At 43.2% G+C, this 71,392-nt stretch overlaps 3 protein-coding genes and 1 pseudogene across 4 annotated transcripts; 2 read left to right on the top strand and 2 right to left on the bottom strand.

Annotated features, from left to right (window-relative positions):
- LOC134483624 (serine/threonine-protein phosphatase PP1-beta catalytic subunit-like) overlaps window positions 1-3,056 on the bottom strand; it is a 4,093-nt pseudogene extending 1,037 nt beyond the window's left edge.
- Window positions 3,057-21,495: 18,439 nt separating this feature from the next.
- LOC134478840 (disks large homolog 5-like) lies at window positions 21,496-26,391 on the top strand. The gene is made up of 5 exons (XM_039098103.2): window positions 21,496-21,739; window positions 22,777-22,936; window positions 24,234-24,377; window positions 25,011-25,173; window positions 25,890-26,391. The coding sequence occupies exons 1-5, from the start codon at window positions 21,619-21,621 to the stop codon at window positions 25,917-25,919; spliced, it is 618 nt and encodes a 205-aa protein (XP_038954031.2). The 5' UTR covers window positions 21,496-21,618; the 3' UTR covers window positions 25,920-26,391.
- Window positions 26,392-39,636: 13,245 nt separating this feature from the next.
- On the top strand, window positions 39,637-41,149 carry LOC120098507 (igE-binding protein-like). Its single transcript, XM_039098096.2, has one exon. It carries the CDS (start codon window positions 39,637-39,639, stop codon window positions 41,116-41,118), a length of 1,482 nt encoding a protein of 493 aa, XP_038954024.2. The 3' UTR covers window positions 41,119-41,149.
- A 10,123-nt stretch (window positions 41,150-51,272) lies between these two features.
- Window positions 51,273-55,956, bottom strand: LOC134483307 (disks large homolog 5-like). Of its 2 annotated transcripts, XM_063278595.1 has the most exons (6): window positions 55,772-55,956; window positions 54,608-54,767; window positions 53,302-53,445; window positions 52,501-52,667; window positions 51,673-51,778; window positions 51,273-51,549 (listed from the first exon to the last, which is right to left on the bottom strand). In XM_063278595.1, the coding sequence occupies exons 1-5, from the start codon at window positions 55,896-55,898 to the stop codon at window positions 51,714-51,716; spliced, it is 663 nt and encodes a 220-aa protein (XP_063134665.1). In that variant the 5' UTR covers window positions 55,899-55,956; the 3' UTR covers window positions 51,273-51,549; window positions 51,673-51,713. The 2 variants fall into 2 exon arrangements, with proteins under 2 accessions (XP_063134665.1, XP_063134666.1); XM_063278596.1 differs by having other exon boundaries at window positions 51,273-51,778; window positions 55,772-55,950.
- Window positions 55,957-71,392: the final 15,436 nt, after the last annotated feature.

Raw genomic sequence — 71,392 nt, 5'->3', positions numbered from 1 at the left:
TGCACAACAGAGCATCAATAAATTAAAGGTCAGAGTGCAAAATCCAAATCAGTGGCAATTTGTAAAAAGTGAAATCGTCATTATCAGCTGCAAAGTTTGCCCAGTCAAACTGTTTGATTAAAATCACTGGATCAAATAGTTTGTATATTTTTAAAACCTATCGGCCTCTAAAGTTCCTTTTTATTATGAGGTGTCAGTTTTCTTAGTAAGATCCAACAGTTACTTAAGTAGATGAGTGAAGGAAAGAAATAGTCGGTGAACGTCTTTAAAGCTCTTCCCATTTTCACTCTTTAAAATGGTTAGGGAAGAACAGGAAAAGTAGATGCCATTATTCTAGCAAAAACAACTAAACAAAACAAGCCCAAAATAAAGAAACAACCAAGCAACACTAAAGCCACTTCACACAGATGGATCTTCATGCTCTCATCTGGGTAACTAACGCAGCTAGTTTAACTGGGATGCTTTTCAACTTTAAAAACTGTGATATGAGAAGATAGAACGTTAATGGATACTTTTGTATTTGAATTTTACTTTGTTGAATATTGTAACAGAGTATACTTATTACAATACAGTGTAGCACGTCTTTCTATAAAAAAAAAAATTAGGATTCTTTACCTGTCTCCTTAAGTTAAAGGTGTGACATCATAAAGGGTGTCCAATGGCTGGATGTTTTATACTGCACACATATATTATGAAGTATGTCCTTAACAAATCTGATGGTTTCTCTTCCGGAATTCCTGTCTTCAGCTTTTCTTCGGTGGTTTAGCTGTTCGAGGTAGAGTGACAGGACGTCCAGAATCCAGCCCACCATCCTGGTACTTAGCTTTCTTTTCAGATGGTTTCAATATCTCGAATGAACACATCAAAGTTTCATACCACCAGCATTGTCAAAGTCGCCACAGTAATTTGGGGCAGAAAATAAAGTTACCAATTGTCTTTTAGCAAAAAATTTATATCCGTCTTCTACCACCTGATGGGCTCGACAAAATAAAGTCTAAATCATGACGATTCAGAAATTTACTGAGTACATCAGCTCCAAAAGTAAAAGAAACACCACGATCATTTTCTCCCCAGCCTTGTACATCCTTATCTGGGTCGGAGCACAGTAAATCACACAGCAAACCTGTATCAGGTACGCCAGAGGGTCTCATAATTCTCCGAATCTGTTCCACAGACTGTGGGTCTGGTGACTCATGGTTTCCTGGTAGAAGAAAGAAGTTCTCCCGGTATTTGATTTTGTAAGCCAATGGCAAACAGATGGTTTCCAAAGACTGCTTTCCTCCGTCCACATAATCTTCTACGAAAAGATCGTTGTCTTCTGGTGGAAAACCTCCATACTCAAATAATCTCAGTAAGTCTGAATACTGTCCATGAATATCTCCACAAATCTTCAGTGATGCTTCCAATTCCAAGAATAGCCTGGCTAAGAAAGATTTCACGAGACGTGATACACAGTCCTGGGACTTCTGCTTCAGTCATCTGCACAATTTTTCCGGGATGACATCCTTGTACCTTCAGCAGGTGGGTGGTGAAGTTGTCCACGTTCAGCTCCCCTTCAGCCATCTTCTGGGCACCAGACTCTCCTCCCTGCAGCAGGAGCAAGGGCAGCTCCAAGGCCTTTGCAGCAGAGGTGGCAGAATGACATTCTCACCTAGGAGTCCCTATGCCTTTCTACCCCAGTTCCAACTCACCCCAGGCGCGGGCCCTCCCCTCCAACCACTCCCTGCTGAGCAGTGAGAGCATGTGCACAGGCCAGCTGCCAGCCGCCAGTCTCACCCACTAGAAATAAAAGGGGAAGCCCTTGGTCCTGCCAAGACTGAACCCCCAGTGAACTGGATTGTTGCTGGGAGGGTGGTAATGGGAAGAGGATGGGGAGGGGAACACTGATAGAGAAGGGGAGGGGGAGGGGATGTTTGCCTGGAAACCTGGAAAGGTAATAACAATTGAAATTTAAATAACAAATACCCAATTAATAATGATGGAGAAAAAACATAGAAAAAAATGGCACACATTTAAAACAGAAGAATATGGACCCTAATTTTAAACCACATCTCTGTCAATTAACTGTATCTTTAAGGAAGCTCAGAAAATCAGGCCAAACAATTATTTTCTCGGTTTAAGTATCTTTAATGTCGCATAAATAATAATGTCCATTTCTTGCTATTGTGGAGGGAATTAAATAGATAATATGTAATCATGGAAATTTTGAAGTACCATCCATTTTTCTGTTCATTAAATCAATCTTCCTCATTTCATTGATCAAGAATGTATGTTTTCTTTTCATAGTTACATGTATAATAAAATCAGTATAAAAACCTTCAGAATTGTATAAGCTTTCACTTTTAACAAATTAAATTAGCTATTCTTTGTATTTCTGCTGAACATTTAAATGTTCTTCATATGTCCAAATGCTAGTTAATTAGGTACCTATAAACTTTAAACTCTTTGCCTGAGAGCATGAGTACTATTTAATTATATAGGAACTACACCCAAGGCTGTCTTTGTATTAGAAGCAATTATAATTTTTAAGAAAAATAACTTTTGCTTAAAAGTTTGTGTGTGTGTGTGTGTGTGTGTGTGTTGCAGCACATGACCAAACAACTTTCTTTTTTTTTTTTTCACCTTTTAATTTTTAATTTATTATTTTCTCTTTTTCATTAAATCAGTTATCATTTATAAATACTATTTTTGCCTTGAACATTAATTTTTATAGCATATATTTTATACTATATGTTTGCAGATACATGTAAGGAGTTTAAACTTGATTGCAAATTGCAGTATACAGGTTCAGTTAGGTTATTAGTTAATTCTTATATGGTTAATATAAAAATTTTCAATTATTTTTCATAAACTCATATGCACTTTTCAGTTTAACTCTTACAGTATTAGAATTGATATGTAATTAATAAGTAAGATGAATAAAGTGGTTGTATTAATTACATATATATATATATTTTTTTTTTTTTAGGTTCAATTTTTTTTTCTTTTTTTTTTTTTTTTTTTTTATTAACTTGAGTATTTCTTATATACATTTCGAGTGTTATTCCCTTTCCCGGTTTCCGGGCAAACATCCCCCTCCCCCCTCCCCTTCCTTATGGGTGTTCCCCTCCCAACCCTCCCCCCATTGCCGCCCTCCCCCCATAGACTAGTTCACTGTGGGTTCAGTCTTAGCAGGACCCAGGGCTTCCCCTTCCACTGGTGCTCTTACTAGGATATTCATTGCTACCTATGGGGTCAGAGTCCAGGGTCAGTCCATGTATAGTCTTTAGGTAGTGGCTTAGTCCCTGGAAGCTCTGGTTGCTTGGCATTGTTGTACTTTTGGGGTCTCGAGCCCCTTCAAGCTCTTCCAGTTCTTTCTCTGATTCCTTCAATAGGGGACCTATTCTCAGTTCAGTGGTTTGCTGCTGGCATTCGCCTCTATATTTGCTGTATTCTGGCTGTGTCTCTCAGGAGCGATCTACATCCGGCTCCTGTCGGTCTGCACTTCTTTGCTTCATCCATCTTGTCTAATTGGGTGGCTGTATATGTATGGGCCACATGTGGGGCAGGCTCTGAATGGGTGTTCCTTCAGTCTCTGTTTTAATCTTTGCCTCTCCCTTCCCTGCCAAGGGTATTCTTTTTCCTCATTTAAAGAAGGAGTGAAGCATTCACATTTTGATCATCCGTCTTGAGTTTCGTTTGTTCTAGGGATCTAGGGTAATTCAAGCATTTGGGCTAATAGCCACTTATCAATGAGTGCATACCATGTATGTCTTTCTGTGATTGGGTTAGCTCACTCAGGATGATATTTTCCAGTTCCAACCATTTGCCTACGAATTTCATAAACTCGTTGTTTTTGATAGCTGAGTAATATTCCATTGTGTAGATGTACCACATTTTCTGTATCCATTCCTCTGTTGAAGGGCATCTGGGTTCTTTCCAGCTTCTGGCTATTATAAATAAGGCTGCGATGAACATAGTGGAGCACGTGTCTCTTTTATATGTTGAGGCATCTTTTGGGTATATGCCCAAGAGAGGTATAGCTGGATCATCAGGCAGTTCAATGTCCAATTTTCTGAGGAACCTCCAGACTGATTTCCAGAATGGTTTTACCAGTCTGCAATCCCACCAACAATGGAGGAGTGTTCCTCTTTCTCCACATCCTCGCCAGCATCTGCTGTCACCTGAGTTTTTGATCTTAGCCAATCGCACTGGTGTGAGGTGAAATCTCAGGGTTGTTTTGATTTGCATTTCCCTTATGACTAAAGATGTTGAACATTTCTTTAGGTGTTTCTCAGCCATTCGGCATTCCTCAGCTGTGAATTCTTTGTTTAGCTCTGAACCCCATTTTTTAATAGGGTTATTTGTTTCCCTGCGGTCTAACTTCTTGAGTTCTTTGTATATTTTGGAAATAAGGCCTCTATCTGTTGTAGGATTGGTAAAGATCTTTTCCCAATCTGTTGGTTGCCGTTTTGTCCTAACCACAGTGTCCTTTGCCTTACAGAAGCTTTGCAGTTTTATGAGATCCCATTTGTCGATTCTTGATCTTAGAGCATAAGCCATTGGTGTTTTGTTCAGGAAATTTTTTCCAGTGCCCATGTGTTCCAGATGCTTCCCTAGTTTTTCTTCTATTAGTTTGAGTGTGTCTGGTTTGATGTGGAGGTCCTTGATCCACTTGGACTTAAGCTTTGTACAGGGTGATAAGGATGGATCGATCTGCATTCTTCTACATGTTGCCCTCCAGTTGAACCAGCACCATTTGCTGAAAATGCTATCTTTTTTCCATTGGATGGTTTTGGCTCCTTTGTCAAAAATCAAGTGACCATAGGTGTGTGGGTTCATTTCTGGGTCTTCAATTCTATTCCATTGGTCTATCTGTCTGTCTCTGTACCAATACCATGCAGTTTTTATCACTATTGCTCTGTAATACTGCTTGAGTTCAGGGATAGTGATTCCCCCTGAAGTCCTTTTATTGTTGAGGATAGCTTTAGCTATCCTGGGTTTTTTGTTATTCCAGATGAATTTGCAAATTGTTCTGTCTAACTCTTTGAAGAATTGGATTGGTATTTTGATGGGGATTGCATTGAATCTGTAGATTGCTTTTGGTAAAATGGCCATTTTTACCATATTAATCCTGCCAATCCATGAGCATGGGAGATCTTTCCATCTTCTGAGGTCTTCTTCAATTTCTTTCCTCAGTGTCTTGAAGTTCTTATTGTACAGATCTTTTACTTGCTTGGTTAAAGTCACACCGAGGTACTTTATATTATTTGGGTCTATTATGAAGGGTGTCGTTTCCCTAATTTCTTTCTCGGCTTGTTTCTCTTTTGTATAGAGGAAGGCAACTGATTTCTTTGAGTTAATTTTATACCCAGCCACTTTGCTGAAGTTGTTTATCAGCTTTAGTAGTTCTCTGGTGGAACTTTTGGGATCACTTAAATATACTATCATGTCATCTGCAAATAGTGATATTTTGACTTCTTCCTTTCCGATCTGTATCCCTTTGATCTCCTTTTGTTGTCTGATTGCTCTGGCTAGAACTTCAAGAACTATATTGAATAAGTAGGGAGAGAGTGGGCAGCCTTGTCTAGTCCCTGATTTTAGTGGGATTGCTTCAAGTTTCTCTCCATTTAGTTTAATGTTAGCAACTGGTTTGCTGTATATGGCTTTTACTATGTTTAGGTATGGGCCTTGAATTCCTATTCTTTCCAGGACTTTTATCATGAAGGGGTGTTGAATTTTGTCAAATGCTTTCTCAGCATCTAATGAAATGATCATGTGGTTCTGTTCTTTCAGTTTGTTTATATAATGGATCACGTTGATGGTTTTCCATATATTAAACCATCCCTGCATGCCTGGGATGAAGCCTACTTGATCATGGTGGATGATTGTTTTGATGTGCTCTTGAATTCGGTTTGCCAGAATTTTATTGAGTATTTTTGCGTCGATATTCATAAGGGAAATTGGTCTGAAGTTCTCTTTCTTTGTTGTGTCTTTGTGTGGTTTAGGTATAAGAGTAATTGTGGCTTCATAGAAGGAATTCGGTAGGGCTCCATCTGTTTCAATTTTGTGGAATAGTTTGGATAATATTGGTATGAGGTCTTCTATGAAGGTTTGATAGAATTCTGCACTAAACCCGTCTGGACCTGGGCTCTTTTTGGTTGTGAGACCTTTAATGACTGCTTCTATTTCTTTAGGAGTTATGGGGTTGTTTAACTGGTTTATCTGTTCCTGATTTAACTTCGATACCTGGTATCTGTCTAGGAAATTGTCCATTTCCTGAAGATTTTCAAATTTTGTTGAATATAGGTTTTTATAGTAAGATCTGATGATTTTTTGAATTTCCTCCGAATCTGTAGTTATGTCTCCCTTTTCATTTCTGATTTTGTTAATTTGGACACACTCTCTGTGTCCTCTCGTTAGTCTGGCTAAGGGTTTATCTATCTTGTTGATTTTCTCAAAGAACCAACTTTTGGTTCTGTTGATTCTTTCTATGGTCCTTTTTGTTTCTACTTGGTTGATTTCAGCTCTGAGTTTGATTATTTCCTGCCTTCTACTCCTCCTGGGTGTATTTGCTTCTTTTTGTTCTAGAGCTTTTAGGTGTGCTGTCAAGCTGCTGACATATGCTCTTTCCTGTTTCTTTCTGCAGGCACTCAGCGCTATGAGTTTTCCTCTTAGCACAGCTTTCATTGTGTCCCATAAGTTTGAGTATGTTGTATCTTCATTTTCATTAAATTCTAAAAAGTTTTTAATTTCTTTCTTTATTTCTTCCTTGACCAGGTTATCATTGAGTAGAGCATTGTTCAATTTCCACGTATATGTGGGCATTCTTCCCTTATTGTTATTGAAGACCAGTTTTAGGCCGTGGTGGTCCGATAGCACGCATGGGATTATTTCTATCTTTCTGTACCTGTTGAGGCCCGTTTTTTGACCAATTATATGGTCAATTTTGGAGAAAGTACCATGAGGAGCTGAGAAGAAGGTATATCCTTTTGCTTTAGGATAGAATGTTCTATAAATATCCGTTAAGTCCATTTGGCTCATGACTTCTCTTAGTCTGTCTACATCACTGTTTAATTTCTGTTTCCATGATCTGTCCATTGATGAGAGTGGGGTGTTGAAATCTCCCACTATTATTGTGTGAGGTGCAATGTGTGTTTTGAGCTTTAGTAAGGTTTCTTTTACATAAGTAGGTGCCCTTGTATTTGGGGCATAGATATTTAGGATTGAGAGTTCATCTTGGTTGATTTTTCCTTTGATGAATATGAAGTGTCCTTCCTTATCTTTTTTGATGACTTTTAGTTGGAAATTGATTTTATTTGATATTAGAATGGCTACTCCAGCTTGCTTCTTCTGACCATTTGCTTGGAAAGTTGTTTTCCAGCCTTTCACTCTGAGGTAGTGTCTGTCTTTGTCTCTGAGGTGTGTTTCCTGTAGGCAGCAGAATGCAGGGTCCTCGTTGCGTATCCAGTTTGTTAATCTATGTCTTTTTATTGGGGAGTTGAGGCCATTGATATTGAGAGATATTAAGGAATAGTGATTATTGCTTCCCGTTATATTCATATTTGATGTGAGGTTATGTTTGTGTGCTTTCATTCTCTTTGTTTTGTTGCCAAGACGATTAGTTTCTTGCTTCTTCTAGGGTATAGCTTGCCTCCTTATGTTGGGCTTTACCATTTATTATCCTTTGTAGTGCTGGATTTGTAGAAAGATATTGTGTAAATTTGGTTTTGTCATGGAATATCTTGGTTTCTCCATCAATGTTAATTGAGAGTTTTGCTGGATACAGTAATCTGGGCTGGCATTTGTGTTCTCTTAGGGTCTGTATAACATCAGTCCAGGATCTTCTGGCCTTCATAGTTTCTGGCGAGAAGTCTGGTGTGATTCTGATAGGTCTCCCTTTATATGTTACTTGACCTTTTTCCCTTACTGCTTTTAATATTCTTTCTTTATTTTGTGCGTTTGGTGTTTTGACAATTATGTGACGGGAGGTGTTTCTTTTCTGGTCCAATCTATTTGGAGTTCTGTAGGCTTCCTGTATGTCTATGGGTATCTCTTTTTTTAGGTTAGGGAAGTTTCTTCTATGATTTTGTTGAAGATATTTACTGGTCCTTTGAGCTGGGAGTCTTCACTCTCTTCTATACCTATTATCCTTAGGTTTGATCTTCTCATTGAGTCCTGGATTTCCTGTATGTTTTGGACCAGTAGCTTTTTCCGCTTTACATTATCTTTGACAGTTGAGTCAATGATTTCTATGGAATCTTCTGCTCCTGAGATTCTCTCTTCCATCTCTTGTATTCTGTTGGTGAAGCTTGTATCTACAGCTCCTTGTCTCTTCTTTTGGTTTTCTATATCCAGGGTTGTTTCCATGTGTTCTTTCTTGATTGCTTCTATTTCCATTTTTAATTCCTTCAACTGTTTGATTGTGTTTTCCTGGAATTCTTTCAGGGATTTTTGCGATTCCTCTCTGTAGGCTTTTACTTGTTTATTAATGTTTTCCTGTGCTTCCCTAAGTGTGTTCAGGTCTTTCCTGAAGTCCTCCAGCATCATGATCAAATATGATTTTGAAACTAGATCTTGCTTTTCTGGTGTGTTTGGATATTCCATGTTTGTTTTGGTGGGAGAATTGGGCTCCGATGATGGCATGTAGTCTTGGTTTCTGTTGCTTGGGTTCCTGCGCTTGCCTCTCGCCATCAGATTATCTCTAGTGTTACTTTGTTCTGCTATTTCTGACAGTGGCTAGACTGTCCTATAAGCCTGTGTGTCAGGAGTGCTGTAGACCTGTTTTCCTCTCTTTCAGTCAGTTATGGGGACAGAGTGTTCTGCTTTCGGGCGTGTAGTTTTTCCTCTCTACAGGTCTTCAGCTGTTCCTGTGGGCCTGTGTCTTGAGTTCACCAGGCAGCTTTCTTGCAGCAGAAAATTTGGTCTTACCTGTGGTCCCGAGGCTCAGGTTTGCTCGTGGGGTGCTGTCCAGGGGCTCTCTGCAGTGGCAGCAACCAGGAAGACCTGTGCCGCCCCTTCCGGGAGCTTCAGTGCACCAGGGTTCCAGATGGTCTTTGGCTTTTTCCTCTGGCGTCCGAGATGTGTGTGCAGGGAGCAGTCTCTTCTGGTTTCCCAGGCCTGTCTGCCTCTCTGAAGGTTTAGCTCTCCCTCCCACGGGATTTGGGTGCAGAGAACTGTTTATCCGGTCTGTTTCCTTCAGGGTCCGGCGGTGTCTCCGGCAGGGGTCCTGCCGCTCCTGGGCCCTCCCCCACGGGAGCCCAGAGGCCTTATACAGTTTCCTCTTGGGCCAGGGATGTGGGCAGGGGTGAGCAGTGTTGGTGGTCTCTTCCGCTCTGCAGCCTCAGGAGTGCCCACCTGACCAGGCGGTTGGGTCTCTCTCTCACCGGGTCTGGGAGCAGAGAGCTGCTGCGGGCCGGGATCCGCGGGTGTGGGACTTCCGGTAAACACAGAACGTGCCCGGTTCTAGAGAAATTCTGCTTCCGTGTGTCCCAAGCTCACCAGGCAGCTTTCTTGCAGCAGAAAATTTGGTCTTACCTGTGGTCCCGAGGCTCAAGTTCACTCGTGGGGTGCTGCCCAGGGGCTCTCTGCAGCGGCAGCAACCAGGAAGCGACCAAACAACTTTCATGAGGCATTTCTCTCCTTCTGTCATGTGGGTCCCAGGATTTAGCCCAGATGCTTAACTTTGGCAATAAATAATATTACCCACTAAACAAACAAACAAACAAACAAGCCACAAATCCACTTTGAAAGTATTCAGAATTTCACAGAATAATAGCATTGACCTTACCATATCCGCCCTTTGGGGATGGGGAAACTAATGTTCTGAAATCCATGACTTTCAGGACTTGTGATATTCATGGAAATTCACTTCCCTTGCAGATGCTCCAGTTGTGGTGTTCCATTGCTAGAAAGGTGAGCTTAAGCCTGCAGGACCCCCCGCCCCCCACGCCGGGAAAGAAAGCTCAACATACATTGCCCAGAACTTACTCCACATTCCCCAGAACCACTGTCTTTGTCCATCTTTACTTTTAGATAAAAGGCCAGATTCCTTCACCCTAGTCTCTCCACTATCTCCATTCCCCCTCCCAAAACGCTTGGGAATACAGGAAAACATGTCTTCTGATGTATCCAACAGACCCAGACTGAGAGAAACTGGGGCACTGGTTGTCACTACAACACTGGTGACATCACAGAGGATGCCAAGAACTCTCTAGGAGACAATAGAGTGTCATAGAAGGGACAGCTGATGTCATGGGGAGCAGACTTTGCCTCCCTGCTAATGATCTCCCTGTATTGAGCATAAGCAGAGGTGCCCTTTCCAGGAGACTTTCCTGGGACAGAGTCACTGAGTACTTCCTGCTTCCAAAGCCAAATTTTCCTCAAGGCTTGATTATAAAAACCTTAGTGATTCTTATGCATCTAAATCAATGTTTCCTTCTGAATCTTGCCAAAAATGTCTCATCCTAACTCGAATTATCCTCCTTCAAATATATTAGCCATTAATAATTCCTGAGATATAACACTGGTTTCAATATGCAGTCAAAAGCTTCTGCTGCTTCATTTTTGTACAGGTGCTTGAAATCACATCAAGAAATAGCCTGCATGGCAGGTTGCAACATGCGTGTGTGTGAGGCGAACACTCATGGAGCCTTGTGCTTAGCATCGACAGTTGCACAAAATTCCTTAGGAGGAAGACTTGAAATCATTATGGTGCTAGGAACAGTGTGGAGACCAGTTGGCAGAGGAAAGTGAAATATTGGAACCACCAGTGAAGGGAACCTCATGCTGCTCGTGGTGTTCTCCTCTCTGCACCAGTGTCACCAAAGGAGCATTGCTCACAGGCCTCTGTAAGGTATACCATGAGCTTTTATCAGAAAAGTAAAATAGTCAACAGATAGAGGGGGTGCAGGTAAAGGGGTAGGATGAGGCTATAAACATCACTAAGTGGATAGAGTAAGGTCCCAGAATTTAAACTCTGCGTCATAGGTCACCCACCAAACACAAAAGCATCTACCATAGTAAAAAATGAATACTTTATTGAATGCACACACTAATACTTATTGATCACATCCACAGACCAGATACTGGGGGCAGATCCATGGCCCTAAATATCTTGCTCTCAACTTATATAGCTAAAAATAGGAAAGAAAGAAAAAAGAAAACGTCAAAACAAAAAGCTCAAGCTTCTCATATGAGGACTGCAGGAAGTGTGATCTGGTGGTCAGTTCTGATTAGACCATTTTAGATAGAACAGTGCACAGTGACCCTTAATGTGATGGGTCTTATATAAAGCTTTTTGCAATATTGGAATTTTAACAAGCCTCATCCAGAACATACTGCAGAAGAAAGGATGTGATCACCGTGTCCTTGCTCTGTATCAGGTTATTTTTCTGTGTCCCTGATTGTCAGATATATTACAGCAACAATCTGAAATACCTGGTAGACATGGGAAAACATGGCTAAAACTATAGTTGTGGGTTACACACCTCAACTGTCAAAGGCTAATGCTGTCCTCACAGTCCTTAGAGGCCACTCTTGTAAGACTATCTATTGGAAAATGAAAACAGGTTTTATCTGAGCTCAAAGTGATCCTGGCCAGCCAGGTAGAGGGCAAAAGGGGATACTTGAGACCCTGCACAGAAACCCACATTTCCTTCAAAGCATCATCTATAAATTCTTGATTATTTACCAATCTCTCCCTACCAGTCTTTCAGTCTGGAATGGTAGAAAAGAACTGAAAATGATCTTCCTATTCTGAAGACCTTGATCTCTCTTTCCTTAGGTCCACATTAGGAATGCACGCAAATGGGTATCACCATCTGAACATCTTAGTATCATCTACTCAGTATATCTAGCATTTACTGTGCCTATGACAATCTCAAGCTTCCCTGAGTGTTGTTGCCCCAGCAAGAAGAATGAAGTACTGAGGTCAAACCCCAGTGATCCTTTCAAGGGGTTAGAAGAAAGCCATCAGAGATACTCCACTTCTTTGTCCTTAGATTAAATAAAGCTGACACAATGTGAACCTGGTGGGCTATTTAACCATAAATCTTTCTCCCAACCCCACCTTTCTGAGTTAGGTCCATGGCAGAATTCATTTCCCACCATTGTAGATATTTCTTGGTATATTTCCACAAGAGCCAGGTTTCTTTGGTTTTTTCCTTTTAATAGAATTATGTGTAGTCAATCAACATCTGCCCTCTGTAAGAAATGAGTAGTGTCTATAGTAACTGACCACACTGTATTTGTGTATACAAGTACATTAGTGAAAAACCAGAATTACTGAGGAGTTGGAAACCAGTGCAGTGTCCTTGCATTTCTGTGCCTTGGCCTGTCTCACAGGCAGCTGGGTACATACTTGAGTTCCTCTTCAGGGACAGAGTAATGTTGAATGGGCACTGAGCAGGCAGAGAAAAACAGCTGAGGCCCCTCCTTTCAGTTATCAAACATATCATGGATGCCAAGAAAAAAACTAACGAAAGAAAAAAAAAACCTGACACTGAACTGTGTGGTACTGGTCACATACCCTGTTATGTTCTGTATGTTATGAGGTTTGTTAATCTTAACAAGTTCCCCAACTATGAGCTTCACATAGAACCCATTAGATTCCAGGAAAATAGGAACAATTATGTGCAAAACGTCCTGAGTCAGGGCCCATAGACAGCAGCATTTCCAGCCCTTTTGTGTGAGCCCACGTGGAATTTGCAATGAGCTGGCCCTAGCAATGTCCAGTACAGTTGTGAGCTGTTGCTCTGCTTGAACTGTATTGGTGTGTGCATTCAATAAACTATACCTATTTAAATGAATTCATTGTTCGTGTGGTTTGAGTCCAGAACCCTTGACACCAAATCTTCCCTTCAGCAGCATTTAGGAGAAGAAGCTAAGGTCAGGAGAGGTGACATCTTGCCATAAGTTATGTGACAAGACGGATGGTGAATGATCCCCTTGTGATAAGAATCAAGGTTTCCTCTGTGGTATTTAGGTCTATGTCGGCCCTGTGCAACAGCTTCAAGAACCCATTTCTGATTTTCCTTGGGATTCCTGTGATGATGCACTGAGACATGATTGGAAACAACCAAAATGGTAGTCAGAGTATTTGCTTTATATAATGTAGGGAGCACTGCAAACTCATGTTTCAGGATATTTGATTACATTGTAAGCCCCAAGAATTTTTTATTTACTTAAAAAAATGAACCTCTGGTGGTGTGGGTCAGCACTGACACAGACATTTAACTCTAGAGCTTGCTGGTTTTTATTGACAGAGAAACTGCATAGAATTGCTATAGGGACCTGTGTCTTAGGTCTGTTTCCCTAGTGTATCCTCTACATCTCTCATGATGGTGATCCTGTTTCTGGCTAACTATATGTCTGTTTACTGGGCAATTGAGTTTAGTGACATGCAAATATTATTTAAACCTATGTATTAAATTTTGTCATTTTGTTAATGATTGTGGTTTTCCTTGGCCTCTTTTGATTGACTGTCATAGTTTTCTTAAATTATTTCCTGTGTCCTCTAGTATTTTATGCTTCCCTTCAAACTAAAGTATTCCTTTTAGGATTCTCCAGAGCTGGCTTACTGGTTATACATATTTTGTTAAATTTATTTTTAGTGTACATTAGTCACACAGTAGCTGGGCAGCTGCCTGCCCTCCATGATATCAGATCTACTTTCCAAACAATAATGCTCAACTCTTACTGACTGTGTAGCATCTTGGCTGCTCATGTTCCCCTTAGACAGCCCTCAGGACCAGGCTCTCCTCTCCCTTAACCATGGCTGCTGTCCTCTTCCTCTCTCCTCTCCATCATATCTTTTCTTCCTTTACTCTTTGGCAGTTTCTTCTTCCTTCTTCCCTCCTCTTGATCCTCTCTAGCAAACCCCTCAAAAGCTCACCTCCCCCATCTGTCTGCTGTGCAACTGTTGGCTTCTTTATAATCACAATTAACTGGGAGCAGGTTCAGATTTTGCGGTAAACCAGTATTTTGATGGTGTTTGCATTGAATCTGTAGATCGCTTTTGGTAAAATGGCCAATTTTACTATGTTAATCCAGCCAATCCATGAGCATGGGAGATCTTTCCATCTTCTGAGATCTTCCTCAATTTCTTTCTTCAAAGGCTTGAAGTTCTTATCATACAGATATTTTACTTGCTGGGTGAAAGTCACGCCGAGGTATTTTAATTATTTGGGACTATTATGAAGGGTGTTGTTTCCCTAATTTCTTTCTCGGCTTGTTTCTCTTTTATGTAGAGGAAGGGTACTGATTTATTTGAGTTAATTATACACTCAGCCACTTTGCTGAAACTGTTTATCATGTTTAGTAGTTCTCTGGTGGATATTAAAATAACAGGAAGCAATAATGACTATTCCTTAATATCTGTCAACATCAGTGGTCTCAACTCTCCAATATAAAGACATAGATTAACAAACTGGATATGCATGGAGGACCCTGCATTCTGATGCCTACAGGAAACATACTTCAGAGACAAAGACAGACACTACCTCAGTGTGAAAGACTGGAAAACAACTTTCCAAGCAAATGGTCTGAAGAAGCAAGCTGGAGTAGCCATTCTAATATTGAATAAAATCAATTTTCAACTAAAAGTCATCAAAAAAGATAAGGAAGGACACTTCATATTCATCAAAGGAAAAATCCACCAAGATGAACTCTCAATCCTAAATATCTATGCTCCAAATACAAGGGCACCTACAAACATAAAAGAAACCTTACTAAAGCTCAAAGCACACATTGTACCTCACACAATAATAGTAGGAGATTTCAACGCCCCACTCTCATCAATGGACAGATCATGGAAACAAATTAAACAGAGACATAGACAGACTAAGAGAAATCATGAACCAAATGGTCTTAACAGATATTTATAGAACATTCTATCCTAAAACAAAAGGACATACCTTCTTCTCACCACCTCATGGTACTTTCTCCAAAATTGACCATATAATTGGTCATAGAACAGGCCTCAACAGGTACAGAAAGATAGAAATAATCCCATGTGTCCTAACAGACTACCACGGGCTAAAGCTGGTCTTCAATAACAATAAGGGAAGAATGCCCACATATACATGTAAGTTGAACAATGATAGAACTCAATGATAACCTGGTCAAGTAAGAAATAAAGAAAGAAATTAAAAACTTCTTAGAATTTAATGAAAAAGAAGGTACAACATACCCAAACTTATGGGACACAATGAAAGCTGTGCTAAGAGGAAAACTCAGAGCTCTGAGTGCCTGCAGAAAGAAACAGGAGAGAGCATATGTCACCAGCTTGACAGCACACCTAGAAGCTCTAGAACAATGAGAAGCAAATACATCCAGGAGGAGTAGAAGGCAGGACATAATCAAACTCAGAGCTGAAAGCAACCACGTAGAAACAAAAAGGACCATAGAAAGAATCAACAGAACCAAAAGTTGGTTCTTTCAGAAAGTGAACAAGATAGACAAACCCTTAGACAGACTAACGAGAGGACACAGAGAGTGTGTCCAAATTAACAAAATCAGAAATGAAAAGGGAGACATAACTACAGATTCAGAGAAAATTCGAAAAATCATCAGATCCTACTACAAAAGCCTATATTCAAGAAAACTTGAAAATCTGCAGGAAATGAAGAATTTCCTAGACAGATACCAGGTACTGAAGTTAAATCAGGAACAGATAAACCATTTAAACAACCCCATAACTCCTAATGAAATAGAAGCAGTCATTAAAGGTCTCCCAACCAAAAAGAGCCCAGGTCCAGACGGGTTGAGTGCAGGATTATATCAGATCTAGAAGACCTCATACCAATACTATCCAAACTATTCCACAAAATTGTAACAGATGGAGCGCTACTGAATTCCTTCTATGAAGCCACAATTACTCTTATACGTAACGACAAAAAGACCCAACAAAGAAAGAGAACTTCAGACCAATTTCCCTTATGAATATCGACGCAAAAATACGCAATAAAATTCTAGCAAACCAAATCCAAGAGCACATCAAAACAATCATCCACCATGATCAAGTAGGCTTCATCCCAGGCATGCAGCGATGGTTTAATATAATGAAAACCATCAAGTAATACATTATATAAACAAACTAAAAGAAAAAACCGCATGACCATTTCATTAGATGCTGAAAAAGCATTTGACAAAATTCAACACCCCTTCATGATAAAAGTCCTGGAGAGTAGGATTTCAAGACCTATACCTAAACATAGTAAAAGCCATATACAGCAAACCGGTAGCTAACATTAAACTAAATGGAGAGAAACTTGAAGCGATCCCACTTAAATCAGGGACTAGACAAGTCTTCCTACGCTCTCCCTACTTATTCAATATATTTCTTGAAGTTCTAACCAGAGCAATCAGACAACAAAAGGAGATCAAGTGTATACAGATTGGAAAAGAAGAAGTCAAAATATCAGTATATGCAGAGGATATTTTCTACTGACATGTGTGACATGAGACAAAACAGTCCATGTCATCCCTCACCTGAATAAACTTCCTTAGAGTTCAGTGTAGTTGGAGGGTCCTTCTTTCCTCCCCAAGATAGAGAAACATTTCCAGTCTTCAGACAAGTCATAACAACAGACACTGAGCAAATTCCAAAATCATTGGTTCTTACTCCCGAGGACTTTACACCAGAAAACTGAAATATTTATTGATATTGTTGATTTTCTAGACAGATAACAATTACCAAAGTTAAATCCAGACCTGGGAAGGTTTCTGGATAATACCCCTAAGAAAATAGATACACTCATTAAGGGTTCATACATTATATATTATATTGCTTTCTTTTTGCACGATTAAACCCCTTCAAAGACATTTAGCTATGTTATAGAAAGTGTTACTTTTAAAACAAAAGAACAAAGAAAGAAATTGTGGAGTCACTGAGATACACTTCCCAGACAGGATCAAGGAAAGATGGCTGAGAGATGCAAGCAGGGGCTGGAATGCTGCCCTTGAGAAGAAAATGTTTTTGCTCACTTTACCTTACACTATGTTGTACTGTGTCCTATGTTTGTGGAAGCGGCTCTCATGCATGCTCTCTGGGTTATGACAAGTATATTGTGATACTAGGAAGAGGGGTGATTTGCTATACAGATATTTTAAGAAGGCTTTGCTTAGCCTTATTTCTTTGCGTAGTCTTTCCTCGGTTGTTCCTGGTATGATGGGAGTAACGATCTTATTATATCTTGCCAAAAAGGAAAGTGAGGTAATACATATTCATGCCTATATGAAGATTAATAAACTTGCAGCTGAATGCAGTTGCATCTGCCTTTGCTCTGCATCCCCTGTGTCCTGGTTATTTGTGACCGTACCTGGGCCCCCAATGCACCAGATGTTGACAAGCATCACCCTTCTCAGTGTCAGGTTTATTTTTTTTTCTGTTTTGTAATCTATGATGTGGAGGCATATTACAGCAACAATATGAAATAGCAGGCTGGCACATATGAAAATTGCTGTGTTTAAGCTAGGTATGGGGAAAAGTCTTCAAAACGAGCTGTTAAGATGGGAAACAAATAATGTGTTTGATGCTGGAATTGAGTCACCTCAGCGGTGTTGCTCTGCCTGCTCAGTGTCCATTCATCCTCACTCTGTTTCTACAGAGGAACTCAAGGTTTGCCCCAGTCACCTGTGAGCTGTGATATGGGCAGAGAAAGGCCAGGACACAGTGCTGGTTTCCCACTCCTCAGTTATGCTGAAATTTCCACTACAGTACTTGTATACACAAGTACAGTGTGGTCAGTTATTTTAGATATTTCTCTCTATATATAATAGAAGGCAACAATGATTGACTAAACCCAATTCTATAAAAAACAAAACTCAGGAAACCTGGCCCTTGGCAGCAATGAATCAAGAAACATCTCGGATGGGGGGGGGGGGGGCATGAATTTTGCCAAGCAATGAACTCAGAGAGGTGGGGTTGGGAGAAAGATCTCTGGTCAAATAGCCCACTAGATTCACATTGTATCATCTTGATTTAATCTAAGGACAAAGAAGTGCAGTATCTCTGATGGCTTTCTTCTAACCCCTTGAAAGGATCACTGGGGTTTGTCCTCAATACTTCATTCTTCTTGCTGGGGCAGCAACACTCAGGGAAGCTTGAGATTGTCATAGACACAGTATTATGCTAGATATACTGAGTAGATGATACTAAGCTGTTCAGATGGTGATACTCGTTTGCATGCGTTCTTTTTTTTTCTTTTTCTTTTTTTTTATTAACTTGAGTATTTCTTATTTACATTTCGAGTGTTATTCCCTTTCCCGGTTTCCGGGCCAACATCCCCCTAACCCCTCCCCTCCCCTTCTTTATGGGTGTTCCCCTCCCCATCCTCCCCCCATTGCCGCCCTCCCCCCAAACAATCACGTTCACTGGGGGTCCAGTCTTAGCAGGACCCAGGGCTTCCCCCTACACTGGTGCTCTTACTAGGATATTTAATGCTACCAAGAGGTCGGAGTCCAGGGTCAGTCCATGTATAGTCTTTAGGTAGTGGTTTAGTCCCTGGAAGCTCTGGTTGCTTGGCATTGTTGTTCATATGGGGTCTCGAGCCCCTTCAAGCTTTCCAATTCTTTCTCTGATTCCTTCAACGGGGGTCCTGTTCTCAGTTCAGTGGTTTGCTGCTGCCATTCGCCTCTGTATTTGCTGTATTCTGGCTGTGTCTCTCAGGAGAGATCTACATCTGGCTACTGTCAGCCTGCACTTCTTTGCTTCATCCATCTTGTCTAATTGGGTGGCTGTATATGTATGCGCCACATGTGGGGCAGGCTCTGAATGGGTGTTCCTTCTGTCTCTGTTTTAATCTTTGCCTCTCTATTCCCTGCCAAGGGTATTCTTGTTACCCTTTTTTGTTGTTGTTGTTCTTTTTTTTCAGAGCTGGGGACCAAACCCAGGGCCTTGCGCTTCCTCGGCAAGCGCTCTACTACTGAGCTAAATCCCCAACCCCTCTTGTTCCCCTTTTAAAGAAGGAGTGAAGCATTCACATTTTGATCATCCGTCTTGAGTTTCATGTATTCTAGGCATCTAGGGTAATTCAAGCATTTGGGCTAATAGCCACTTATCAATGAGTGCATACCATGTGTGTTTTTCTGTGATTGGGTTACCTCACTCAGGATGATATCTTCCAGTTCCAACCATTTGCCTACGAATTTCATAAAGTCATTGTTTTTGATAGCTGAGTAATATTCCATTGTGTAGATGTACCACATTTTCTGTATCCATTCCTCTGTTGAAGGGCATCTGGGTTCTTTCCAGCTTCTGGCTATTATAAATAAGGCTGCTATGAACATAGTGGAGCAGTGGTCTTTTTTATATGTTGGGGCATCTTTTGGGTATATGCCCAAGAGAGGTATAGCTGGATCCTCAGGCAGTTCAATGTCCAATTTTCTGAGGAACCTCCAGACTGATTTGCAGAATGGTTGTACCAGTCTGCAATCCCACCAACAGTGGAGGAGTGTTCCTCTTTCTCCACATCCTCGCCAGCATCTGCTGTCACCTGAGTTTTTGATCTTAGCCATTCTCACTGGTGTGAGGTGAAATCTCAGGGTTGTTTTGATTTGCATTTCCCTTATGACTAAAGATGTTGAACATTTCTTTAGGTGTTTCTCAGCCATTCGGCATTCCTCAGCTGTGAATTCTTTGTTTAGCTCTGAACCCCATTTTTTAATAGGGTTATTTGTCTCCCTGCGGTCTAACTTCTTGAGATCTTTATACATTTTGGATATAAGGCCTCTATCTGTTGTAGAATTGGTAAAGATCTTTTCCCAATCTGTTGGTTGCCATTTTGTCCTAACCACAGTGTCCTTTGCCTTACAGAAGCTTTGCAGTTTTATGAGATCCCATTTGTCGAATCTTGATCTCAGAGCATAAGCCATTGGTGTTTTGTTCAGGAAATTTTTTCCAGCCTTTGCATGCGTTCTTAATGTGCACCTAAGGAAAGAGAGATCAAGGTCCTTAGAACACAAAACTCATTTCCAGTTCTTTTCTACCATTCCAGAATGAAACATTGGTCTGCAGAGAATGATAAAACTTCAAGAACTGGTAGATGATGCTTTGAATGAAGGGTGGGTTTCAGTGCTGGTTTTAGAGAGTGTCTCAATTATCCCATGTTGTCCTCTTCCTTGCTCACCAGGTTCACTTTGAGCTCAGATAAACCTGCTTCCACTTTCCAAAGGATAGTCTTACAGGAGGGGCCTCCAAGGACTGTGAGGACATTCTTAGCCATTGAGAACTGAGGTGTGTAACCCACAACTATAGCTTTATCCACTTTCTTCCACGTCTACCAGCCATTTCAGATCGTTGTAATATGCCTGAAAATCAAGGACACAGAAAACTAACTTGATATACAGCAAGGACATGGCAATCATATCCTGTGTCGTTATGTATGTACTGGATGAGGTTTGTTAAAATGACAATATTGCACAAAGCTTTATATAGGACCCATCAGATTAAGGGTCACTATGCATTGTCATATCTAAAATGGCCTAATGAGAACTGACCACTGGACCACTATTCCTGTAACTTCACATGAGAAGCTTGTGCTTTTTGTGTTTTTTCTTTTTCTTTTATTCTTATTTATTTATTTATTTATTTATTTATTTATTTATTTATTTATTGCTTTATATGTTATCAGGAAGATAGTTCAAGACATGGATCTGCCCCCAAACTCTGAGCTATGCATCTGATCAATCAGTATTAGTGTATGCATTCAATAAAATGACTTGGTTTTTTTTTACTACGATAGATGCTTTTGTGTTTTGTGCGGTGATCCATGAACCAGAAGTGAAGATGCTTGTTTCTTACTCTGTCCACTGAGTTATGTCTCTAGGCTCATGCTACTCCTTTGGATGCACCCCCCACATCTGCTGACTATTTTGTTTTTCAGATAGAATCGCATGTTAGAGCTTAGAGAGGCCTGTAAGCAATCCTGCTTTGGTAACTTAAATGCAAAGAGGAGAGCCATACACTCAGCCTGAGGGTGCATTCACTGGTGGATCCAATATTTCAGTTTCCTCTGCCAACAGATCTCCATGTTGTTGCCAGGACCATAATGATTGCAATTCTTTCTCCTAAGGAATCTGGTGGCAACTGTCAAATGTTAAGCACAAAGCTTCAGGTTGTACCCATAACACACACCCACATTGCAAACTACCCTGCAGGCTATTTCTGGGTGTGATTTCATGCACCTGCACATCATGAGACAGGAGACCTCTTTGGCTACTTATTTGAACTGGTATGATTTCTCAGTAATCTTTAATGGGTAATATTGCTGAGTGAGGAGAATTTGAGGTAGGATGAAACATTTCTGTGCAGGGAGGTATTCGGGAGGAAACACTCATTTACATACATAACAATGACTTAGGTTTTTCCAATGAAGTCTAGAGCCAAACTTGGCTTTGGTGGTGCTCAGTGGCTATTCCACAGGGAAGTCTCCTGAAAGGGCACATCAGCTTTTGCTCAGTACAGGGAGAACATTAGCAGGGAGGCAAAGTCTGTTATTCATGACATCAGCTGTCCCTTCTTGGACATTCTATTGTCTCCTAGAGAGTCCTTGGAATCCCTGTGATGTCACCAGTGTTGTAGTGACAACCAATTCCCTAATTTTTCTCTCTTAGTGTCCAAAGGATATATCCACAGGCATGTTTGCCCGTCTTCGCAGGCACTTTGGGAGAGTTGATGTTGATGGAGAAGAGTCTAGAGTGAAGCAAATGAAACCTGAAAGTAATGATGGACACAGGACGTGGTCATGTGGAATGTGGAGTAAGTTCTGGGCAGTGTATGTTGAGCTTCCTGTCAGGGGTGTGTGTGCAGGCCTTCAGCTGGCCTTTATATCAATGGACCAAAACCACTGGAACATCTCCAAAGATATTGAATTCCATGATTATCACAATCCCTGAAAGTCAAGGTTTTCACATCATTAGTTTCTCCATACCCAAATAGAGGATATGGCAATGCCTATGCTATTATTATGGGACCTTCTGGTGTTTTGATATTACAGTGCATTCGGTGTGTTAAATTGATATAATAACACCATCAGGAGTCATGGAGGGGATAACTTTTCTGAATTAAACAGGGCATCAATGTACTTCACTCTCATTGCTTCTTTAAATTCAGTGTCTATCTGACAGAGTAACAGGGAGAGAATTGTGCTTCTGGCCATGACCTTATATTCTTAGAACTCCTCTGACTACCTCTGCTGACAGGGCCAACCTTACCTTCATACATTAGAGGTTCTGTGTGGCAGATATTTTTCTACAGTAGCCAAACTCTTTGGAGCGGGTAGACCAAGAAAGAGCCTGTAACCTATTGGCACTTCTGGGGCATTTGTCGTTTCAGTAGGGGGAATTGGTAAGTCTGTTGACTATGTCCTCACCCTGCATGAATTTTTAATCCAAAGTTATTGGACTACAGTAACAGTGAAGGATTTCTGAGTATCCCTGATCACTCAAGTCATTGTGGATGCTGAATTGATGATATAACTTCTGAAACCAGAGGGGTGAGGGTCCTGAAACCAAGTTATAGCCCTCGTAGCTGTGAATAATCCTGGAGAAGGCATCTCTCTGGTACTTGTAAGCCTGTGTCAGTGGGCATAGGGAGCACCTGGCTGCTTACATCTCCTGGTCTCTATATAGTAGTGGGGGGACTGTGATCCACTTAGGAGGCCTCTTACACATAGAACAAACTCCTTGCAGCTTCACTGGCTTCCACGCATATTCTCCGGTTTGGGCCTCACTGTGGTCTGTGTATGCTCTATGCATTCTCCCCATGCAGGTTCACTTGTGTTCTTCTACCTACAGAGGCCTGTAGACAGACGTCATCCCCTGAAACTGTCCTAAACAAGGTGCAGCCCAACGAGGAAGATGAGAGGCTGAATAGAGAGCTCGAGCTAACTACCAAGGAGAGAAATGAGCTGACAGATCGCCTCCTTTATGTGACAGGTGGATATGTGAACAAGAGGTATGCATTGCTCCAAATGCTCTTGTGCCATTCACCACTGTGTAATCTCATTCTCATCTTACTCTACTAAGGTGGTGGGCTTTAGAATGCTGTGCCTCCCAAAAGACCTTGTCCTAAACTTCGTCTCCCATAGAGAGGAGATTCAGAACCTGAACTTTGGTCAGGAGTGAGTTTGGAAATGGACCCTCTGATTCCTCCTGTTGAAAATCTGAACTTGTGATCTGAGTGAAGATTTCAGGGATAAAGTCACTGGAGCATGAGTTCCCAGTGTACAATTGGAAAGGCCCTTGACAAGTGGTGGCTTTCCAAGGTTCTAGGTGCTGTGAGTTTGTGGAGAGTGTTTGTACTTGCTAGGAAGGTGACTGAACGCTATCATCTCCTGGCAGCAGCTGTAGGTGACAGGTCCCACATTGTTCATATCAATGCTTAACCAGAAGTCTTGAGGCTCTGGCCTGTTCTTTCTTGTCCGTGTACCCTACACTCTGAGACAGTAATGGTGCATACATTTCTACTGATTCTCATTGTGCTCTTTCCATATTTGACTCTCTTTCTCTTTCTCTTTCTCTGAGTCTCTTTACTTTTCTTTTCTTGTGGGTGTGTCCCAGTTTGTGTGTCTGTGTGTGCACAGGTCTGCATGCATATGCACAACTTTTATATGTTTATATGTCCCTCCACACTTGGAATTTAGGGGTCTGTTTTTTGGCCTCAGGATTTACCTGTATAACAGTTTCATGGAGGTGTGAGTGCTTTATTTTGGAAGCCCCACTTTCAAGAGCACAGTTCTTTGCCTATGTGGTCACATTTGTCTGTACATTTGTATGCCTTGGAAAGATTATAAGTTTGTGGCAATATCTGGTCCCATCTCCAGAATTATGTGTACTGTCTGCCTCTAGAATATTAATTATTTGGCTTATAGCATTCCAGTTGTTAAAACAGGAAAAATGAAATCAGAAGATTCTGGGTGTCTGTCTGTCTGTGTGTGTGTGTGTGTGTGTGTGTGTGTGTGTGTGTGTGTGTGTGTGTGTGTGGTGGCATAAGAGCTGTGGCCTAGGCTCTTGATAGGTTTGAATGCAGATCCAGCCCTCCTGATTGAAAAAAGTGAGCCAGGGAACCCTTTATCTGGGTGTTTAGGTTCTTTTGTCCTGGGCACACAATTTCAAGTTTTGAAAGCTGAAGAAGATCCCAATATGTAGAATTGACAAAGTGTCCTTCCAGGGCTGGGGTAGTACAGGACCCAGCCTGGGTTCATATAATCCTAAATGTTGATCTTCTTTGGGTTCTATCTTCCTGGGGGCAGCCCCTACTTCAGGCCAAATCCATTTTATGAAAAATTGAAGATAAAGGAGAAAGAGGTCATGTCATTGCTGCACAACTTAGACACAAACAACATTGAACATCGTGAGAAATTTCAGGAGCTCAAGAAGGAGATTAACTTCTATCGGTAAGTACTGGTCAGAAGGGCCCATCCCTTGTGGAATGGCCATCTCTGCCTCTCTTTGTTCTGGACTGGAGAGCCTGCAGCTTTGGGTCCATCTCTTCTGCTGTTTAAATATCACTGTGCCGTGGGTCTTTTGGACTCAGTTTCAGTTCCATAAGAGACTGTGACTTATCACCACAGTGTCTGTGCATCTTTAGAAGGCTCTGGATAGAACTATACTGATTCAGGCATCAGAGTGTTATTAGGCCGGCCTGGGCCTCTGGGGTCATACCAGGTTTAGCAAAGCTCAGTGTCTGGACCACATGGTTAGCATGACCTTCCCTTGGTTCTACTGTCCTATTGTGGTTATTTGCCGGCTACTAATTGATGTAGCCCTTATGCATTGGGCTCTCATGGATTTTTGTAGATCCCTTGTTCTTTTGGTCAGACATGGACTCTTATTGGTGCTTGGGTAACGAAAACAATCTATTCTTCTCTGAATTGGCTGTTTGCCTTTTGTGCAACAGCCTTACATGTATGGAGATGTATTCTATAAAGTCTTTATGGGTATCTGGGTCCTGGTGGAGTTTGTGGGATTTGGCAGTTGGAATGGGAGGAAGAGGCTTCAGGATCTTACTATGCAGAGTGTGTTTCCAGCAACCTGCACAGCCGGCTCCTGATGGACCAGGCATGTATGAAGAAGAAGTTGGTCACATTGAAGCAGGAGTGCAAGGAGGTACAGCGATATTTGTTTGAGTTGAACCCGAATGATGAAGAAGAACGGGAGAAGACCAGCAACCTCCAGACCCAGCAAAATTTGGTAGGAACAAGCAGCTGAGTCAGATTAACAATGTCTGATACCATTTGCCTATTGGATACATCTTTGCTTTCCCCTATCATCTTTCTAATCTCCCCACACCCAATCAGTCACCCACCTCATGTGATGTAGTTATTCATTGCTCTGTCTATGCACAAGTATTCTGGGATGTTAACCACTTTTCAGAAACTGAATTATGAGCAAGTATACTTTTCTGGCCTTTTTGAAACTGCAGTCCAGAAATGGTGACAGAGGAATAACATATCACATTACTGCATCTCCCTGTCACAGATTGGATGCTATGAGGAGTTTGGAACAAGTTCTTAGTCCTGTGACAAAGGTCATACAGGGGTCATGTGATGGTTGGAAGCACCTTGCAGGGATAAGAACCAAGTGCAAATGGCAAATGAGTCCTTGTCATTGGCTTTGATCAGGGTATCATGTGGCCTTCTCCTTTCTTCCTGCAACCCAAGTAGGACTCTTCCCGTTTCCCCGTTCTTGGTTTGCCCTGGTAGAGTCTGAGGAGCAGCTTGTTATCCTACAGTACTGTGAGGGTTGCTGGTGATGTTCCACACCCTGCAGAGATATCAGCAATGATTTCAGTGAAAAGATCAGTGCTGTCTGTCCAATGCAGCTGAAGGGACAGAAGGCTGCACCTTGACAGCTAGTATGCCTGTCCCCACCAAATCAGTGTCTTAATAGCTGCCTTCTTCTCCCAGGTCTCAGAAACTGCAGGAGACATGGAATAGGACGTATCCCAGGAAGACAGCCTTCTGAAGAATGAGTTTCTTTCTCAGGAGTTCCCTGTGACGACAATCCTCACAGTCAAAGGCTTTTTTTGGATGAATATTCTTCTCAGTTAATTTCCGCAATGTTTAGAGACCCTAAGTTTATGTATCCGTATGCCGGCCTCTCTAATTGAGGTCTTTCTCATTTCTCATACTGACAACACCATTTGAGAGACAACTGAGGGGACTGCCTTTACATCTCGTGTTCTAGAGGAGAAACAGCACTATAACTGTGTTTCTAAATGCTCATTAAGAAAATGCTGTTAAGAAATAGTTTTCGTTATGATTTTCATTTAAGTTTTCTTTTTGTTGTTTTATAGTTATATATTCTTGTTACTGTTTTTCATTTTTTCAACCATTTTAATTGTTCATTTTATCCCTGTTTTTTGTAAATTGTACTCCTTATGAATAAAATTTGATTTGTAACTCTTGACTCTTAAGACCATCTTCGTTATTCAAGGGTCCTTTACCCTCCTGGAGATGTAGAACTTACAGCTAGATATGGATCTTTGCATGGTCCAGTGAATTCAAAGCCACCAAGGGGTACACAGGGTGATAGTGTCTTTTGTGTGGATAATGTGACTTTTTTTATGGACACACACTTTATGATGTAATCACTGCCATACTGTATCCATGCTGTCATGTATTCTGCTCATCCTAGTCTATATCAGTCTACAATACACATTCCTTATTGACTGTGTGCACCAGATATTGAGTAACACACACTCATGCCTGTAGAGCTGCAGAAAGAATGACAACTTTCACGAAGGGATAGAGAAGTAATCCTAATCGAGAGCCATGTGCCTCAGTTTTCCTTACAATACAGCATCAGTATTAAACCACAGAGATAATGACCAGCAACGTCATTTTGGGAAATAGGTTTTTATAGGTGCTGTTTCACTTGATCATTCATTTGCTGTGTTTTTTATTGTTGCTGATTATATTTATTGTTATCATTTATCTCAATGGATCTTTTTTTTTCAAATGTATGTCTGGGCCACTCCTGAGTGCATTTCCCTCATGATCCAAAAGAGGGAATAACAATCCCTGTTGTAGATGATTGTTAGGGACCATGTGGTTCTTCTGAGAGAGCAGCAGATGCTCTAACCTGTGTGTCATCACCACAGCTCCTGTAGTTAGCTCTTGTCCTTACAGGGCATGTGCTGTACTAGGTGGACACGATCACCTTCAATTAAGGAGAGAAATCTCAGGAGATGTGTATGTACAGGTGGTTGAGCAGTGCCTGTTCAATGTGGTAGGCTGCTAGGCATCCATACCGGGCTCTGGTGCCTCCACTGCTCATTGTGCATTCAGGATCCAGCATCACTCAGTTTCAATTCCAAACAGATCTTTCACTCACTATCAATGATGATTATATAGATTATGAACATCTGATAAAATACAGAAGAGACTAGCCTCCGTCTACAGGCCAACTTGGCATAATGAATTCTTTTGATAGAAAGCAAGGTAATTATCTTAATCTATGCAGTTTAGGGAGGACCTCAAGAATATCCGTAGTTAATGTGAACTGTAGCTGTGAATACATGTTTCTTTTGCAGAGCAGGTGTGTGCAAGCCCAGAACTTAGGGGGGGACAGTTCATGTTTCACCTTTTACATGGAAATCTGTGATTATATTGAGAAAGTATTTTTCCACATGACTCATTTCCAATTTATGGAATTAAACTGACTTACTGAGAGTGGAGGTGACTCCGAGAGATAAAGTGCAAAAGAATAATCCAGTATGTCTGCAAACAGATGCTGTCTCATTAGAGTTTTTCAATGCTCAGCAGCTAGAGAAGCAAGGGAGAGGCATTGGTTATTCTCAAGCTTAGGTCCTCTAGTCATTATAAGCTGACCGTGACACAAAAAGAGTCATAGGCATCACAATAGAATCTAGTAACTAGATTTAACCAACCTATCACATTAATGCTGTGTTTGGTGGTACTTTTTGCCCTCTTAGAACCTGGAAGAGGCTTGGGGTTTTCTAATCCTACTCATAATTTATTATCCTTCCCAACACTATGTGCTTTGTTCTGTTAATGCTAACAGCAGCATTCAATTCCTAGGATATTTTCTACTGACATGTGTGACATGAGACAAAACAGTCCATGTCATCCCTGACCTGAATAAACTTCCTTAGAGTTCAGTGTAGTTTGAGGGTCCTTCTTTCCTCTCTAAGACAGAGAAACATTTCCAGTCTTCAGACAAGTGTGTCATCCATTTTCCAGTGACTGTCTTGAGATGTCCACAATGTCAGCTGAGTGAGGGCAGGGCAGGGCAGGGCAGGGGATTGGGGCAGGGCATTGGGGCAGGGCAGGGCATTGGGGCGGGGCAGGGCATTGGGGCGGGGCAGGGCATTGGGGTGGGGCATTGGGGCGGGGCGGGCCTTGGGGTGGGGCATTGGGGCGGGGCGGGGCATTGGGGCGGGGCGGGGTGGGGCAGGGCAGGGCAGGGGATTGGGACAGAGTCCATGAGATGTCAGTAGGCAACAGGCCAGCTGGGCCAGTGTGGGTACAGGGCTTCTAGTGTTGGTGTGAGAGGAGGAAATTAGGAATGGTCAGATTCTGATGCAGCATATAGGCGGGAAGGAACTTAGACCATCTCAGTGCCATATAGGGACATTGTAGACACTGATGGGCAGTGTGGGGATGTTAGGGTCCCATAAAGTGCTCTCTGCAGGTATCAGGATAGCATACAGTGGCTCTGTCAGACTTATGACAATCAGCCAGGCACTGGGTGCAAGTGAGAATCATGGGACAAGCCCTGTGTGCAGCCTGGTTTTGGGACATTCCCAGGTGCCCCATGGACTGCAAATTAAAGGCAAAGGACACAGGGAAGCCAGCAATTCCCATGCACAGGACATAAATACCTGTATATCTTTCTAGAATTTCCATAGACTAACTATCTCTAGTCCTCATTATAGAAGGCACCAACATTCTGCCCCCTACTTCAACTTGATGAGACAGCTATTCTAACTCCAGCAGGAAGGCCTCAGGGAAGACAGTAAGAACTCGAAGGTGACTCCTTTTACTATTGAAACAGGGTCTTCCTATGGAGCCCAGAGTGGGCGTAGGGCCTAATGCTCCTGCCTCACAGTGACTAGAATTCCAATCCACCCTCAAGAGCAGTTGATTCATCGCTAGATCAGACTAAGGACATCTAAGGCCCCAGGGTGCTAGGATTACCAGGGTCCTAGTAAGTTTCTCCAGCCTAAATTACAACCTGAGTCAGTGCTGCTATTTGGGACACCACCTGATGCCCAGTGACATCACACCTTGGAACTCTTTGTCAAACATAAGCTGTTATGGGAAAGAAGTAGCCACACAATAAACACTGGTTTGGATACTCCTAGGTCAAGAATCCCCTGTTGGAAATGCCTTGGACCGCAAAATTTTAAATTCTAGATCCTTCTGGCTTTTAGAAGATTTATAAATACAAAAAAAGAAAGATGGGCATAGTAATTTAAGCCTGTCATCCCAGTCATGGGAAACTGAGTCAGGGTGATGGAAGACTGTAAGTACCAGGGCAACCTGTGTTTCAAGAAAAAAAAGGGGGGGGGCATGGTGAAGATTCCACTCAAGTAGAAACCAAAAGGCTTTCACATGGGCCCTGCCATCCACTGGTCAGCACTCCCATCGTCACAGCCACAGGGAGACACTGGGGAACATTTCCCACTGTCTCTCTTTGGGATGCAATCCACCCCATGATTCTATGTGAGGAATGCCCCAAAGGTTGCATCATGTGAGGGACCTAGAAAGTTCCAGGATTGGGAGAATTTAGGAGTTTATAATTAGGGATGGTCTACAGCTGTGGCAAAGCCTTTTCCCAGCACATGGCAGCCCTAGGTTTGGCCCCAACAGTTAAAAAAAATCTCCCCAAAATAATTCAAACAAAATGTCATGTAGCCTGCACCCAGACCAGTCTCCTCAAAAGTGCACAGGGACCTGGCTCCACATTTAGAACCCACCATGGCCTCTGTGACCTGTGAGAAGGGATCTAATATGGGAATTAGTACAGTATGACTTATCCTTGTGGATACCTTTGGTGACAATCAGCACCTGACCCCTGGAAACCCATCTACCTGGGGGGTTCAGCACTCAGGTTACCAAAAAAGCACAGATCCTAGGGCCAGCATGGTCAGGTGGTGAAGAAAGTTTGTCTCTCATGAACATCAGTTGCTGCTCCTGGCCTGACTCTATCCTCAGGAGACAATGTCACACCAGAAAGTGTGTGTGTCAGCGGCTCTTCCCAGGCCAAGGCTGGGATACTGCTTAAGTTCCACAATGCACAGCAGTGCTCACTCTAGAGCTAAATATTCTACAGCTAAAAGGGGTGGGTGCTCTGCTGGCCACGCCCCTCCCCAGCAGTGTTTAGTGCACTCAGAGTGGCACTTCAGATGAGAGGGACTTCTTGAGGCTACTCCCTCGGAGAATGGCAGATTCATCAGAACGGGGCACACGGTGAGTTCAGAGCACAGCTGGGAGGAATTTAGGGGTGCCAAGCCATGACTAAGACCAGATCCTGGGCTGACAGGCAGTTGAGCTGGAGAACTGGCATCCAAAGAGTGACTGCCTGAATTCCTCTTAGACCAAAAGCCCTGGATCTGAGCTACTTTGGTGCGTGCTCCTAAGTGGGGTCCCAGACACAGCTCAGAATTGGGGCTGTGCATGAACTTTGGTGTGGCTTAGCCACAAAGTGCCCAGCTTTCCCATCTGTGCCCACTCAAACTCCTCTGTTTCGTTTTAGGTGTGTTTGGTATAGTTTTGAGACAGGGTATCTTGTAGCAGCCCAACTCGCTTTGAGCAACAATGTAACATAAAAATAACCTTGAATTCAAGATCCTCCAACCCCTCTGTCCCAAGTCCTGGAATTAAGACCTCCAGCTGTGACCATTTTACTGCAGCATAGGATCCATCTGTATTAGAGTGAGCTTTGGAAATACTGGAGCTCCGACTGTTCCTTAGAATTCAGGTTTCCTTAATTCTTGGCAGGAGTTTTGTGATGATGCTGATGAGAGAGTCAGGAGTTACACTGGGAGAGGTAACAGTCCTGGCAGCCCTGAGTGCTCAGTGAAAGTCAAGACAGAAGCCTGCTGATTAGCACCTGAATGAAAGTGGGAGGATTCAGAGTTCAAGAACAGACTCAGCTACATACCTAAGACCATATTGCAACATTTTTGTTTCATTTTTGGCTTGTTTTCTTTGAGACAAGGTATTAATTTATAGCCCTGGCTTTCCTGGACCACACATTGCCTCTGCCTCCCAATCCATGGAATTAAAGGCATGTGCCAACATGCACTGCCACTAGATAATTTTTAATTAAACATGCTGGCACAATCCAGTAATCCCAGTGCTTAAGAGGCCGAGGCAGGCAGATATCTGGTTTCCTGACAAGTCTGATCTACAGAGAGCATATCAGAACAGCCAGGGCCAAACAGAGAAACCCTGTCTCAAAAAATAAACAACAAAATGTATTTTTTTAAGAAAAGAAGAACGATTTATCAGAGAATTAGAGGCAGATATTCAAAAGGTATTGGGCACTTCAGAGTCTAGCTTCTGAGATGAAACTGGACACCATGGGGTTAGGGTGGGAATTCTCATCTTGGACTGGTAGACAGAGGGTGGCTTCAGGGATGGAAGGCTCAGTCAGTCATTAGTCAGGATTCTCAATCAAGAGGATGTTGTAAGATCCAAAAATGTGTGAACAATGTTGTGCATGAGACCAGAAGGGCCCGCCTTCCAATACAAAACAGCTAATGAAGGGTAATCATAAGCATATGTCCATGGAGAGGTTAACGATCACCTTAGTGTGGATTCTTCAGAGAAGAGGTGGAGAGAAATAGAAGAGCTGATGGTGGCTGAGGCAGGAGAGGAGTTCAGGTGTGAATTTGAGCCAGTAAAGGAGCTTGTAGGTCGGGCAGAGCATGAGAGGTCTAACAGCATAGCTGTTGATATCCTTCAGATTAATTTGTCTTAAGAGCCTCATGCCATAGCCAAGGACAGGAATTGATCTGACTATTGGGTGGCTAGGCTATCATAGCCCAACAGGTTTGGCCTTGCATCTGTGAGATTCCAAGTCTCTACCTTTAGACACAGCCATGGTGAAGGTGTAGTAGTGAAGGTGCAGATGGCTTTGCAATGCTTGGCTTATGGTGTTGAGTACTTCATGCTCCACAGAGCTAGGGAATGTCCTAGAAGTCAGGGAGGCTGAGCCATGATGAGGACAGGTCTCCAGGAGAGAGAAATGATAACCAAAGCCACTAAGAACTTCCTGAATCACAGTATCTGTTAACCATATATTTTATTTACTTATTTTATGTGCCTGAGTGTTTCACCTAATAAATGCTTGTGCACCATGTGGTATGTGTGGTGCCCGTGAAGTCCAGACTGATTCCCTAGAACTGCAATTACAGTCTAATAGGAGCCACCATGTGGGCACTGGGAACTGAACCTTGGTCTTCTGCTCTTGGCCACTAAACCAACCATCTCTTCAGCACCACCCCCCAATTGTATAGTCATTAAGATTTACCCATTTAGCCTTCAGTATTTGAATTAATACAGATGTGACAAGAGTTATAGTTAACATGATGGTTCAGGCATAGACAGGCAGGCATCTTATTGTATACAAAATATAAGTCCTTTCTTTCTTTCTTTCTTTCTTTCTTTCTTAATTTCTTAATTTCTTAATTTCTTTCTTTGTTTTACTCTTGGAGACAGTGTTGTTTTTTGTGTAGCTGACCTGGAACTAGCTCTGGGTAGGAAGCTGGCCTAGAATTCACAGAGCTCTGTCTGCCTCTGCCTCCCAAGTGTTAGGATCATAGGCATGTGCCACCACCACCACCACACATCCTTCTGTTTTAAAGGAAAAATGTAGCCCTACATGGCAGCACGAGTTTAGTCCCAGTATAGACATTTTCCTAGGCCTCAGGCGCTCTAGAGTCCATGAAGGGCTTGCCGCATTCCCCTTTAGCCCTGGCTAACTATGAGAGCTGCACACCCATGGGTGTTTGCTTCACAAGAGTCTGGAGGATGAGGGTCACAGGCTGATGTAACTGTGTAGAGCAAAGGATGCCTGGTGAAGGTCAAGTGGGTATAACAGCTCGGCAGGTAAAGGCTCTGCCACCAAGCCTCATGGCCTCAGTTTGATCATGGGTGAAAGCAGAGAACTGAGTCCACATTGTGTCCTCTGCTCTCCATGTGCACACCATGGCACAGGAAGACCACAGACTACATAAAATGTAAAATGCTGAAATGCTAAGAGAAGAGGCCTATGGTAGGTGCCTCCTACACCTGAGACTTGCAACCCGGAAAAGCAGGGGATAGAGAGAGGGGATGCACAGTGCACACAGGTCAGGACAAGGCCATGTGACTGAAGCCTCCATGAGTGGTGGGCAGGCTCCGGGGCACCATGAGGGACATCAGGAGCTTGTGTACTTTGTAGAATTACAGGGTTCCATGTTATCTCACATGCCCATGATTTGCCCCCTGCTGCAGGGAGAAGCCAACACCAGAAGCCTCCAGCTCCCAGCCCTGCTTTTGCCATGTAGCTTTATCCAGAAGAGGTTGGAAGTCCCTGGACCTGGAGTCTCAGGTGGTTGTGAGCCACCTGACCCGGGTGCTGGAGACTGAACTCAAGTCTTCTGCAAGAGCAGCAAAGACCCGTGCGCTGCCTGGCCCAGCCTGGGCTGTGAAATGGTGTTTATTTTCATCTGAACAAGCCCAACAACAGTTTAGGTCCCTAGAAGCCACATGAACCTGGATGCAGTAGAGTCTGTCATCCAGAACTTCCCACAGGGAGACAGGAGCCTAAAGTGGACAGTCTCTAGGATTAGGGGAAGGGCTAGCCTAGCATACACAGCCATGGACGACAGGTAGAAGGTGAGGACCTGTGCTCAGGTTGTCCCTGACCTTTACACAAGCACATGAGCACCTGTACTCACAGAAACGCCATACAGACATAGGTGAGAAAAGAAATAAAACAAACAACATTGAAAATACAATATACTGGGGCTGGAGGGATGGCTCAGTGGTTAAGACCACTGACGGCTATCCCAGATGATCTGAGTTCAATTCCCAAAAACCACACTGTGTCTCAAAATCATTTCTAATCTCATCTACTACCTTCTACTGTCTGAAAACAGGGACAGTGTACTCATATGGATTAAATAAATTGGTTTTATTAAATCCTTTTCTTTAAAAAAAAAACTCTTCTGTGACACACGATCATCGTGTGATTCCAGATGTCACTAAGTCAGTAAAGTCCTATTGCTACATGGTCCACCAGTTGTGTTAGCCTTGGTAGTAGAATGGCACAGTTGAAGAGTTGCTGGTCACAGTGACCAGGCAGCCTAGAAAGCTAACCATGTGCAGAGAATGCTGTGCTGCGTCCTAGTCCTCTACCCACACTGCCCCTCATCCCTACCAATAGAGCAAAAAGAACAGATGAGGAATGTTCCAGGTCTCTTTCCTCTTTGATTGCCTTATTAACCTAGCCCCTGTGCTACATGTAACCTTGTCAAATCCTCTGTCCCATCCCTAAGTCCTCATACCTGTCAGATAAGACAGGGATCTTGCTTTGGGGGGAAGCTCTGGTCCCTCTCTGTCCTAAGAGGCTCTGAGCCATTGCTGAAAGAGTCCTCTGAGGATTGAGGGAAGTCCATAGCCAGTGCTCTGACTTCCAGGAAGGTTCGAGGAAGGTGTTCCTCTTCTTGTGGTGCCTCTAGTAGGAGCAGCCCACACTTGGGCCCAGCTCCCACTGTCAGAAAAAGGCGGGTGGCTCTGGTCTTTGCTCGGCTCTCCAGCTGAATGAACAGTGCATCTCTCCTCTCCCTCTCTTGCAGGAAGTCTCCAGTCTCTGGTGCAGGTGCTGTTCCCAAGACAAAGGAAAGGAAAGTGCAAAGTGACGGTTCCCAGGATCCTTTTTTAAAAATGTCTGTATTGTCTTCATTAATGTTTCTGTTTAATTTTTTATTCCATGTGTATTGATCTCATTGTAGGGGTGTGCATTCCAAAGCATGAGTGTTGAAGGTAGAGGAAAAAGCATGGGAGTCACTTTATCCTACCGTGTGGGGTCCCAGGCTCTGAACCAGGTCGTTGAGCTCGGCTACAAAGAGCTTTCAAGCTGAATTTCCTGCTGGCTCTGATTTCAGGGAGAGCATCTCATAGAGCACAAACTGGCCAGTAAACTACTGATCATCCTGCCTCAAGCATTGCCATCTAGTTCATGAAAGGTTGAGTTATTGACACGAGGAACTGGAGATGGGCAGAGGCGCATGACTGAGGCCATCTCTGCTCCATGGCATGCCTTTGGGGACTGATAGTTTTCATCACTGAGGTGTCATTTGACTGCACAGGTCCTCTAGAGAAATGGAGTCTCTTTTGCCAGGGCATCAGGCTCTCAAGAGAGGCCTTGAAGATGGAGGTCTGGAAGCCAGGCCTGCATTCCTCTTCAGAAGCTGCATTGCCCACTCTGGACAGTGCTATAGCACAGGATCACATATCCAGTTCCACCCTGAGACCTGGTGATAAAGAATGTCCATCCTGGGACTAAACTCACGCTGCCATGTAGGGCTACATTCTTCCTTTAAAACAGAAGGATATGCGGTGGTGGTGGCACATACCTTTGATCCTAACACTTTGGTGGCAGAGGCCGACAGATCTCTGTGAATTCTAGGCCAGCTTCCTCTACAGAGCCAGTTCCAGATCAGCTACACAAAAGAAACCCTGTCTCCAAGATTAAAACAGAGAAAGAGAAAGAAAGAAAGAAAGAAAGAAAGAAAGAAAGAAAGGAAGGAAGAGAGAGAGAGAGAGGGAAAGAAAGAAAGGAAGGAAGGAAGGAAGAAAGAAAGAAAGAAAGAAAGAAAGAAAGAAAGAAAGAAAGAAAGAAAGAAAGAAAGAAAGAAAGAAAGACATCACTGCCACTGGGCGGCTGAAGGCTCTTGCTGCCTTCAGTTTGTTGTCCTATTAACCTGGTAGCTTCATTTCTTGAGAAGCTTGGGCGGATGAGGTGTAGAGGAACAAGGTCCAGCTGAGAGGAGGGATCTAGAGTGTTCCGTGGTTGGCAAACAGGCTCTGAGATCTGGCCTGTGCACCCAGGCCAGGGTGCCTGTTAGTCTTAGCTCCAGGCTCAAGAGGCTTGAATTGACCCAGGATCAGAATACCACAAGTGGCCTGTGTTTTCCGAGCTTTCTCATGGTTGCAAGCTCTGGGCAGCTCACGTGGAATTTTCCATCATTCCCTGAGCTCTAGGTGACTCGGATGAATCATGGAGAGATCTCTAAACCTATGCCAGCACAGCAGTGACATCATGGCAGTATCCTGTAGGGTTCCAGGACTGGATCTTTTTTTTTTTTTCTTTCTCTGCTGATATAAGGAATAAGACATCCTATAAAACAGCACCAAGCCTTACTAGAACTGAAGCCCAGAACACACAAGACTTCCCCAGGGATGGGCCCATCTTAGAAGGTGTGGGATGTTTTGTGGCTTAGGTTGTTTCACGGTGAGTGAGAAGTGACTAATACGCACACATGTAGCTGCTTGGGAGCTGGAGAGGCCATAGGACCCCCTAGATCTGATTCTGCAGATGACTGTGAACATCCATGTGGGTGCTGGGATCTGAACTCTGGTCCTCAATCACTGAGCCATCCCACTGGCCCTGGCTGTCCCTTTCTAGAATATTTCTGTATTTCCTCCTACTTGATGCCTTGATACTAGCTCCTAGTCCAAGGGCCTACATACCAGATGAATTCTATAAATGTCTTATAAACACTAAGTATCCTGTGAAGGTTACTATCACCCTGTGCCTAACAGGAAGGCTGAGGGATCCAGTCTGCAGCAAATAGAAGGCCGGGTGCTTTTCCTGTCATTCAGCATGAAGGGCCAGGCCTGCTTTTCATTGCAGGGTCCTGGATATGCTATGGGTCTTCCTGGTGCAGCAGTCGTATCCTATGACAAACAATGTGGCTGGTGCAGGAGGAAGAGTGGTCGAGTCATGGTGCCTGCAATATGAAAAAGGTGATGAAGTCCTTTACTCCCAGAACCACAGGAAGTGGGTGAGGTGGAGGGCAAGTAGGGAGACAGCTGAATCCTGAAGGACACTGTTGGGACCTTTGCCAGGTGCCTCTGTGACATCCAGGCTTGGACACAGGGATGAGTCTGGGTAGTCTAGCATCAGCATATGTCAGTCTCCATGGTCTACTGCCCCTGCACCTCCTCACTGCTCCTCTTGCTTTGGAGACCTCAATTTTGCCAAGCCTTTTCTTCAGGACCATCCCCTGAATCATCCAGGTGGCTCCTAAGAGACAGGCACTGACAGCAGACATTTGGTATGGATCGCAGGCGAAATTGTCATGGGGCTTTTGCCATCCTACCCAGAATGCTGTGAAAGGCCCCACTTTGGTGGTGTTCACTTCTGGAATGCCCTGTGTGATAGTTTCAGCTGTGAATAACAAGGCTAGCAGTTTCTACTGCTGCCCACACAGGCCTCCAGCACCCTGAAAGCTGCAGTGCTCACCTAGAAGGGAAGCACATTCAGGACAGGGAGAGCCCTGAGGAGCTCAGTCAGCTTCCTGGTCATCCCTGCAGTGACACCTCACCCCTACAGTGTGTGGTCATCCCTGCAGTGACACCTCACCCCTGCAGTGTGTGGTCATCCGCACAGTAACACCTCACCCCTGCAGTGTGTGGTCATCCATGCAGTGACACCTCACCCTTGCAGTGTGTGGTCATCTCTGCAGTGACACCTCACCCCTGCAGTGTGTGGTCATCCCTGCAGTGATACCTCACCCCTGCAATGTGTGGTCATCCACCCCTGCAGTGTGTGGTCATCCCCGCAGTAACACCTCACCCCTGCAGTGTGTGGTCATCCCCGCAGTGACACCTCACCCCTGCAATGTGTGGTCATCCCTGCAGTGATACCTCACCCCTGCAATGTGTGGTCATCCATCCCTGCAGTGTGTAGTCATCCCTGCTGTGACACCTCACCCCTGTAGTGTGTGGTCATCCCTGCAGTGACACCTCACCCCTGCAGTGCAGGCCTTTGTTCCTGTGGCCTTCAGGTTCCGGATTATCTGTTAAACTCAGTTTATAATCAGAATGTTTTATTTTCAGCCTCTGCCTGGACTGTACCCCAAGAAGAGTAGCGGGGATCCAAGGGTTTCTGGGGCATCACTTGGTGACCAAGCCTTAATGAAGGGATTCCCACATCACCCTGCAGGCAGATTCCCATTGTTATCCCTAGTCCATTTAAGCTGCTGCTGAAGATGCCTTGAAGGCATAGCCACAGCGACCCCGTGTGTTCAGAGGTGATGTTTTCGTTCAGGAACCTGATGCTGTGTCTTCTCCTAACCCAGCAGGCGGTCCGTGCATCAGGCTGGAGTTTTGAGTTTCTGTGTTGTCCTGATAACACCTGCTGTGTTCTCCTGGGGCAGAATGGATCTCAGGAGGTCTGGGCCAGTCTCACTGGTTGAGAATTCTTGCAAAGCCTCATCTCCAATTCCTGAGTGAAGGTGTAGGGTAGGAGAACGCCTGGATTTGAAATTCAGTGTTTTCAGACTTCAGGATTGGATGAGAGGTACTCAGTGTGTGTGGAGGGCCGTCCTCACATTCTCCATTGTAAGATGGCGCCGATATCCGGCAGGATGCACCTAATAAAAGGGCAATACGCAAGCGCCTGGTAAATTCCTCACTCAGGGGGACACGTATGCTGTGGTACGTCATCTGGCACATCTGGCAGCGACCAGCCAGAGAGTGACACGTCCGAGGCGAGGATAGTTTCCTATATAAGGGATGGTCTTTCCCTCACTCGGGGTCTCCGTATTGTAAGCTTGTGCTCTCGCTCTCAAGATGCATTAAAGCTATTTCTGCAGAAGGATCCTTTGTGTCCTGCGTCATTCTTGCTGTCGAGACGTAGCGTGGGACATTTGGTGCCAGAAACCCGGGAAAAAGACCTCATCAGCACCTCCGGAGACCCCTTGGTGACAAGGAGGATTCAGAACTGCAGGTAAAAAAAAATACGTTCAGAGAGGCATGCCTTTCTTGGATTTTGGTCTGGGGTTGTCGCCGCCTTGGGAAGGATTTGTTGAGGCTATGGTATTTGTTCTCGGAGCCACTCTACTCTTTCTTATTATTATGTACTGTTTTCACCATTTCCGCTGCTAAAAGGACAGCAGCTGGAGGCGCGTCTCAGTCTCTCATAAATAAGTGAGCTTCGCGCAGCTCCCCTTTACTGTTGGGGAGCAGGGACGCGATAGCACCGCCTGGGAAGTGCGCGTAAGACTCCCGTATATAAGAGAACAGCGTGTCTGTTTCTACTCACGCCTTGTCAGAGGGACGTAGATAAGCCGCTGGGCGTTCTTGGTCCCTCATGGGATCCTCACAGTCTGTGATCACGGCTCTGGAAATGGTGCTAAAGCAGAGGGACATTAAAATTGGAGGAAGAACACTTAAAAACTTTGTGAAAGAAGTGGACAGGGTGGCTCCGTGGTTTGCCTGCTCAGGCTCGTTTACAATTGCCTCATGGGACAAACTTGGAAGGGACCTAGACAGAAAATTGGCGGAGAAAGATCTGCGTCTAGGAACTAAAGCCATATGGAAACTAGTCAAAAATTGCTTAGCAGATGAAGTGTGCAAGGCAGCAGTTGTAGGAGGGCAGACCACACTCGAGATATTTCGAGAAAGTATGTCAGAAACTGAACGTAGTGAGAGATTAGACGCGCGTAAGAAAAAGGACGTCCTGAGAAAGAAAAAGAGCCCTCCCATTAAGTCCGCGGATAAGGGAGTGTTAAAGCTTTCAGATTCCGGCACTTCCCTCTCTACACAGCAACCGGGAGGGGGAGCCAGCATATACCCTGTGAAAGAGCTAGAAGCACTGAACCTCGACAGTTCTGATAGCTCTGAGAATGGAATCTTAGATTCAGAGGAGGAGGCCGAGTTAGATGAGGAAGCAGCTAGATATGAGGAAGAGAAATATCACCCCGAGGAACAAAAGAAAGGTAATAAAAAGCTTCTGCCGCGGCAGTCGCCAACCGCACCCCCTCCGTATGAGGCACGCTCTTGCGCATTCTCTTTAGTCCCCGATAGGGTGAGAAGGAAGCTGCGCATGACGTTCCCGGTCTTTGAAACGCAGGAGGGTGAGCGGGTTCATGCCCCAGTCGAATATAACCAAATAAAAGAGCTGGCGGAGTCTGTCAGAAAGTACGGAGTTACAGCCAATTTCACCCTAACCATTCTTGAAAGGCTGGCCCTAAATTATTTGACACCCGCCGATTGGCAGATGATTGCAAAAGCGACCTTTGTGAACATGGGCCAATATATGGAATGGAAAGCGCTTTGGTATGAGGCGGCTCAAACACAGGCCAGAGCTAATGCCACGGCGTTAACGCCTGAGCAGCGAGAATGGACGTTTGAACTCTTGACAGGACAGGGTCGCTTTGCAGCGGACCAAGCTAATTACCATTGGGGCGCTTATATTCAAGTCTCCAGCTCGGCCATTACGGCCTGGAAGGCACTCACTAGGAAAGGCGGGGCCGATAATCAACTTACTCGTGTCATCCAGGGACCTCAGGAACCGTTCTCAGACTTCGTAGCCAGAATGACAGAAACTGCTGGACGAATATTTGGTGATGCAGAGCAAGCAGCACCGCTCATAGAACAGCTCGTTTACGAGCAAGCCACCCAGGAATGCCGGGCGGCTATAGCACCCAGAAAAAACAAAGGATTACAGGACTGGCTCAGAGTCTGCAGAGAACTCGGCGGGCCTCTTACTAACGCAGGCTTGGCGGCCGCCATTCTCCAGTCCCAGCAACGCCCCCTTAAAGGGACAGATACAAGATCATGTTTTCGATGTGGAAAAATGGGCCATTTAAAAAGAGACTGTAGGATAACCAAGGGAGACAGGAGGCCTGCAACTATCTGTGCCCGATGTGGCAAGGGCTACCATAGGCCTGACCAGTGCCGCTCAGTGAGGGATATTAAGGGAAAATTACTCCCTCCCTTGGAAGCTCAGCCTAATGAGATGTCAAAAAACGGATCGTTGGGCCCCCGGTCCCAGGGCCCTCAAAGATATGGGAACCGCTTTCAGAAAGCCATGACCCTGACAGAGGAGACTCCCCAAGAGGTGACACAAAATTGGACCTGTGTGCCGCCTCCGACTTCTTTCTAATGCCCCAGATGGGCATTCAGCCAATTCCTGCTCAGACTGTGGGGCCTTTGCCCCCAGGAACCATAGGCCTTGTCCTTGGGAGAGGATCTCTCGCCCTACAAGGACTGATAGTCCATCCAGGCCTTGTTGAAGCTCAGCACTCTCTTGATATTCAGATTCTTTGTTCAAGTCCCGATGGGGTTTTTCCATAAGTGAAGGAGATAGAATAGCACAGTTATTACTCCTTCCATGCTCCCAAACCACAATACAGGATACCAAGGGGCCCATGGGGTCCACTGGTAATGATTTGGCATATTTGGTGGTTCATCTTAACAACCGCCCAAAATTGAGCTTAGAAATTAATGGAAAGAAATTTGAAGGCATTCTGGATACTGGGGCTGATAAAAGTATAATTTCCTCAAAATGGTGGCCTCAATCATGGCCTACCATAAGATCTTCTCACTCGCTACAAGGCTTAGGCTACCAGTCGTGCCCTAAAATCAGCTCTGCCACTCTAACTTGGACGACTGTCGATGGCCGACAGGGACAATTTGTTCCCTATGTACTTCCCCTACCTGTTAATCTTTGGGGGAGAGATGTTATGCAGACCATGGGACTAACCTTATCTAACGAATACCCCCCACAAGTGGCCCACATGATGTCAAGGATGGGCTATAAGGAAGGGAAAGGCCTAGGGCGATTAGAACACGCCCATTGAACCAGTCGCAAACCCCCATAAACAAGGCCTGGGTTTTTCCTAGGTGCCATTGAGGGTTCTATGCCCATACCCTGGCTTACAGAGGAAGCTATATGGGTTCCTCAATGGCATCTATCCTCTGAAAAATTAGAAGCTGCCACTAAATTGGTTAATGAACAATTGCAGCTTGGTCATTTAGAACCGTCCATTTCACCATGGAATACTCCTATTTTTGTGATAAAGAAAAAATCAGGAAAATGAAGACTTCTCCATGATTTGAGAGCCATTAATGCACAGATGCGTTTATTTGGCTCGATCCAACGAGGCCTACCCTTACTCTCTGCCTTACCTAAGCAATGGAAGATAATAATTATAGACATTAAGGATTGTTTCTTTTCCATCCCCTTGTGTCCACAGGACAGACAGAGGTTTGCATTTACTATACCAGCTACTAATCATCTTGAACCTGATAGATTTCAGTGGAAGGTCCTACCTCAAGGCATGGCCAATAGCCCCACTATTTGTCAGCTATATGTGCAACGAGCCCTTGAACCTATAAGGAAGCAATTTCCATCTTTGCTTCTGGCTCATTACATGGATGACATTTTAATATGTGATAAAGATTTAACAACCTTACAGACCTCATATCCCATCTTAATCAAAACATTGGGACGATGGGGACTACAAGTCGCTGTAGAAAAGGTTCAAATTGCAGAAATTGGCTCATTTCTGGGATTGGTCATTTATCCTGAAAAAATAGTTCCCCAGAAATTAGAGATTCGCAGAGATCATTTGCATACCTTAAATGATTTCCAAAAGTTATTGGGAGATATAAATTGGCTGAGACCATTTTTAAAGATTTCCTCTGCTGAGTTGAAGCCCTTATTTGATATTTTGGAAGGGGACTCTCATATCTCCTCTCCGAGAGCATTGACCCCAGCCGCAAACTGGGCCTTACAAGTTGTAGAAAAGGCCTTACAGGATGCTCAATTGCAGCGCATTGATGAAACCAAACCTTTTGATTTGTGCGTTTTCAAAACTATGCAATTACCAACAGCTGTCTTGTGGCAGAATGGGCCTTTATTATGGATCCATCCCAATGCATCTCCTGCTAAGATTATTGACCGGTATCCCGATGCGGTCGCTCAGCTTGCACTCCGCGGGTTGAAGGCAGCTATTACTCATTTTGGGAAAGAACCCAAAACTTTGATAGTACCATATACAGCCATTCAGGTTCAAACATTAGCTGCTACCTCAAATGCTTGGGCAGTGTTAGTTACTTCCTTTGCTGGACAGATAGATAATCATTATCCTAAACACCCCCTATTATGTTTTGCTAGATCACAACCTGTTGTTTTCCCTCGCGTCACATCCCACAGACCGTTAAAAGAAGGGATAACAGTGTATACGGATGGGTCAAAAACAGGGGTGGGAGCATATGTGGTAAATTCCCAAGTGTTCTCACGACAATATTTTGAAACCTCACCCCAAGTGGTAGAATGCCTAGTGGTTATGGAGGTCCTTGAAAAATTCCAGATGCCTCTAAATATTGTTTCAGATTCCTCCTATGTGGTCAATGCTGTTAATATCCTTGAAACCGCTGGCGTAATTAAGACAACTAGCAAGGTAGCAGAGATTTTCCAAAAAATCCAAATTATTTTAATAAATAGGAGATTCCCTGTATATATTACTCATATACGAGCCCATTCTGGACTCCCTGGTCCAATGAGTTCAGGGAATGATTTGGCTGACAAAGCCACAAAAATGATAGCTGTGGCCCTGGCCTCTCCTCTAGAGGCCACTAAAACTTTTCATGGCAATTTCCATGTTACCTCGGAAACTTTACGCCACCGCTTCTCTATAACTAGAAAAGAGGCACGTGATATAGTCACCCAATGCCAACAGTGCTGCCAGTTCCTCCCAGTCCCTCACATCGGGGTCAACCCGAGAGGAATACAGCCATTGCAAATCTGGCAAATGGATGTTACTCATAATTCTACTTTTGGAAAATTACAGTATGTGCATGTATCTATAGATACATGTTCTGGCATTCTACATGCCACCCCACTTACAGGAGAAAAAACAACACATGTCATTCAGCACTGCCTTGAAGCATGGAGTGCTTGGGGAAAGCCAAGATGTGTAAAAACTGACAATGGCCCCACCTATACATCTCAAAAATTCCGTCAGTTTTGTGCTCAGATGCAAGTTACCCATCTGACGGGCCTGCCCTACAACCCTCAAGGACAGGGAATCATAGAGCGCGCTCATCGGACGCTCAAATCATATTTAATAAAACAAAGAGGGGGAATTATGATAGAACTTCCCCCAACACCCCGAGTGGCCACTGCTTTGGCCCTTTTTTACCTTAAATTTTTTAAATCTTGATGAAGCTGGGCAAACAGCGGCTGAGCGACATTGCTCAGAGCCCAAAAGGACAAAAGAATTAGTTAAATGGAAGGATGTATTGACAAACGAATGGAAGGGCCCGGATCCTGTTTTGATAAGATCCAGGGGAGCTGTTTGTGTTTTTCCACAGGATAATGAAAATCCTGTTTGGGTTCCGGGACGACTTACTCGGAATATCAAGACAAAGGACCAAGAAGATGACAACTCTGGTGATCCTCATGCTGATCCAGGGAGTGCCAATAAAAGTGCAGAGCGAACTACGGTGGGGAATTATGTCAACCTTCCCCCTCCCGATGCCGGTGATGTATAATGCCCAAGTGTTTCCACGTTTCTTTACTACCAACAAAGAATTGGGACTAGCCTATTTACCACTAGATTCCCAAATAGAGCAAGTAAAAGAAAATAGGATTATTCCCCTTAAGGGCAGCCTTTGTTTTGGCATATTCAACAAAATATCTTCTGATCTTCCTTGCATTATGTTGAGTAATCAATCTTCTGCTTGGTTAAGGGAGGCCACATGGGGAACTGGTGAGGAAGACATTGTGGCTAACGCCACAGTTCTCTATGGTTGGTGGCCTTACATTAACTCCTCCACCTGCCCTCTCCGTCAACCAAAGTTGGCACCCTTTTGTAGAGGGACCCAGGATGAAAAACTTACTTTGCCGTGGACTGGTTGCCAGTCCCAGGACTCTGCCTGGGCAGTCCAGAATTTTTTCTCCTTCTCCCCTGATTTGGGAGGCGGAGTGAACTTCACCACCATTGATCCTAGACGGTCCAATAATAATCCCTTTGATCAATGGATGCTTTGTGGCGTTAATGGTAGCTGCACTGATCTTACGCCCATGGCGATGCTACTTGGAGGAAAGGGCGAAAAGGGACGGTTATCATTTTCCTGGACGGGGAATATCCACCCTTCAGCCTCTGTCTGGACAGCTACTCGTATAAAATATAAACCTTACTGGAGCACGGGGTTTAACCCTGCTCCAGTTTGTGTCTGGCCTCCATTTGTGTGGATTATAAGTAATGCCACTAAAGTTTCTAAATTGAATTGTACAGACGGTTCATGTTTTTATGCCCTGTGTTGGGATGCTAGCCAATATCCCATAGCGGTAGTTACCCGTATGCCTCGCTTTATCCCGGTCCCTGTTGAGACTCCAGGGACCCTGACCTTATTTAGAGGAAAGAGAGATTTTGGCATTTCTGCGATCATTGTTGGCATTATTGCTACAACGGCAGTTGCTGCCTCAGTTACTGCTTCGGCATTGGCCTTGTCAAACACAGTACAGACAACCCAAACTATCAATGATTTATCGGCTACCGTCTCTGTGGCTCTGGACAGACAGGCCTCGGCTAATACTCAGATACAAGGAGACCTCATGCTTGTTAACCAACGTATAGATCTGGTCCAAGAGCAACTAGACATCCTATGGCAACTGGCCCAGCTTGGCTGTGAACTAAAGCTCCCCGGCCTTTGTGTCACGTCTACACAGTATGAACAATTTACCAAAGCTACCAATTTGTCTAAAACCCTTTCACAGCATTTGTTACAGAATTGGACCTCAGATTTTGAACAGACGCTCAGGGAATTGAGAGCGGCCATCATTCAAGTAAACTCTACCCCACTGGATATGTCTTTGACAGAAGGATTGTCATCCTGGATCACCTCAGCAGTCTCTTATTTTAAGGAATGGGTGGGGGTGGGACTTTTTGGAGCAGTCCTCTGCTGCGGATTAGTGTTACTCCTCTGGTTGCTTTGCAAATTAAGATTTCAAACAAAGAGGGACAAAATTGTGATCGCCCAGGCGCTTATAGCCCTTGAACAAGGAGCGTCAGCCGATATTTGGTTAACCATGCTTAAGCAATAGGTCGCCGGCTGGACAGCTCTTGCACTCCTAGAACCTCGGTTCATTGCACAGGATTAGAGTGTCCGGCTTGAGCAGCCCATGAGGGATGACGAGCTTAGCATCGCACAGGGAAGCTCTACCAAACACGCTCCCTGGAAGGCATGTCATATTACATGAAGGTATCTGCCCCAGTTTTCCCTCCCTCGAAAAAATGGCAGTGCGACGGGTCGGGAGTGCCCTGGGTCTCAACAACAGCTTAAGGGTATCTCTCTTGTACAGGTTCGCCAACTTTGTGCGAGGATATGACCTCTGCCTTCACCCTCCTATTTATGGGTGTCCTATTTGCTTAAAAACAGATAAGGGGGAGATGTGGAGGGCCGTCCTCACATTCTCCATTGTAAGATGGCGCCAATATCCGGCAGGATGCACCTAATAAAAGGGCAATACGCAAGCGCCTGGTAAATTCCTCACTCAGAGGGACACGTATGCTGTGGCACATCATCTGGCACATCTGGCAGCGACCAGCCAGAGAGTGACACGTCCGAGGCGAGGATAGTTTCCTATATAAGGGATGGTCTTTCCCTCACTCGGGGTCTCCGTATTGTAAGCTTGTGCTCTCGCTCTCAAGATGCATTAAACTATTTCTGCAGAAGGATCCTTTGTGTCCTGCGTCATTCTTGCTGGCGAGACGTAGCATGGGACAAGTGTGTGCATGTGTCCATGTGTCTGTATGCATGCACATGCAGGCCAGGGATGGACACCAGCAACCTTCCTCAGTCACCCTACGCCTCCCACACAAACAAGCTCTCACACAGAAGCTGTGCCTCACAGATGAGGCTGCTCAGGCTTAGAGTCCCAGAGATTGTTCTGCTGCTGTGCTTCAAAACTTTGAATGTGAGTGTGTGTGTGTGTGTGTGTGTGTGTGTGTGTGTGTGTGTGTGTGTGACATGCATGCACATATGGATGCCAGAATGAAATATCAGGTATCTTCCTTTTGGAACTGGGTCTTAATCAACTATCAGCTCTCTATACCTTAATATCTAGCAGGAGTCCCAGCGTGAGCATTGCCAGAGCAGACACATGCTTGGCTGTCAGGCAGGCAAGAGGCAGAGATCTTGTTCTGTTCTTCATGGTTAATGCTCTTAGTGCCCTTGAGGGCCTGGCGGACAGCTGCCTGGAGACGGCTGGATCTGATGCTGGCCTAGACATCCAGGGCTATTGATGATGGATGCCCAAAGTGGCCCTCATTCTTGGCAAACTTCTCTCTTCTAGTCCGAATATGCTTGAGTGTTTAATGCAAGGACTGGGTTTTAGTTTTCCTCTTCCATCCTGCTGCCTCCTTATTTTCTTCAGCAGGTCACCTGCCCTAGTGATGAAAGAGAAGTGTGTGAACCACAGCACCACCCGCCCATGCTTCTGCTTGCTGGTCTGTGGTATCTGTCGACATAGAACCGTTCCCGTGGTGGTCCTGTTGCTGTTTGTGAGTTTTGAGGATTTACGCCAGTGTAGTAATGTGCATAGTCATCCTGGGAAACACCACAGGAAGTTGGTCCCCAGGTTTCAGCACACAGAAGCACAGGCCAGAAGGAGGTCCAGTAGATGTGCTCTTAGTTTCCTGTGTCTGATGCATGATTGTCCCTTGCTTAATAAAATGTATACACAAAACTCTTTAAGTGTCCCACTGACCTCTGAGAAAGAACATCAGAGGAAAGATGACTTTGACCTCTTAACTCTCTGTTCCTGTCCTCATAACAGGTTTCTGTAGCAGCCAAAGTAGAGAAGCCTCCTGAGGGAAGGAAGTCCAGAACCTGGGATCAACTCAAGGCCTGGGGGGTGGGGGGGGGAGGAGGACCTTTTGTTGTGGGAATGAGCATGGATCAAGAATGTAGCCCCAGTGTTTCTGGGGAACTAAGCTCCAGAAAATCTTGCCAATTCACAGAACTGGGTCATGTGGGAGCCTACACTGTTTCAAAAGGAGAGCAGGTTGCTTTCTCCTGGAAGAAGCACTTGGGGGTTGACTGTCACTTCTGAACCTTCTGTTCTAAGTGACTTCTCAGAAGGGGCACTTTGCTGTAACTCCTCCATGGGACCCACCCAGCACTGGGGCTGGAGGATCCTCTGGTGTTGCAGCTCTGAACTGGGAGGGGGAGCTCTCACCCTGACATGGAGAAGCCTGTTTTCACAGCTGATCTAGATCTGAGGAACAGGTGCTTTTAAAGAAGCATGTGAAAGCATCTCCTGCAGGACAGCTCACTCTGCAGGGAAAGTCACACAGGACAGGGAATATTGGCTTCCCAACTTCCCCAGGCCGTTAAAACCAGGGAGGATTGTTGAATTTGTTCATTGTCTATTGTTATATCCCCCCTTTCATTTCTAGTTTGGTCAATTTAGGTATTGTCTCTCTGGTGTGCAGTTTGTTTGAGAAGGAGTTATCTGTCTGGTGGATCTCCTCAAAAAAAAAAAAAAAAGAAAAAAAGAAACAAAAACAAAACAAGCAATCAAACAAACAAACAAAAAAAAAACCAACACACAGCCCTTGGTTCCCTTGACTCTTTGTATTTTTCTCTTTGTTTGTAATTGATTGATTTGATTTGAGCCTTGAATTAATTTCCTGCCATCAAATCCGACGTGACACTGTATAAGATGAGGCGTGGTAACAGCAGCATGGAATAAATGAAGCTTATGCTGCTCTCTGTAGTGGTGATGACATCACAATCTCACTGCAAACCATGCACAGCCCGGTTAAGGCTGGATTAAAGTAGCCCACCATTTCAGTGCTCCCTGCAAGGTGCTGTAGAACTAGAGTTTCATAAAGGTTACTCATTGTCAGAGCCCGAATGTGCAGAACTAGAGTTTCATAAAGGTTGCTCATTGTCAGAGTCCGATGTGCAGGGCCGGACGTGCCTGAGGGACAGCCAGAGATAGGACTTGCCAAACCAGCTATCAGCCCCAAGGACACTGACCATCCTTCCTTCCCCAAGGACACCCTCCCCTTCCTTCACCCCCCTGAGTGAGATGAGCCACCCTACCTGCCTGCCGAGCTGCTAGATAACATATACTCCTTGCTGATGTCATTTCGCGCCGAAAGTAACCGTGCACCTTCTGAATTGACCAATCATGTGTAACTGTGCAAATGCCCCTTATCTCCCCTATAAAACCCCCGAGTTTGGAAGCTCGGGGTCGATTCCTCTGTCTCCTGTGTGAGATACATGTCGACCCAGGATCCCACTAAGACCCGGGATCTCGTTAATAAAAGCTACCTCTTGCTGTTACATCAAGAATGGCTACTCGTGATTTCTGGGGGCACCCCACCCCGCGATCAGAGCGAGAGACGCGGCTCCCCGTTTAGGGGTATGCTCTTTCAGTGCCATGGGACAGTAGCAACATGAGTCTGCATGCACCTCGACAGTTTTCACTAGGGACTACACACACACACACACACACACACACACACACACACTGTACAGACATGGTGCACATTCTTTGCACACAAAGAAGAAAGTGAGCAGTAATGAAAACACACCAATAATGGAATTGATGGACGGAGTTGTGGGGAAGCTGGGGCTTAGAGTTACTGAAAGGCCCTATGCAGGCTCCCATTTTGTTGGAGGAGAAACTTCACGTGCAATGTGGTTCTTTATTTTTTTTTTCTCTAAAGCACAGAGGGCTAGGGTGGAACATAGGGCTTTGAGCATGTTCGGCAAGTACAGTCACACTGAATTAAATCCTAGGACAGGAACCCTATTAATCTTCTACAAAATTACAGAGCAGCCTGGATGAAGACTCTCAGCTGAAAAGGTGGACATCTCAAGACAGGCACTGGACAATGTCTGACAGACTTGACTGAAGACTGGAAATGTTTTGCTATCTCATAGGAAAAGAAGGCCCCTCATACCACACTGTACTCTAAGGACAGTTTATTCAGGTTACGCATGGCATGAACTATTGTCTCATGTCACAGATGTCAGCACAAAGTATCCAAGGTATTGTATGACAATGGTAGCATTAACAGGACAAAGCGCACAGTGTCCTGAAGACATAAATCATGAGTTTGTGTAGCAAGACCCAGGCCTCTTCCAGGTTCTTAGATAGTAACTGAGAACCTCAAATACGGTAGTAATGTGATAGTGTGGTGTGAATCTAGTTACAACTAGCTTCTATTTTGACACAGATGACACTTTTTGTGTCATGGTCAGCTTATAATGAATGACTAGACCTAAGCATGAGAATAACCAAATACTACATTGCTTCTCTAGCTGCTGAGCTTTTAAAAGCCCTGGGGTGACAGCAAGCTTTTGTGGACATTCTGGATTGGTCCTTCTGTACTTTAACTCTCTGAGTCACCTCCACTCTCAGTAAGTTAGTTCAATTCCATAAATTGGAAATCAGTCACCTGGAAAAAATACATTCTCAATACGATCACAGATTAGCCATGGAAAAACTGTAGCTTGAACTGTCCCACCTAGGTTCTGGGCTTGCACAGGCCTGCTCTCCAAAAGAAACCTGTGTTCACAGTTGCAGGCTACATTCACTATGGATGCTCTTGAGCTTCTTCCCTAAACTTCTCAGGTAAAAATAATTTTCTTGCTAACAATCAAAAAACCCATTATGCCAATCTGGCCTACAGGAAGCTAGTTTCTATTCTGTATTTTATCAAAGGTGCATAATTCATATGGTCATCATTGATAATAGGTGAAAGATCTGCTCTAATATGGACACTAAGTGATGCTGGAGGATGATCCTGACCCACAATGAGCAGTGGGAACACCAGAGCCCTGTAGGGATGCCTGGCAACCTAACACATTGAGCGTGCACGGCTCAGTAAGTTACCTATGAGTACACATCTCCTGAGATCTCTCTATTTAATTGGAGGTGATCCTGTCCACCTAATACAGCACCTCATGTGGAATAACAAAAGCCACCTGCAGGAGCTGTGGTGATGACTCACAGGTTAGAGCATCTGCTGCTCTCTCAGAAGAACCACATGGACCCTAACAATTGGGTAAAGCATGTCAGTGATTACATCATAAAGTGTGTGTCAGAGAAACAGCCACATTATCCTCACAAAAGACACTGTCACACTGGGTACCCATTGGTGACTTTGAATTCACTTATTAGCTCAGGCTCCATGGAACATGCAGAGATCCATCTATAGCTGTCAGTTCTAAGCCCACAGGAGGGGACAGAACCCTTGAGTAAGAATGATGGTCTTAAGAGTCAAGAGATAGAATTCAATTTTTATTCATAACAAATACATTTTTACAACAAAACAGGATTAAAATGAATAAATAAAAATATGTAAAAATATTTGAAAGTGAAAAATAGTAACAAGAACATATAAATATGAAACAACAAAAAGAAAACTTCAATTAAAATCATAACAAAAATATTTCTAAACAGCATATTCTTAACAAACATTTAGAAGCACAGATGTATTGCTGTTTCTCCTCTAGCACACATAATGAAAGGCGGTCCCCCAAGTTGTCTCTCAAGTGGTGTTTTCTGAAGAAGAAATTGAGTAAGACCTCAATCAGTCAGACTGGCTTAGTGTTACATAAATTTAGGGTCTATAAGAAATGACAAATTAACTCTGAGGAAGAATACTCATCCAAAAAATGTTGTTACCGTTCAGGATGTTTGTCATCAGGGACTCCTGAGAAAGCAACTTATTCCTCAGCATGCTCTCTTACTGGTGTGTGTCCAATTCCAGCTCTCTTGCACTTTCTGAGACCTGGGAGAGGAAGGCAGTTTTTCAGACACTGATTTGGTGGGGAAATGCAAGCCAGCTGTCAGAATGCTGCCTTCTACCACCTCAGTTCTATTGGACAGTCAACATGGACCTTTTAACTGATATCATTGTTGCTAAATCTGTGGGCAGGGCAAAATCTCCAGAGAGCCTCACAGTAATGTGGGCTGCCAATATGGGACCCAGACTTATACCAGTGCAAACCAAGAACAGGGCAATGGAAGGAACCTCATTGGGTTGCAGGAAGAAAGGAGATGTCCATATGTCACCAAGGTTAAAGCCAATGACAAGTACTAATTTGACATTTGCACTTGGTTCTTATCCCGGAAAGGTGCTTCCTACACAAGAAGTCGCATGACCACAGAGTGTCATTTGTCAAAGAACCAAGAACTTGTTCAAAACTCTACATAGCATCCAATCTATCACGTGGATGGATATGCAATAATGTGATATGTTATTGATCTGTCACCATTTCTATAATGCAGCTTCAAAAAGAGCAGCAAAATATACTTGCAAAATTATTCAGTTTCTGAAAACTGGTTAACTTCCGAGAATACTTGTGCATAGGCAGAGCAATGAACAATTCCATTGCATGAGGTGATTGCTGGTTGGGAGTGTAAATTAGAAAGGTGGTAGGAGAAAGCAAAGATGTATCAAATTGGCAAATTTTATCAGATATTGTTAAGCTAACAGCTGCTCGTCCGTACCTGATGATGGTGGGTCTGGACGTTGCTGGTCTTTATCTTTCTTGTTGAAGTCAACCAAATATTTCTGGTTCAGTGCACAATCAAGATGTACCTCCTTGCTCTCCTGCTTCAGTGGGACCAACTTCTTCCTACATGTGTTCTCCATCAGGAGCTGGCTGAGCAGGTTTCTGGAAATACAGTCTGCATAGTAAGATCATGCTGCCCCTTTCTCCCATTCCTACTCCCGAGTGCCACTAACACTACCAGGTCCCAGATACCCATGAAGACTTAATAGAATACATCTCAATACATATAATGCTGCTGCACAAACCACAAAGAGTTAATTCCGGGAAGAATAAATTCTTTGCTTGGCCGGAGCACCAATTAGTGTCCACATCTCTCAAAAAGAACATGGATCTACAACTATCCATGAAAGCCCAATGCATGGGGGCAACATCAATTAGTAGTGGGCAAACACCCTCAAAAGAGGTCAGTAGAACCAAGGGAAGGTCATGCTAACCATGTGGTCCACGCACTGAGTTTGGTAAAACCTGGTATGACCCCAAAGGCCCAGGTCACCCTAATAAACTTCTGCTGACTTCAATCAGTGCTGTTCTATCTGGAGCCTTCTGAAGATGCCTAGACAATCCTGGGATGAGTAACAGTCTTTTATGGAACTGAAAACTGAGTACTAATGACCCTGGCACACTGATGTGTAAACACCACAAGAGATAGAATCATAGCTGAAGACCGTCCAATCCAGAACAAAGTAAGTCAGAAATGGCCATTCCACAAGTGATAGCCTTTCTCACCAGGACTGACCTAGAGAAGGTAATCTCCTTCTTCAGCTTATGGTTGTTCTCATGGATCTCAGTGTTCTCCATCTCTAAGTTGTGCAGAATTGACATGACCGCCTCCTCCATTCTCTCCAGGTCTTCATAATATGGATTTGGCCTGAAGTGTGGCCTGGACCCAATGATAGAATACAATGAACATCAACATTTAGGAATATATGAACTCAGGCTAGGTCCTGTACTACCCCAGTTCTGGAAGGACACCTTCTGAATTCTACATATTGGATCTTCTTCAGCTTCAGAAACGTGTTTTTCTGCGTCCAGGACACCAGAATCTCAGCATCCAAATGGAGGGTTCCCTGGCTCCCTTTGTTCAATCAAGAGGAAATCTGCAGTCAAGCCAGTTGAGCTATCAAGAGCCTAGGCCACACCTCTCCATGCTCCCCCAACCCCAACACACCCAGAAACCGGTGATTTCTTTTTTTCCTGTCCTGATAACAGACCATATATCAACCCAAAATTATAATCTGCACAAGGAATACAAATGTACAGACAAACGTGGCCACATAGGCAAAGAACTGTGCTGTTGACAGTGGGGCTCCCAGAACAAAGCATTCACATTACCATGAAAGTGTTACAGGTAAATATTCAGGCTAAGACATAGACCCCTAGATTCCAAGTGTGGAAGGAAATATAAACATATAAAAGTTGTGCATATGCATTTGGATGTATGCACACACAGACTCACAGACTGAGACACACCCACAAATAAAAGAGAAAAGCAAACAGAGTCAGAGAAAGAGAAAGACAAATATGGAAACAGAGAGCACTGTGAGAACCAGGAGAAATGCATGCACCATTGCTGTCTCAGAGGGCAAGACACACAGACAATAACAAACAGGCCTGAGCCTGAGACCTTCTAGTCAAGCATTGAGATGAACAGTTTGGGACCAGGACCCTCAGGCTGCTGCCTGGATCTTCCAGCACTGAGTCACCTGCCTAGCACGCACAGAGACTCACCATAAACTCACTGCAATTACAATCTTGCAAAGCCACCAGCTGTCAAGGGCTTTGCAAATGCACACTGGGAACTCACTCTCCCTCACATTATCCCTGAAAATCCTGCTTTTCAATAAATGGAGGCAGATGAGTCCATTGTCCATCTCGCTCCTCAGGAAGGGTCAGGTTCTGAATCTCCTCTATATGGGAGGTGAGGTTTAGCACATGGTGGTTAGGGAGGCACAGCTTTCTAGAACCCAAAACCTTAATAGGATGAGATGAAGGTGACCTTGCAGACCCAGGAATGAAACAAGAACGTTTGGAGCAATTCATACCTGTTTTTCATAGATCTCTCTGTCAGAAACCTCAGGCGATCTCTCAGGTCATTTCTCTCCTCGGTAATGAGCTGCAGCTCTTTAATCAGCCTCTCCTTTTCCTTCTTGGCCTGCTTCTCACTTAGGGCAGTTTCAGGGGGTGATGTTTCTCTCCCAGCATCTGTAGGTAGAAGAACACAAGTGAACATGCATGGGGAGAATGCATAGAGTGTACATAGACCACACTTAGGCCTAAACAGGAGAACAAGCCTAGAAACCAGTGTCATTGCTAGGTGATTGGCCTATGCTTAAGAGGCCTCCTCAGTGGATCTCAGTTCCCTCACTACTCTATAGAGACCAAGAGATGTAAGCAGCCAGGTGTTCCCTATGCTGGATATCACGTGCTTACATGTACCATGGAGATGGCTTCTCCAGGATTATTATCAGCTGAACAGGGTACAGCTTTATTTCAGGACCCTCACCGCTGTGGTTTCAGAACTCAGATGATAAAGACACTCAGATGTCCTACCCTGATACTCTAGGCCAACAACTTTGGATTTAAAACACATTTCCAGGAAGGACATGTTCAACAGATTTATCAATTCCCCCATATGAAATAACAAATGTCCCAGAAGTTCCAATAGGTTACAGGCTGAATCTTGGTCCACATGTTCCAAACAGTTTTGGTATTTTAGAAAAATGTGTGTAACACACAACCTCTAATATATAAAGCTAACGATGACCCTGCCAGTTAGAAGAAATCAGAGGAGGTCTAAGAACATAAGGTTATGGCCTGGAGCACAATTATCTCCCTGTTACTCTGTCAGATATCCACTGTGTTTAAAGAAGCAATGATAGTGAAGTACATTGCTGCCCTGTCTAAACTCAGAAAAGGTGGACCCTCCGTGACTCCTCATGGTGTTATTATAACAATGTAACATAACAAATGCACTGTAAAAGGAAAGGCCAGAAATTCACAGGATAATAGCATTGGCCTTACCATATTCTCCCTGTGGGGATGGGGAAACTAAAGTTCTGAAATCCTTGACTTTCAGGAATTGTGATATTCATGGAAATTCAATTCCTTTTCAGATGTTCCAGTTGTTGTGGCCCATTGCTAGAAAGGTCAGCTTAACCCTGCAGCCACCCTGACAGGAAGCTCAAAATACACTGCCCAGAACTTACTCCACATTCCCCAGAAACGCTGTCTTTGTCCATCGTTACTTTGAGACGAAAGGCTAGATTCCTTCACTTTAGTCTCTCCACAATCGACGTTCCCCCTCCCAAAACGCTTGCGAAGACGGGAAAACATGTCTTAGCTTGTAACTGCCAGACTCAGACTGAGAGAAACTAGGGTACTGGTTGTCACTACAACACTGGTGACATCACAGAGGATGCCAGAACTCTCTAGGAGACAATAGAATGTCCAAGAAGGGACAGCAGATGTCATGGGGAGCAGACTTTGCCTCCCTGCTAATGATCTCCCTGTACTGAGCATAGGCAGAGGTGCCCTTTCCAGGAGACTTTCATGGGACAGAGTCACTGAGCATCTCCTGCTTCCAAAGCCAAATTTTCCTCAAGGCTTGATTATAAAAAACCTTAGTAATTCCTATGCATCTAAATGAATGTTTCCTTCCATATCTTGCCCCAAAAATGTCTCATCCTAACTCAAATTGTCCTCATTCACCAATGTTAGCCATTAAAACTTCCTGAGATTTCACACCAGCTTGAATATGCAGTCAAAAGTTCTCCTGTCTCATTATGTACAGGTGCTTTATATCACATCAAGAAATAGTCTGCATGGTAGGTTACAACATGCGTGTGTGTTAGGGGAACACTCATGAAGTCATGTGCTTAGCAATGGATAATTGCCAGAATATTCCTTAGGAGAAAGAGTTGACATCTTTAAGGTGCTAACAAAATGTGGAGACCAGTTGGCAGAGGAAAGTGCAATATTGGAGCCTCCAATGAAGGGAACCTCATGCTGCTTGTGGGGTTCTCCTCTCTGCACCAATGTTGCCAAAGGAGCACTGCTCACAGGCCTGAGTAAGATAGACCGTGAGCTTCTACCAGAAAAATAAAATAGTCAAGAGATATAGGGGGTGCAGATAAACGTCTAAAATGAGGCTATAAACATCATTAAGTGGATAGAGCAAGGGCCCAGCACCTGAACTCTGGGAAATGGCCACCACACCAAACACAAAAGCATCTATCATAGTGAAAAATGAATACTTTATAGAATGCACACACTAACACTGATTGATCACATCCATAGTTCAAATTTTGGGGGCAAATTCATGGCCCTAACTATCTTTCTCTCAATTTATATAGCAAAAAATAAGAAAGACAGAGAAAAGAAAGAGTCAAAACAAAATCTCAAGCTTCTCATGTGAGGACTGCAGGAAGTGTTATCTGGTGGTCAGTTCTGATTAGACATTTTAGATAGAACAGTGCACAGTGACCCTTGATGTGATGGGCCCTATATAAAGCTTTTTGCAATATTGGAATTTTAACAAACCTCATCCAGAACGTACAGAAGAGGTAAGGATGTGATTACCATGTCCTTGCTCTCTATCAGGTTATTTTTCTGTGTCCTTGATTGTCAGGCATAGAACAGCAACAATCTGAAATAGCTGGTAGACATGGGAAATCATGGCTAAAACTATAGTTGTGGGTTACACACCTCAACTGTCAAAGGCTAATGCTGTCCTCACAGTCCTTGGAGGCCACTCTTGTAAGACTATCTATTGGAAAGTGGAAGCAGGTTTATCTGAGCTCAAAGTGAACCTGGCCAGCCAGAGAGAGGGCAACATGGGATACTTGAGACCCTGTCTAAAACCAGCACAGAAACCCACCCTTCATTCAAAGCATCATCCACCAATTCTCGATTATCTACCATTCTCTCCCTACCAGTCGTTCAGTTTGGAATGGTAGAAAAAAAACTGGGACTGATTTTTCTATTCTAAGGACCTTGAACTCTCTTTCCTTAGGTTCACCTTAAGAGTGCATACAAATGGATATCATCATCTGAACATCGTAGTATTATCTACTCTGTATATGTAGCATAACACTGTGCCTATGACAATCTCAAGCTTCCTTGAGTGTTGTTGCCCCATCAAGAAGTGTGATGTACTGAGGCCAATACACAGGGATCCTTTCAAGGGGTTAGAAGGAAGCCATCAGAGACACTCCACTTCTTTGTCCTTAGATTAAATCAAGTTGACACAATGTGAACCTGGTGGGCTATTTGACCATGCATCTTTCTTACAACCCCACCTTTCTGAGTTCAGTCCATGGCAGAATTCATTGCCCACCATCGTAGATATTACTTTGTATATTTCCACAAGAGCCAGGTTTCTTTTTTTTTTTAAATAGAATTAGTTGTAGTCAATCAGCTGCTGCCGTATGTGAGAAATGATTAGTATCTATTGTAACTTACCATACTGTGTTTGTGCATACAAGTACATTATTGGAAATCCAGCATTACTGAGGAATTGGAAACCAGTGCTGTGGCCTTGCCTTTCTGTGCCTTGTCCTGGCTCACAGGCAGCAGGGGGCAGACCTTGAGTTCCTCTTCAGGGACAGAGTGATGGTGAATGGGCACTGAGCAGGCAGAGAAACACAGCTGAGGCAGCTCCTTTCAGGTATCAAACACATCATCTCCTTCCCATCTTAAGGGCTACTGCTGAAGTCTTGCCCCCATACCTACCTTAATAGCAGCAAATTTGTTACACAGCAGCCAGCTCTTTCCTATTGTTCTGTAATACGCCTCCACATCATGGATGCCAACAAACAAACTAACAAAAGAAAAAAAAAAAAAACCTGACATTGAACTGTGTGGTGCTGGTCACATACCCTGTTATGTTCGGTATGTTATGAGGTTTGTTAATCTTTTTTTTTTTTTGCATTTTCTTTTTTTTTTATTATTAACTTGAGTATTTCTTATATACATTTCGAGTGTTATTCCCTTTCCCGGTTTCCGGGCAAACATCCCCCTCCCCCCTCCCCTTCCTTATGGGTGTTCCCCTCCCAACCCTCCCCCCATTGCCGCCCTCCCCCCATAGACTAGTTCACTGGGGGTTCAGTCTTAGCAGGACCCAGGGCTTCCCCTTCCATTGGTGCTCTTACTAGGATATTCATTGCTACCTATGGGGTCAGAGTCCAGGGTCAGTCCATGTATAGTCTTTAGATAGTGGCTTAGTCCCTGGAAGCTCTGGTTGCTTGGCATTGTTGTACTTTTGGGGTCTCGAGCCCCTTCAAGCTCTTCCAGTTCTTTCTCTGATTCCTTCAACAGGGGACCTATTCTCAGTTCAGTGGTTTGCTGCTGGCATTCGCCTCTGTATTTGCTGTATTCTGGCTGTGTCTCTCAGGAGCGATCTACATCCGGCTCCTGTCGGTCTGCACTTCTTTGCTTCATCCATCTTGTCTAATTGGGTGGCTGTATATGTATGGGCCACCTGTGGGGCAGGCTCTGAATGGGTGTTCCTTCAGTCTCTGTTTTAATCTTTGCCTCTCCCTTCCCTGCCAAGGGTATTCTTTTTCCTCATTTAAAGAGGGGTGAAGCATTCACATTTTGATCATCCATCTTGAGTTTCATTTGTTCTATGCATCTAGGGTAATTCAAGCATTTGGGCTAATAGCCACTTATCAATGAGTGCATACCATGTATGTCTTTCTGTGATTGGGTTAGCTCACTCAGGATGATATTTTCCAGTTCCAACCATTTGCCTACGAATTTCATAAACTCGTTGTTTTTGATAGCTGAGTAATATTCCATTGTGTAGATGTACCACATTTTCTGTATCCATTCCTCTGTTGAAGGGCATCTGGGTTCTTTCCAGCTTCTGGCTATTATAAATAAGGCTGCGATGAACATAGTGGAGCACGTGTCTCTTTTATATCTTGAGGCATCTTTTGGGTATATGCCCAAGAGAGGTATAGCTGGATCCTCAGGCAGTTCAATGTCCAATTTTCTGAGGAACCTCCAGACTGATTTCCAGAATGGTTTTACCAGTCTGCAATCCCACAAACAATGGAGGAGTGTTCCTCTTTCTCCACATCCTCGCCAGCATCTGCTGTCACCTGAGTTTTTGATCTTAGCCATTCTCACTGGTGTGAGGTGAAATCTCAGGGTTGTTTTGATTTGCATTTCCCTTATGACTAAAGATGTTGAACATTTCTTTAGGTGTTTCTCAGCCATTTGGCATTCCTCAGCTGTGAATTCTTTGTTTAGCTCTGAACCCCATTTTTTAATAGGGTTATTTGTTTCCCTGCGGTCTAACTTCTTGAGTTCTTTGTATATTTTGGATATAAGGCCTCTATCTGTTGTAGGATTGGTAAAGATCTTTTCCCAATCTGTTGGTTGCCGTTTTGTCCTAACCACAGTGTCCTTTGCCTTACAGAAGCTTTGCAGTTTTATGAGATCCCATTTGTCGATTCTTGATCTTAGAGCATAAGCCATTGGTGTTTTGTTCAGGAAATTTTTTCCAGTGCCCATGTGTTCCAGATGCTTCCCTAGTTTTTCTTCTATTAGTTTGAGTGTGTCTGGTTTGATGTGGAGGTCCTTGATCCACTTGGACTTAAGCTTTGTACAGGGTGATAAGCATGGATCGATCTGCATTCTTCTACATGTTGACCTCCAGTTGAACCAGCACCATTTGCTGAAAATGCTATCTTTTTTCCATTGGATGGTTTTGGCTCCTTTGTCAAAAATCAAGTGACCATAGGTGTGTGGGTTCATTTCTGGGTCTTCAATTCTATTCCATTGGTCTATCTGTCTGTCTCTGTACCAATACCATGCAGTTTTTATCACTATTGCTCTGTAATACTGCTTGAGTTCAGGGATAGTGATTCCCCCTGAAGTCCTTTTATTGTTGAGGATAGCTTTAGCTATCCTGGGTTTTTTGTTATTCCAGACGAATTTGCAAATTGTTCTGTCTAACTCTTTGAAGAATTGGATTGGTATTTTGATGGGGATTGCATTGAATCTGTAGATTGCTTTTGGTAAAATGGCCATTTTTACTATATTAATCCTGCCAATCCATGAGCATGGGAGATCTTTCCATCTTCTGAGGTCTTCTTCAATTTCTTTCCTCAGTGTCTTGAAGTTCTTATCATACAGATCTTTTACTTGCTTGGTTAAAGTCACACCGAGGTACTTTATATTATTTGGGTCTATTATGAAGGGTGTCGTTTCCCTAATTTCTTTCTTGGCTTGTTTCTCTTTTGTATAGAGGAAGGCAACTGATTTATTTGAGTTAATTTTATACCCAGCCACTTTGCTGAAGTTGTTTATCAGCTTTAGTAGTTCTCTGGTGGAACTTTTGGGATCACTTAAATATACTATCATGTCATCTGCAAATAGTGATATTTTGACCTCTTCTTTTCCAATCTGTATCCCCTTGATCTCCTTTTGTTGTCTGATTGCTCTGGCTAGAACTTCAAGAACTATATTGAATAAGTAGGGAGAGAGTGGGCAGCCTTGTCTAGTCCCTGATTTTAGTGGGATTGCTTCAAGTTTCTCTCCATTTAGTTTAATGTTAGCAACTCGTTTGCTGTATATGGCTTTTACTATGTTTAGGTATGGGCCTTGAATTCCTATTCTTTCCAGGACTTTTATCATGAAGGGGTGTTGAATTTTGTCAAATGCTTTCTCAGCATCTAATGAAATGATCATGTGGTTTTGTTCTTTCAGTTTGTTTATATAATGGATCACATTGATGGTTTTCCGTATATTAAACCATCCCTGCATGCCTGGGATGAAGCCTACTTGATCATGGTGAATGATTGTTTTGATGTGCTCTTGAATTCGGTTTGCCAGAATTTTATTGAGTATTTTTGCGTCGATATTCATAAGGGAAATTGGTCTGAAGTTCTCTTTCTTTGTTGTGTCTTTGTGTAGTTTAGGTATAAGAGTAATTGTGGCTTCGTAGAAGGAATTCGGTAGTGCTCCATCTGTTTCAATTTTGTGGAATAGTTTGGATAATATTGGTATGAGGTCTTCTATGAAGGTTTGATAGAATTCTGCACTAAACCCGTCTGGACCTGGGCTCTTTTTGGTTGGGAGACCTTTAATGACTGCTTCTATTTCCTTAGGAGTTATGGGGTTGTTTAACTGGTTTATCTGTTCCTGATTTAACTTCGATACCTGGTATCTGTCTAGGAAATTGTCCATTTCCTGAAGATTTTCAAATTTTGTTGATTATAGGTTTTTATAGTAAGATCTGATGATTTTTTGAATTTCCTCTGAATCTGTAGTTATGTCTCCCTTTTCATTTCTGATTTTGTTAATTTGGACACACTCTCTGTGTCCTCTCGTTAGTCTGGCTAAGGGTTTATCTATCTTGTTGATTTTCTCAAAGAACCAACTTTTGGTTCTGTTGATTCTTTCTATGGTCCTTTTTGTTTCTACTTGGTTGATTTCAGCTCTGAGTTTGATTATTTCCTGCCTTCTACTCCTCCTGGGTGTATTTGCTTCTTTTTGTTCTAGAGCTTTTAGGTGTGCTGTCAAGCTGCTGACATATGCTCTTTCCTGTTTCTTTCTGCAGGCACTCAGCGCTATGAGTTTTCCTCTTAGCACAGCTTTCATTGTGTCCCATAAGTTTGGGTATGTTGTATCTTCATTTTCATTAAATTCTAAAAAGTTTTTAATTTCTTTCTTTATTTCTCTTTATTTGTTCTCTTAGGGTCTGTATGACATCAGTCCAGGATCTTCTGGCCTTCATAGTTTCTGGCGAGAAGTCTGGTGTGATTCTGATAGGTCTGCCTTTATATGTTACTTGACCTTTTTCCCTTACTGTTTTTAATATTCTTTCTTTATTTTGTGCATTTGGTGTTTTGACAATTATGTGACGGGAGGTGTTTCTTTTCTGGTCCAATCTATTTGGAGTTCTGTAGGCTTCTTGTATGCCTATGGGTATCTCTTTTTTTAGGTTAGGGAAGTTTTCTTCTATGATTTTGTTGAAGATATTTACTGGTCCTTTGAGCTGGGAGTCTTCACTCTCTTCTATACCTATTATCCTTAGGTTTGATCTTCTCATTGGGTCCTGGATTTCCTGTATGTTTTGGACCAGTAGCTTTTTCCGCTTTACATTATCTTTGACAGTTGAGTCAATGATTTCTATGGAATCTTCTGCTCCTGAGATTCTCTCTTCCATCTCTTGTATTCTGTTGGTGAAGCTTGTATCTACAGCTCCTTGTCTCTTCTTTTGGTTTTCTATATCCAGGGTTGTTTCCATGTGTTCTTTCTTGATTGCTTCTATTTCCATTTTTAATTCCTTCAACTGTTTAATTGTCTTTTCCTGGAATTCTTTCAGGGATTTTTGTGTCTCCTCTCTATGGGCTTCTACTTGTTTATTTATGTTTTCCTGGAATTCTTTCAGGGATTTTTGTGTCTCCTCTCTATGGGCTTCTACTTGTTTACTTATGTTTTCCTGGAATTCTTTCAGGCATTTTTGCGATTCTTTCAGGCATTTTTGCGATTCCTCTCTGTAGGCTTCTAATTGTTCTCTAAGGGAGTTCTTCATGTCTTTCTTCAAGTCCTCCAGCATCATGATCAAATATGATTTTGAAAATAGATCTTGCTTTTCTGGTGTGTTTGGATATTCCATGTTTGTTTTGATGGGAGAATTGGGCTCCGATGGTGCCATGTAGTCTTGGTTTCTGTTGCTTGGGTTCCTGCGCTTGCCTCTCGCCATCAGATTATCTCTAGTGTTACTTTGTTCTGCTATTTCTGACAGTGGCTAGACTGTCCTATAAGCCTGTGTGTCAGGAGTGCTGTAGACCTGTTTTCCTCTCTTTCAGTCAGTTATGGGGACAGAGTGTTCTGCTTTCGGGCGTGTAGTTTTTCCTCTCTACAGGTCTTCAGCTGTTCCTGTGGGCCTGTGTCTTGAGTTCACCAGGCAGCTTTCTTGCAGCAGAAAATTTGGTCTTACCTGTGGTCCCGAGGCTCAAGTTCGCTCGTGGGGTGCTGCCCACGGGCTCTCTGCAGCGGCAGCAACCAGGAAGACCTGTGCCACCCCTTCCGGGAGCTTCAGTGCACCAGGGTTCCAGATGGTCTTTGGCTTTTTCCTCTGGCGTCCGAGATGTGTGTGCAGGGAGCAGTCTCTTCTGGTTTCCCAGGCTTGTCTGCCTCTCTGAAGGTTTAGCTCTCCCTCCCACGGGATTTGGGTGCAGAGAACTGTTTATCCGGTCTGTTTCTTTCAGGTTCCGGAGGTGTCTCCGAGGTTTGTTAATCTTAACAAGTTCCCCAACTATGAGCTTCGCATAGGACCCATTAGATTCAAGGAAAATAGGAACAATTATGTGTAAAATGACCCGAGTCAGGTCCCATAGACAGCAGCATTTCCAGCACTTGTGCTTTAGCCCATGTGGATTTTGCAATGAGCTGGGCCTAGCAATGTCCAGTACACAGTTGTGAGCTGTTGCTCTGGTTGAACTGTATTGGTGTGTGCATTCAATAAACTACACCTATTTAAATGAATTCAGTGTTCCTGTGGTTTGAGTCCAGACCTCTTGACACCAAATCTTCCCTTCAGCAGCACTTAGGAAAAGAAGCTAAGGTTAGGAAAGGAGAATGAGGGGGTCATGTTCCTTTAAGTTGCTTCCCAATGTGTGTGGGGTGACAACATGTTTTGGGGACCTTACAACAATTGGGATATTTTCCAAATCCTGGGAGATCTTGCAGTTTCCTATGCTTCCAGACCCTGAATGTGGCAGGATTAACTGAAGTCCTGGCTACATTAACAATGAAAAATACAAACACACATTCCTACCATTTGAGGAAGGTCACCCAATATCTACCCCTTGAAGTTTGCTCAAAACAATTAGTCAATTAGCTTTTTATTTATCTTCAGGTCACTTCTTAGTAAACAGGCAGAAAAGAGACAGATTGTTTGCCAAAATTATATTAATTCCTTCTAAGCCAGTCACCAATAGAGTTCCTGCCATCCTGTGAAGTTTCATCAGAGAGGCTCTATTTTGCACAGACTCACAATACTTATGCCTCCTATGTGGCAAACTAAAAGAACTGTTAAGATCTGCTTAAATAATTCAACAGTTTTCCCAATCCAAACTCTCCAACCCTCCTCCAAAAAAACAAGAGATTCCTCACAAAACATCTCCACTCACTTCGGTACCAGTTTATATATCAGTCACATTTCTGTTACTGCAGAAAAATACTATGACCAAGAACACCTCAAGGAATACAGTTCTTCACATTGTGGTAACCAACCCCAACTACCAAATTATTTCATTGTTAAGTCATAAATGTAAGGTGGCTACTGTTTTGAATTGTAATGTAAATATCATGTATAAAGTATGTCTCATATGTGATTGTTCCCTGAAGGGGTTGCAATCCACAGGTTGAAAACTGCACTTGTGTGTGGTGGTGGGAGGGGTGGTTGTGAGTTTTTTGTTTTGTTTGTTTGTTTTCCTTTTTCTCAAAACCCAAATGCTGATAAGAACATAGGCCAATATCAGGCTCTTCAATTTTATTCCATTAGGCATTGGGTCTGTCCTCATGATATTAACATGCTGGTTTTTCTTTTTTACTATTCCCCAAAATGAAGGTGAAATCATTAAAGGTGATGCCTCCCGCAGTGGTTTACTGTCTTATTAGTTAGCAGTGTCTGACTGCCCTGCTCATTTGTGCTTTCATGTGAGTTCTGAGATTTTTTTTTTCATTCCCATGAAGCTCTGTATTGGGATTATAATGGGATGGATTTAAACCTGTAGATGACTCTGGTAGGATTCAATATAATAATATAAATCATACTGATACATGAAAATTAGAGGTCTCTTCATTTTCTGGTTTCTTCAGTTTTTTTATTTTTCCTAATGATTTCATTTTAACAAGTCTTTACTTCCTTAGATATTACAAGATTTTTATTCTGAATGGGATTGTTTTCTTGGCTTCTTTCGTCATATTTATTGTTGGTATACAGGAGTTCTATTGATTTTACTGTGATTTTAGTGAATGTGTCCATGAGCCATAGGAGTTTGCCAGTGGTTTCATAGTGGTCTTTATATATGGATCATATCGCCTGCAAATGAAAATGCTCTGACTGCTTTCTTTCATATTAACATGCCTTTCCATCTCTCTCTTGTCATATTGTTTGGATAAGACTTCACATACTAGTTGAATTAGATGAAAAGAATGAACATCTGTGACTTATTCCTGATTTTAGTGGAAATCCATTATGATTTCCTCCAGTTAGGATGCTGTTGGCCTTGCATATTGCCTTCATAATGTTAAGGTATGTCTTCTCCATATCCCAGATTCTCCAGGACTTTTGCATTAATCACTGTGGAATTTTGCCAAAGAGATTGTCTGCCTCTACTGCAGTGATCATGTGTTTCCTGTTCTTGGTTTTCTGTGGTGAATTGTTTATTCATTTGTATTTGTTGAAACATTCTTGCACCTCTGCAGTCAAGCCAGCTTGATCACGGTACCTGACACTTTTGGTAAATGCCTGAATTTTATTTTCCAGGATATTATTGAGAAATTTTTCACTTAACTGTTCCTTCCAATCTTAGTTTCTTTTCTATGCTGTGAAGAGACACCATGAGCAAGGGAACTTGTAGAAGAAAGAGTTTATTTCAGCTTACAGTTTCAAGGATCATGAGTCTGTGAATATTATGCTGGGGTACATGGCAGCAGGTAGGACACCATGTTTCTAGAGAACTGGCTGAGAGCTTACATCTTATGTGCAAGTCGGAGACAGAGAAAGTAAGTGTTAACTATAGATGGTGTTAAATTTGGAAACCTCAAAGCCCAATCCCATACACTCCTCCAACAAATCCGTATCTTATAATTCTTCCCGAATATTTCCACTAACCAGCAACAAACATTCATATATGTGAGTTTATGGGGGCCATTATCATTCAAATCACCATATTCCACTCCCAATTCCCCATAGGTTCTTAAACATATCATAATAAAAATACATTAGCTTAGCTTCTAAAACCCCTGTAGTCTTTCAGTCTCTACACAGTTTATCCACAGTGTTTTCGACCCTCCAGGAAGTCCCTTAATTATTCCCCTATGAAATCAAAAGGCAAATTGTAACTATAACAGATAGAGGCCTTATATCCAAAATATACAAAGAACTCAAGAAGTTAGACCGCAGGGAAACAAATAACCCTATTAAAAAATGGGGTTCAGAGCTAAACAAAGAATTCACAGCTGAGGAATGCCGAATGGCTGAGAAACACCTAAAGAAATGTTCAACATCTTTAGTCATAAGGGAAATGCAAATCAAAACAACCCTGAGATTTCACCTCACACCAGTGAGAATGGCTAAGATCAAAAACTCAGGTGACAGCAGATGCTGGCGAGGATGTGGAGAAAGAGGAACACTCCTCCATTGTTGGTGGGATTGCAGACTGGTAAAACCATTCTGGAAATCAGTCTGGAGGTTCCTCAGAAAATTGGACATTGAACTGCCTGAGGATCCAGCCATACCTCTCTTGGGCATATACCCAAAAGATGCCTCAACATATAAAAGAGACACGTGCTCCACTATGTTCATCGCAGCCTTATTTATAATAGCCAGAAACTGGAAAGAACCCAGATGCCCTTCAACAGAGGAATGGATACAGAAAATGTGGTACATCTACACAATGGAATATTACTCAGCTATCAAAAACAACGAGTTTATGAAATTCGTAGGCAAATGGTTGGAACTGGAAAATATCATCCTGAGTGAGCTAACCCACTCACAGAAAGACATACATGGTATGCACTCATTGATAAGTGGCTATTAGCCCAAATGCTTGAATTACCCTAGATCCCTAGAACAAAGGAAACTCAAGACGGATGATCAAAATGTGAATGCTTCACTCCTTCTTTAAATGAGGAAAAAGAATACCCTTGGCTGGGAAGGGAGAGGCAAAGATTAAAACAGAGACTGAAGGAACACCCATTCAGAGCCTGCCCCACAGGTGGCCCATACATATACAGCCACCAATTAGACAAGATGGATGAAGCAAAGAAGTGCAGACCGACAGGAGCCGGATGTAGATCGCTCCTGAGAGACACAGCCAGAATACAGCAAATACAGAGGCGAATGCCAGCAGCAAACCACTGAACTGAGAATAGGTCCCCCGTTGAAGGAATCAGAGAAAGAACTGGAAGAGCTTGAAGGTGCTCGAGACACCAAAAGTACAACAATGTCAAGCAACCAGAGCTTCCAGGGACTAAGCCACTACCTAAAGACTATACATGGACTGACCCTGGACTCTGTCCCCATAGGTAGCAATGAATATCCTAGTAAGAGCACCAGTGGAAGGGGAAGCCCTGGGTCCTGCTAAGACTGAACCCCCAGTGAACTAGACTATGCGGGGAGGGTGGCAATGGGGGGAGGTTTGGGAGGGGAACACCCACAAGGAAGGGGAGGGGGGAGGGTGATGTCTGTCCGGAAACCGGGAAAGGGAATAACACTTGAAATGTATATAAGAAATACTCAAGATAATAAAAAAAATAAAAAAAAAGGCAAATTGTATACATCCAATGTGTAATGCCAAAAATATATGTTATCATTGCAAAGGGAAGTTGGGAATGTGGTGAGCCAGTTCAAGGCATTAACCCAACAGGGCACACTCCACATTCTCTACTTCTGATGCATGACAAAGGAATTAGATGGGTCCACTGCTCTGGCTTTGCTGACTGCAACATAATTCCTAAAACTATGTTGTATCGCATAGATCTGTGGTGGTTGTGTTTTCATTGTCACTCATTTCTAGGAATTTTAATTTTTCCTTATGTGTTTCTCCCTTGGCCCTTTCAGTAGTGTGTTGTTTGTGTTGCTGACCTTCCACGAGAGTGTGTACTGACTGCACTTTCTATTGTGTGATACCAGTTTGATTCCTTTGTGCTTAGAATGCATGACACTACTTCAGCTTTCTTATCTTTCCTGAGGGCTGTTCTGTGTCCTAATCCGTGGTCAATTTTGGAGACAGATCCACAGGCTGATAGAAAATATATGTATAGTTCAGTGTAGTTTGTTAGGTCCATTTGACTGATGATGTCACTGAATTCTGCTCCTCCTCTTTTGTTTATTTGCATGTGATCTGCCAAGTGGTCGGAATAGACTATTAAAAACAATCACAACCACTATTATAGCTAATGGGTAATTTCAGATCTATCTGATAATTATATATTTAAATTTGTGACTGCTGTGTTTAATATGTATATATTTAGAATTGTAGAATCTTTTGGTAATTGCAAAGTATGAAATGAATTTCCTTACATCTTCTGGACAGGATTGGTTTGAAATCTATTCTGTCAGCTGGATAGAGAAACTGCATAGAATTGCTATAGGGACCTGTGTCTTAGGTCTGTTTCCCTAGTGTATCCTCTACATCTCTCATGATGGTGATTCTGTTTCATGGCTAAATAATGTCTGTTCACTGGGGAATTGAGTTTAGTGATATGCAAATATTATTTAAACCTATGTATTTAATTTTGTTAATTTTTGTGGTTTTTATTGGCTTCTTTTGCTTGACTGTTCTAGTTTTGTTAAATTATTTCCTGTTTCCTCTGGTATTTTATCCTTCTCTTCAAACTAAAGTATTCCTTTTAGGATCCTCTACAGAGCTGTCTTACTGGTTATACATATTTTGTAAATTTATTCATCATATGCCTTAATCAGCACAGTAGCTGGGCAGCTGCCTGCCCTCCATGGTATCAGATCTACTTTCCAAACAATAACGCTCAACTCTTACTGGCTGTGTAGCATCTTGGCTGCTCTTTCTTCCCCTTGGACAGCCCTCAGGACCAGGTTCTCCTCTCCCTTAACCATGGCTGCTGTCCTCTTCCTCTCTCCTCTCCATCACACATGTTCTTCCTTTATTCTCTGGCAGCTTCTTCTTCTTTTTCCCTCTTCATGATCCTCTCTAGCAAAGCCCTCAGAAACTCACCTCCCCCATCTCTCTGCTGTTGGCTGTTGGCTGTTGGCTTCTTTATAATCACAGTTAACTGAGAGCAGGGTCAGCTTTTTTTGGGTTAACCAGTCTTGAGTTCCACAAATTAGCATTAAATACAAGCAGAATTAGGCCAATCCACTACAAGGATTTCTTTTGTTTTGTTTTGGTGTAAGTTTTCTTTTACCTTTTCACTTTTTATTTTATTTTGGCTATTTTTTTATTAACTGGTTATTTTGTTTATTTATATTTCAAGTGTTGTCCCACTTTCCAGACTCCCCTCATCATATCTTACATCCCATTTCTGCTCAGCTTTGCCTATATGACAGTGCTCCCCCACCTACACATATCCATTCCCACCTCACAACTCCAGCATCTACTTTTGGTGGGCAATAGGCCTCAGCGTAGTCAATGGCCTCCCGCCACATGGATGTCACTTAAATCAGTCCTCTTCTACACAGTTACCTAGAACCATAGACCCTGTATACACTTTGGCTGGCAGTATATTCCCTAGGAGCTGGGGGATTGGTGACAGAGGGTCTGGTTAGATATTAAAGACCAATGGTTGCTGCTTTCTCTTCTTTTTCTGGTTATGGGTGAAATGGTGATTGTGTGCTTCATTTTTTGAAATTATTGAGAGATGATTTATTTCTTCGTTTTTCTTGGGTATAGTTTAGCTCATTGTCTTGGAGTTTCCCTACTACAATCCTCTGTTGTGCTTTCTTAGAGAAAAATATTGTTTAAATTTGGTTTTGTCATGAAATATTTTGGTTTCTCCATTTATGGTGATTGAGAATTAAGCTGGGTATTGGATCCTTGGTCTGCATTACATCTGCCCAAGATTTTCTGGCTTTTGGAGTCTCTGTTGAGAAGTCTGGTGTAATTCAGATAGGTCTGAACTTATTTGTTACTGGTTATTTATACCTTACCCCTTTTAATGATCTTTCTTTGATCTGTGCATTCAGTGTTTTAATTATTATGTTAATGGAGGAATTGTTTCTGCTATGATTAAATTGGCATTCTGTAGGCTTGTTGTACCTTCATGGCCTTTTCTTCCTTTACCTTATGGATGTTTTCTGCTATGATTTAATGAATATGCTTACTGGACCTGTGAACTGGAAATCTAAATTCTCTTCTATTCTATTATCCTTATGTTTGGACTTTTAATTCTGTCCTGAAATTCATGGATATTTGTATTCAATAAACCATACATGGTTATCTGAGATGGGTATTTTGTGATTTGTGGGGTGATCTCCTTGACCCCAACTCTTACATTTAGTACCACGTTTTATAATGAAACAAGGTCAAGAATGGTGACCTCTTGCCATAAACTATATGAAAAAGGCAGGTGAATGTGTGTCAAGTATCAGTAGATTCCTGGGTGGTTTTTGCTCCAGGTTGGCCATATGCAACAGTTTCAAAAGCCCAAGTTTGATGTTCCTTGGGATTCCCAAGATGATGCACTCAGACCCGACAGACAACACCCAGATCTCCAAGAATGTATTATTTACTGAAAAACTAGTGTGTGGTATAGCAGGGCCATGGCACAGACATTTAAAGCAAGAGTTGTTTATTCATGTAAACATGGACTTAATTACGGTATGGCTCACCTACCACACACATTTATGGCAAAGGTAAAAAGTGCACTTAGGTCCAGCAGATCAAGACACAACGTGAAAGGAAATCTAGATAACTAACCCAATGGAAAGTTTTTGAGTTAAAGGATTTTTAAGAAAGTGTTCAGAGGGAACAGGAATGCTCTTCTTCTGGGAGGTCAGTGAATCAGGAAAGACAGTTGGGAGCTTTACTTGACTTCAGCATCTGACTCCTGAAACTTCATTGGTAAAATTAATGTCTGGAATTTTGGATTGTAAAACAACAGGT

The sequence above is a fragment of the Rattus norvegicus genome, chromosome 19 (assembly GCF_036323735.1).
Source record: "Rattus norvegicus strain BN/NHsdMcwi chromosome 19, GRCr8, whole genome shotgun sequence".
Taxonomy (NCBI): domain Eukaryota; kingdom Metazoa; phylum Chordata; class Mammalia; order Rodentia; family Muridae; genus Rattus; species Rattus norvegicus.
Note: the sequence above shows the minus strand (reverse complement) of the source record. Positions and strands in the feature narration are given on the sequence as shown.

Bases quoted from the DNA above. Each gene is read 5' to 3' on its own strand.
- LOC134478840 (XM_039098103.2), top strand. From the start codon at position 21,619: ATGTTTGCCCGTCTTCGCAGGCACTTTGGGAGAGTTGATGTTGATGGA. The intron at 21,740-22,776 runs GTAAGTTCTGGG...TTCTACCTACAG, and splicing joins GTGGTCATGTGGAATGTGGA to AGGCCTGTAGACAGACGTCA. The intron at 22,937-24,233 runs GTATGCATTGCT...TCCTGGGGGCAG, and splicing joins GGTGGATATGTGAACAAGAG to CCCCTACTTCAGGCCAAATC.
- LOC134483307 (XM_063278595.1), bottom strand. From the start codon at position 55,898: ATGTTTTCCCGTCTTCGCAAGCGTTTTGGGAGGGGGAACGTCGATTGT. The intron at 54,768-55,771 runs GTAAGTTCTGGG...TTCTACCTACAG, and splicing joins GCGTTTCTGGGGAATGTGGA to ATGCTGGGAGAGAAACATCA. The intron at 52,668-53,301 runs GTCAGTCCTGGT...CTGTATTTCCAG, and splicing joins AAGGAGATTACCTTCTCTAG to AAACCTGCTCAGCCAGCTCC.
- LOC120098507 (XM_039098096.2), top strand. From the start codon at position 39,637: ATGTCAGAAACTGAACGTAGTGAGAGATTAGACGCGCGTAAGAAAAAG.